The following is a 72089-nucleotide window of genomic DNA, read 5'->3' on the forward strand; positions in this document are numbered from 1 at the left end:
CAGTTAGAATGTTATTTTGTCACTAATGCATTTGGTCTTGTTTTCATGCATATGATTTTGAAAAGTAGCTCTAGGTGGATGTTTTGCTCCATTCCTTTCGACAAAGTGCATGAATAATTGAATAGTACACTGCCATAGGAAAATTTCCTAAGGCTATGTTTTACCTTAAGTCTTTGCATTGATCCAAAATAGCCCAAATGGATCAACATGAATGTAGAGTACTAAGTGATGCGATAAGTGTGCAACCTCTTTTCCATAGCCGTGTCGACCTCAGCATCATTGGGTTGGTTGATGAAGAATTTGAGGTAGAGGTGGCTGTCGGAGGTGTGGAGGAAGATATGAGGAATCTGTAGACAGCATCCAGGGCACTGCTCTATTGTGATGGATGGTTCCATCGTTGGAGCAGCTCCGACGAGCCGTAAGACGTATAGGCTGACGCAGTACAAGACATACATCGTTAATTTCAAGTGGGATTCTAATAGCATCTCCAATAGATGATGTAAAATACATTACCAAAAAGTGATAGATGTAAAATTTACATCACCAAAAAACACCTAACTACAACTGTAGACTAGACTTAACGGTCAAAACTGAAATTTACTCTAGAATCTGAATGTTACTGTCGAAACTAAATGCACTGGTAGCACATAGGCATTTCACATGTAGTTTAGGCCGCTCGAGCACTAGTAGTAGAGAAAAAATGATATAAATCAGCAGGCGATCGATGGGGAATACAGTAGTAGATAGCAGCCGGAGCAGCATCTCCTAGAGGAGCAGCGCGAATTAGAGCCGGAGAAGCAACTCGTGTAGCCGTAGCAGCCCATGTACCAGCATCAGTAGCGCGAGCGAGAGCAAGAGCAGAGCAGCGACACGAGTGAGGAGGAGAGTCTAGAAGCAGCGTGAGCGAGCGAGCGAGTGCCGGAGCAGCAATAGCAGCACGAGCGAGTGAGCGTCAGCTGGAGCAGGAGCAGCAGATCTGGCTGGTATGGACGTCACCACCGAAGGGGCCTTGCACTTGGGGAGAGCCGCCATGGAGATGTCACCAGCGGCACCGGCTTCGAGTTAGCCGCACCATGGGGGTGCGGGATGGAGCACCGTCGGCGCCGGGAGGTTGAGTTAAGGAGAAGGTGCGATGCGATGAGTGTACAACCTATTTGGTGGTGCCGAGTAGGCCTCGGCTTCGCCCGAGGAGTCGGTGAGGATGCTGTGGTTCGGGTGGAACAGGTTAAGACGGTGCTATGGGGATGGAGTAGCCACGATAGATGAGGCGATCATCGGAGCAGCTCCTTGGAGGTGGAGGACGGGGCGGCTGAACCAGCGGGACGATGAGATGGATGACGGATCCTCTTCCGGGGAGGTGGATGAGGGACGTCGAGCTGTTGCGGTGGACGACATCGTCGGGGAAGAGGCTCTGGCTGGGCAGTGGTGAGGTGGCAGATGGAGGAAGGTGGGGTTTTGCGCCTGGAGCAGAGAGGTTATGGCAGCCTGGGATTTTGAATGGCGAAAAGGAGGTGATGGGAGGGGGGAACCATTTGAAATACTGGCCCTTTCGGCTCAGGGTTAGAAGGGGGATTTCGAGTGTCATGATTTGGCAGTTGGAGGGATTTTTCACGCGGATTGTAATTTCGATATAGCAAGGGGAGGGTTGTGAAGGCGCGAGTTTTGGGAGCACGGTATCTGAATTTTCGGGATATAACAAGGCGCATGTTAAATCTTAGGGACAAGCCTAACGTGTAATATTGTACGTACCAAATCAATTCGCACTTCCCTCAATGAAAAATACGAAATAAATAAAACTATTCACTCCACACAAAGAAAGTCGTGTCCCATTTTCCTATACAAATACTATTCAAACGTATGAATCCATGTTATGTCCAATTAAATTTTTTCGCTCGCTGTATAATGCATGTAACCTACGTATACAAACATTTTAGTGCATTCCAAATGTCTATACTACCGCTGCAATTCGAACTAAATTTGAATTTGTTTCTCTATTTAACAATCATTCGTGTACTACCACCACATGATTACCATAGAGATAAATATGCACTATGTGTACTATATGAACTCAAATTCAAATTTTTCCATACACTTGATGTTGATTCCAAATAATAGTACATTTGATGAACTAAGTCGATATTCATAATCTTAACCATGTTCCATACGTACACCTAGTTTATCACACAAAGTATAGTGCCCCGCCCCCACATTATGACAAGTATTTAGCCCTGAGCTGCAAAAGCCACACATTATCCCAAACTATAATCAATGTTTTACATTATCACATCTTCTTCAAACTCCCGATTCAAGTGCCGAACGAACGGCACCTCCGCGTTCAACACACGTATGGCTAGATGACGCCTTCACCTCCTCGATCCAGCGAGTGATGGTAAAGTAGTAGCTCGAGTCCTCTGGCAGCACGACGACATGGTGGCGGAATCTTAGCAGAGCTTCGCTAAGCACTACCGAGAGGAAGAGGGATGCGAGGGAGAGGAGAGGCAGCGCCGTGGTGTGGAGATGTGCTCTTGGGGTGCGATTTCCTTCTCTCTACCTCTCTATATAGGGGAAGGGAGGAGGGGTGGCGCCCCTAGGGTTTCCCCTAGGGGGGGGCGGCCAGGACAGATGGGATCTCCCCTAGGGTGACTTGCCACCCAAGCCGGAGGTGGGAAGCCCTAGGGGGCGGCCCCAACCCTCCTGGTTAGATGAGATGGGATGAGGGGGCGCTCAGCCCCTTAGTGGGCTGGTTTTCCCCATCCCCTTGGCCCATGGGCCCCCCCAACACTTGCCGAGGCCCCCAAAAACCCATTTTGGTGACGCTGGTCATCACTCGATACCCCTGGAACAATTCCGGACTCCAATACCCTTCGTCCAATATATCAATCTTCACCTCTGGACCATTCCTGAGTGCCTCGTCATGTCAAGGATATCATCCGAGACTCCAAACAACCTTTGGCAACAACCATAATGACTCAACTATACTTATATTGTCACCAAACGTTACGTGTGTAGACGCTGCGGGTTAGAGAACAATGCAGACATGACCGAGACACCTCTACAGTCAATAACCAATAGCAGGACCTGGATGCCCATATTGGTTCCTACATCGATCGGTTGAACTCGATGTCAAGGATTCAGCTAATCCCGCATGCAGTTCCCTTTGTCTATCGGTAGGTTACTTGCCCGAGATTCGATCGTCAGTATCTCCATACCGATATGTCTCCGACGTATCTATAATTTATGAAGTATTCATGCCATTATTTTATCATTATTGGATGCTTTACAATCATTTTATAGGAACTTTATATCATTTTTGGGGACTAACCTATTGACCCAGTGCACAGTGTTAGTTGCTGTTTTTTGCTTGTTTTTTACATCGCAGGAAATCAATATCAAACGGAGTCCAAACATCGTGAAATTTTTTGGAGTTTTTTATGGACCAGAACACCCAGGATGGGCTAGAGAAGCACCTAGGGGTACCCCGAGGGGGGGCACAACCCACCAGGGTGCGCTTGGGGCCCAGGCATGCCCAGGTGGGTTATGCCCACCTCGGTGGCCTCCTGCACCCCCTCTTTACCCTATAAATTCACAAATATTCCAAAAGTCCTCGGGGTTAACCTAGATTAGAATTTCTGCCTTCGCAAGGCTCTATAGCCACCAAAACCAATCTAGAACCCGTTCCGGCACCCTACCAGAGGGGGGAATCATGTCCGGTGACCATCTTCATCATCCCGGTGGCCACCATGATGAGGAGGTTGTAGTCCACCCTCGGGGTTGAGGGTTTGTACCAGTAGATATGTGTTTAATCTCTCTCTCTCTCTCTCTCTCTCGTGTTCTAGAGATGTCATGATCTTGATGTATCACGGGCTTTGTTAATATAGTCGGATCACATGGTGTTTTCCCTTCTCTATCCTGTTGGGATGAATTGAGTTCTTCCCTTTGAGATTTCGTTGTTATCGGATTGAATACTTTTATGGATTTGAGAACACTTGATATATGTCTTGCAATTGAATACTCATGGTGACAACGGGGTATCGTATTGATTCACTTGATATATGTTTTGGCATTCAACTCACGGATTCCCAAGGTGACATTGTGGTAATCTATGCATAGGGGTTGATGCACGTTCCTGTCTTTGTTTCTCCGTTGGAAATCTTGGGGTACTCTTTGAGGGTCTTCGTCTTGGATTGAATATTATGAATCTGAATTCGCTTTGGTGTTACTTTAGTATGAACGCTTGGTCAGCTCGATCGGAAAGAAGAGATTCGTGTTTGTTTAGTACGAACTCTAGGACAGATTGATCGGAAAGAATAGCTTTGAGGTTGTTTCATACCCTATAAACAATTCCGTCTTATGTTCTCCGATATATAGGAGCTTTGGAGTGATTCTTCGTTGCACGTTGAGGGACAGTTATATGATCCAATTATATTAGCATTGTTGACACATTGCACTAGCGAAAGTATGGACCCTAGGCCTCATTTTCAAGCATTGCAATACCGTTTTTGTGGCCCTTTACTATTTGCTACCTTGCCATTTTTTAATTATTCAGATTATAAAAATATATTTCTACCATCCATATTACACTTGTATCACCATCTTTTCACCGAACTAGTGCACCTATACAAATTACCATTGTATTTGGTGTGTTGGGAACACAAGAGACTTTTTATTATTTGGTTGCAGGGTTGTTTGAGAGAGACCATCTTCATTCTAGGCCTCCCACGGATTGATAAACCTTAGTTGATCCACTTGAGGGAAAATTGCTACTATTCTACAAAACTCTGCGCTTGGAGGCCGAACACGTGTCTACAACAATAAAGTTGCATAGTAGACATCAAGCTCTTTTCTGGCGTCGTTGCTGGGGTGGTTAGGTAAGCGGCACTCACATGCTGTCAACGAAGCTCTTTTCTAGCGCCGTTGCTGGGGAGGTGACTGCTTGAAGGTAAATCTTTAGATTTTGCAATTGAATCTTTTAGTTTCTTGTTTTATCACTAGTTTGGTTTATAAAAAGAAAACTACATAAAAATGGAATTGAAGTTGCATCATATTATTGATCATCTCTATAATATCTTTCTTCAAAATGATAGATCGAAAAATTGTGCTCAATTCATAGAAGAAGAATTCAATAAAATGTTTGGCCTAAATAATGAGCATGATTGCAATGTTGTTAGTATGAATTCTTTAATTATCCATGATGCTAACAATATGCAAAGTCGTAAGCTTGGGGATGCTATGTTTGATGAAGATGATATTTTTAGTCCCACAAGTTTTGATGAGAAAATTTATTATGATGATTGCATGCCTCCTATTTATGATGATTATATTGATGGAAGTGGATTTGGAGAGGTCATGACTTTATTTAGTGATGAATCCACCATTTTGGATGAGGCTTCAATTGACTATGATAACAAAGTTACTATCTATGATGATTATGGTGATGACATGTATGCTATTTTGAATAATAATAACCATGAAACTTGTCATCATGATTTTAATTTTCAATCCCATGATAGTTATTTTGTTGAGTTTGCTGCCACCACTATTGATGAGAATAAATTTTCTTGTGAGGAGAGTAATAAATTTTATATGCTTGTGGATCATGAAAGGAATGCTTTATGTGATAGCTATATTGTTGAATTCATTCATGATGCCACTGAAAATTACTATGAGAGGGGAACATATGCTTGTAGGTATTGCAATAATATCAAGTTTCCTCTCTATGTGTTGAAAATCTTGAAGTTATGTTTGTTTTGCCTTCGTATGCTAGTTCATTCTTGTTCCCATAAGTTGTTTGTTCACAAAATCCCTATGCATAGGAAGTGGGTTAGACTTAAATGTGCTAGTCATTTTCTTTATGATGCTCCCGTTATGTTTCAATTCTTATCTTTTATGTGAGCATCATTGAAATCATCATGCCTAGCTAAAAGGCATTAAAGAAAAGTTCTTGTGGGGAGAAAACCCAACACTTTTACCTACTATTTTTGTGTGTTAACATGATTAGGCTACTTTATTAATCATGTTTTATTGTTTTTGATTCAATAAAGTGCCACGTAAGACCTTTGGGATGGCTTACGATGATAGTTAATTTGATCTTGCTGAAAAACAGAAACTTTTGTGCTCAGGAAAACAATTCTCATTTTTAACAGATGCGTGATAAAATGATGATCTGTTTTGCAGAAGATTAATAGAAATTTCCCGGGATTTCCTAATTTTTCAGAATTTTTGGAGTAGCAGAAGTATGGTTGGAGTACAGATTACTACAGATTGTTCTGTTTTTTACAGATTCTATTTTCAATGCATAGTTTGCTTGCTTTCTAGTTTCCATGGCTTATATTGCTCAATATAAATTTTGTAAATGACATTCTAAAGTAGGCATTGTGTGATAACAACTATGAATCTTGTCTTTGACAGTACGAAAAGTGAAATGGTTTTCTCTTTATCATACTAACCTATCTCACAAAGTTTCGTTAAGTTTTGTGTGATTGATGTTTTCAAGTTTTGGGTGAGATGTAAACATGAGGAGAATAAGGAGTCACAAGACCCTAAGAATGGGGATTCCCAAGGCACCCTAAGGTAATATTCAAGGAATATCCAAGCAACTAAGCTTGGGGATGCCCTGGAAGGCATCCCCTCTTTTGTCTCCAACATTATCGGTAACCTCACTTGGAGCTATGTTTTCATTCATCACATGATATGAGTTTTGCTTGGAGCATCATTTTATTTTATTTGTATTTTCTTTCTTTTATTTATAATAATGTTTTTCATCTTTATTTTAAATAAAAATGTCAAGGATAGCCTTCGCCATGCTTATTTTACAAGTCTACATGTTGCTGTTTGAAAACAGAAAGTTTACCGTTGTTGCAAAAATTCCCTAGAAAAGTCAGAATTTGATAAAATGTTGAAACTTTTGGAAAAATAAACTCTAATAAATTTTCTGCAATGCGGTACTTTTTTCTTAATTTTTGGAGTTTAATAAGTATTGGTACTCTAGCATTCTTTATAGACTGTACTGGTTTGGCAGATTGCTATTATGTTTGCATATGTTTGCTTGTTGAATGATTCTATTTGAGGATAGGAGTATTAAATAGGCAGAGGCATTTAGTATGCAATGTCGAATAATAATTTTAGTGATTTTCTACTGTAGAGAATGATAAGGTTTTTCCATTGGTTCATAATAACTTATCTCACGAGTTCTTGTTGAGTATTGTGTGGGTGAAGCTTTTGAGACTTAGGAAAACTGTGATGTGAGAAGTATTAAGGAGACACAAAAGCTCAAGCTTGGGGATGCCCAATGCATCCCAAGATATTATTTCAATATGTCTCAAGCATCTAAGCTTGGAGATTCCCCGGTAGGCATCCCACCTTTATTTTTCAACAATTATCGGTTAGTACCGGTTGAGCCTAACTTTTTGCTTCTTCACATAATGTGTGCTAATCCTGGAATGTCATATTTTTGCTTGCTGTTTTAATAAAATGCTTAGATCTAAATGTTATTTAATAAGAGAGAGTCCTCAAATAGCTACCTATTTACTTAACTACTAGCTTCATCTTCACTTATATGCTTTTTGGAGTAGCTCATCATTTACTCTTGTGCTTCACATATATCCTATGAGTAAATTGTTGAATGAATTGAATATCATGAAGTTGAAATTATATCATGCCTAGTGGAAGCTTCACAGTTGGTTTAGAAAGTGAATCTTTTAAGGCTTGACAATCACAATATTGGTCATACAAGCAATTCACGAGTAATTAGTATAAGGAAGAGAACTTTCACATGCAAATACACTATCATGGAAATCTTTTGTGATTGTGAGCCCCCATAAAAATATTGTATGCCAAAATTGTTGACGTTGGACAAGGAAGACAACATAATGGTTTATGTTTGTTCATATTCATGTAGAAGTTATATTGTCATAGATCCTTCAACATGTGGTGCTTGCCCCCTATCTTTGCTAGCCAAAAATTCCGCACCAAGTAGAGATACTACTTGTGTATCCAAAAACCCTTAAACCCAAATCTTATCTTCAAGAGTCCACCATACCTACCTAAGGATTGAGCAGGATCCTTCAAGTAAGTTTTCATCAGTGCAATAAGGCAATAAAAATTGCTTCTAAAAGTGTTAGGTCATGTAGTGTAAGAGAAATTGAGCGTTGTACGAACTTGTGATGGCTAAGAATAAAAGCGACAGACTGCATAACAAAGGTTGCTATCATAAGGGGCAATATACCGTGATGTTCTTTTGCACTAAGGGGTTGAGCATACAAACAAATAAGCGCATGGAAACATCTGCTTCCCTCTGCGAAGGGCCTATCTTTTACTTTTCGATATCTACTTTTATTCAAAGAGTCAAAGTATTTCTCTCTATTCCTTTTTATTTTTCTCTTTTGGCAAGCATCATGTGGTGAGGAAATATCTAAGAACATATATCCAGTTGGATATTGGTAGCATGAGTTATTATTTTTGACATCACCCTTGAGGAGAATTCGGTGGGAGGCAAAAACAATAAGCCCCTATCTTTCTATGTGTGTGGTTGAAATATTTTGCTCATGTGTATGCGGTGATTGTTAGCAATCATAGAAGACTATATGATGGTTGAGTATGTGAAGCTATTAATTAAACTCTATTGAATAAGTTGAATTGCAATTGCTTGGTGACTGAGAACATAGGTTGTTTAGTTTTGTCAGATTTCGGGTTCCGGCAGACCCTTGAGGTTCAAACACTAGGGTGCGCGCGGAGATTTCGCCTTCTACCAACCTGCACCCCTCCGCCTCGCTGAGATCTAAGCTATGGGAAGAACAGCATAAGAGACACAGGGTTTATACTGGTTCGGGCCACCGTTGTGGTGTAACACCCTACTCCAGTCTGTGGTGTGGTGGATTGCCTCTTGGGCTGATGATGATGAGCAATACAAGGAAGAACAGCCTCGCGAGGGTCTGTTCTTGGTTGGGAGGATGAACTGCTAGGGGGAGTTCAGTCACTCTTCTCTCTCTCTCTTCTCGATTCTCTCTCTGATTTCCGATCCTCTCTCTGATTTTCCCCCTCTTTCACCCTGTGGGTGGTTAGTCCTATTTATAGGCAAAGGCCCTGGGCCTCTTCCCAAATATTGAGCGGGAAGGGCGCCAACAATTGGCCATTTTGAAGGGGAACATCGGGTACTCTTATCTTGACTAAAGTTGGTCCTCGCCTGCCAAAGGCTCTGGTGGTGACACTGGCTTGGGATCCACAATGACGTCCTTCCTGCCGTTGGACTGGTCTTGGTCTTGTTGCACCGAAATGGGTGCCTTTGCTTGATGCTCTCACCTGCGCTTGCTCCCTTTGCACCAAAGAGGAAAGGAGGACACTGCGCAGGCTGGCGCCCACCTGGTGCCCTTGGTCGTCATGGCTTGCGTCATGGGCACCTCGTGAGGTACCCCACCTTGATCTCTCCGCCTCCTCACGAGCCAACCTGATGTGGCCATGCCTGAGGAAGCTCCGTGTCGTCCGCCCCGCGAGGCTTGGCCCCTCGCGAGGGTCTTGGGTTTGCATCGATGAAGACGGGCCGTGCTGGGCCCCCTTTGAGCCACGCCGCAGGCCGCAGGCAGGCAAGTCTGGGGACCCCCGTTCCCAGAACACCGACAGTAGCCCCCGGGCCCAAGGCGCGCCCGGACTTGGCCGTGCAGGGAGGCGAAAGGACAAGGGCGAAGCGCCGCGGGCCCTAACAGCCTGCGGCCTTGGGCGCCGCGTGGTGGTTGATTGGGCGTGGGTGGCACTGTTCCCCCATGCCCCCCTTATTTTGCGCCTTGCTAGGCGGACTCGTAGTCATACACAACCACTCCCCTTTCTGTTGCTCGAGCGCCCTCTGTCCTTCCTCCACTCGAACTCCAGCTTCCGTCTTCAACCCAATCTCGAACCTTCCCGCCCCCCCTTCCTATCGCCATGGCTCCGACGAAGAAGGGAAGAGGGAAGAAACCCATGCCTCCACCTTGCTCTCCGCCGCTGGCGGCCCCCGCCAAGGGCTTCGGCAAGGTCAGCTTGGCTCTGGCTACTATCTTCAACGAATGCGGGAGGACGACGGCCTGGCCCGCATCCCACTTCTCCACCGACAGGATAGCCACTTAGGTCCCGTATTTTGCCGACGCCCTGTGGGCAGGTCTGGTTCCCCCCTTTTCCGATTTCTTCAATGCCGTGCTTTCCCACTATCAGATCCACATGATGCATCTGGGTCCTGAATCCATCACCCTCCTTTCGGTCTTCGCCTTTGTTTGCGAGGCAATGATGGGAATCCTTCCTTCGGTTGCGTTGCTGCGCCACTTCTTCTCTCTGCGCCTTGTCGACCCTACCCAATGCTGGGCGTGCATGAGCTTCGTTGCCGCGTCTGAGACAGCGGCCTCAGGGATTGACTTCAGGCTCCCTCTGCCCACGGCTGGGTTCCGCGAGCGGTGGCTGAATGTGGATGCAGGGGTACCCAGCCCCCTGCTATCGGAGCCAACTTCGCCTGCTATCCCCAATTCGGGCTGGGGCCAGGAGACGCTTGAGAGCCCCCGGCTCGTCTTCGTCAGGCACCGCTTTGCGTTCTTGAGGTCGCTTGGCGTGACAGCGCCCAAGGTGGTGAAGGAGTTCCAACTTCGCCGCATTGCTCCTCTCCAATGCCACTCCCGCCGGATGTGGGCCTTCAGCGGGCGTGATGATCGTATGAGGCTCCAGGGAGAGGACCTAACACCTGAAGTGCTGAGGACAGTGCTCTAGATCCTGACTGGAGACCCCAACCCCGGCAACATCCAGCAGGGAGGGGCCTTGCTGTACCTCTGCCAGAACAGGAGCGATTTTGTGAACCAGATGCCTATCTTTGATGAGTGGGGGCCACGCCCCGCCGGCCTCCAGGGGCCTCGCGAGAACCCAGTGATGAAGACTGCCATTCCAGTCGGCCAAGGCGGCTCTTCCTCAAGTGGCGGAGCAGGGAGGCATGAGGCGCCAGAGGCCGAGGGGGCTCCCGGCGGGCTGACAGCGCCGGGCGATGCTCATGTGGGAGCAGCTCTTGGGGCCCATGCCGCTGAGGCTGAGGGTGGCAAGCAGCTGCCCTCAGCGCCTGCGACTGAGGCCCCTGAGGCTCCAGCCACTTCTCTTGGCGAGGCGATCGGCTGCGCGCATCACGCAGGCGCCCCTGACATGGATCGCCTTGACGCTCCGTCTTCATCGCAGGTTGATCCCTGCACTCAACTCTTGGGTCGCTTCCGCGTGGACTTTGAGGCCCTCCGGAAGAGAAGGGATGCCCTGGGCGACGATTACCCTTGTCGCCTGCTGAAGCATAGGAAGTACTTCACCACTGATGAGTAAGCCTTCTCCTTTCCTAGCTCCCGATCCTTCTGTTGCTTTTACTGATCCTTGCTCCGCAGGCCCCTTCCAACTGAGCGTGCGGGGACGGCTGAGGTGCCGTCCCCCTTGGCTCCGCCCCCTACACCGTCCTCAAGCGCTCTGAGCAGCAGAGCCCTTGTGGTGAGGGCGATCAGAGAGGCGAACCGTCCCGAGGTGCATCGTGGCCCTGCGCACCTCGCGATCCTCCTTCGCGGGCCTTCTGGTGGCTTTGCCATCCTGCCATGGGCTTCTCGCCTGATCGTGGACTGCGATTGGCTGAGGCGCTCCATGCGCTCTTCATCTGGGGACGGGCTGGCTCCAGGCCGGGCTTCTAGCGTGACATGCCCGGCCGTTGCAAGGGTGCCAGCCCCCAGCCCCCTGACTGGAGGGGGAGTGCTGATTCGTGGCCCCCGATGCTTGCTCGGGGCAGATGATGGTGTGGAAGACGTGCTCGAGCGCGCCCGGGAGCATCGCGCTCTTCGCCAAGGATTCCTTCGAAGGGCGGCTGACGCGGTGAACCTGCTTGGTTAGGAGCTTGCTGATGAAGACACGCGCCTTGAGGCCGACGGCCTGCGCCTGGCTGCAGAGAGGCGCGAGCTGGAGGGCGCCATCGCCCTTGCGCGCCGTCAGCACGATCTTGACGATGCAGAGGCCAAGGCGCCGCTGGTGGCCTCTTGGCAGGCCCGATCTCGGGCCGTTGAGGAGGCCCGGGAAGCCGACCGGTGGTGAGAGGCGGCGGAGGAGCGGGCTCGGGAGCTCCTGGCCTGGTGCCACTCACTGGAGGAGCAAGTGGAGCTGCGCGAGGCAGTCCTCGCGTCGATGAAGGTGGCCCCTGGCGACCCAGCAGAGCTCCAGAAGTGCGACGAGGCGCTGACGCTAGAAGCCGCCGAACGTACCCGCGAGTACGAGCGCCTGGAGATGAAGGAGCACTTGGTGACGCAGGCAGAGGATGATGTCGCTATACGGGAAGCCTGCGTCCTAGAGGAGGTCGGACGTCGGGTGGCGATGACACGCTTGAGCCTCGAGCATGAGTTCGAGGAGAGGCTGGAGTTGATGCGGGCCGAGGCTGAAGGTAGGACTGCTCCCTTGAGGGCCAAGCTGGAGGAAGCGACGCGGCGGGCCGATGCTTTTCGGGCCGCCCTTGAGGTAGCGCAAGGGGAGTCAACCACCTCCCAGGCCAAGGTGCTCCTTCTTCGCCAGCGGGTGGAGGAGGCCGAGGTCGTCGCGCGCCAGAATGCGGACGAGATACGTCAGCGGCGGATCCTGGAGCATGAGCACGGCCCCATGCTCACCACGCTCCAGGAGAGAGCCAATACAGCATTATGCAACCTCTGCGAGGCGGCTGTTGGCGAGCCGCACGCAGTCAACTACGCCGACAACCTTCAGTTCTTCACCGATGTGGTGACGCAGCTGGAGGCGTGATCAGTCAGGGCCAATAGGTTGGTGGGGGAGAGGAGCCGCGCCCTGCTCGGGCGCGCCTTTCTCGCGTCTTCAGCCATCTCCGGAACATGGATCCCCACTTCGACTTCGACGCCGCCATCGCCCCAGTCCCCCAGGCCGTCCGAGATGACCTGGCGCACTGGGTGGAAGACAATGTGGATGCTCTTGTCAGGGCCTTCACTTCAGACAACGACGGCGTGATCGTGGCTGCTGACGAGGGCGGTGTGGTGAACGGCCCTGACGCCGTTGGTGGCGACGCAGACAGTGATGGCGAGTTCAGCGACGCCAACAACGGTTTGGGTGGTGCTCCTGAGGACACATTGGGGGATTTATCCGACTGATCATGCATCGTTCCTGTTTCCTTACCCTGCATGAATAGAACTCAGGTTTTGGCCTGATGGCTGTGAGAGCATTTTGGAGGGGGATCCCCTCATGTAAAACTTGTGTTCATCGTATTAGTAGACCTTACATTGCCCATGCGCCCGTGCCAAGTGGTTGGCTTAAGTGACGCGCTGGTCGGCAAGTTTACCTTTGTCCCGTGCAGGCCCTGAGGTAGCCTGTGGGAGGCTGAGGTGTCCCGAGTGTTCCCTGATTGAATCCGTAGGATCTGCAGTAAAAAACCCTCCTGAGAGGACGCGGCGGCGGCAGTCTGGGCTGCGCGCAAGCTAGGCCAGACCCGGCTCGCGAGGGGCTCATGAGGGGAGGCAGCTGAGGCGAAGTGGTAACCAAAACGCGAGAAATTGCTCGAACGAGACTAAGCACCACTTCCCCGAACACACGCAAATCTCAAATTCGAATCCAACTTAAATCCAGCGGGGGAAAGCGACAACCAAAGGGAAAAGCAACGAAAGCAGACAAAAGGCCGCGTCCAGCACCTAATCTAGTCTTGGACGTCTTCTCACCAGCGCGGAGCTAAGTGCTGCCACTGGGCGTGGGAGGGAGCCCCAGGGCCTAAGGCCGGCACCCCTGAGACTCCGGGGCGTGTACAGCCCCACTCATTATTACGTGAGAGTGTCACGGGGCGGCGAGCTTCACAGGCACTGGGCCTTCTTCACAGGAACCGGCCTTGCTTCATATCGCCAGACGAGGGCCCCGCCTTGCGCCACACTCTAGTGCCATCAACGACGACCGGAAACCAGGACGCCGCTGATGGGGTAGAGCGGTCGCCAGCGGTTCCCCCGACGACCACGGGTCCTCCGCCAGAGGCAGGCCCTGAGGCACCTCCCCAGCAGAGGGCCGACCTCCTGAGAACACCTTGCTCCGAACGCCGCGGTGTTGATGTCGGATCTCCACCCCTCTCCTACAGCCCCCTGCGCCCTCCTCCCGAGGGGTAGGAGACTATGGGAGCGGGGCTGCTGCTCGCTGTGGAGACCTGCACCTCCTGCGATCCATGATTAGCGTATGCTTGCTCTTGAGGAATTAGTGGTACCCGATAATCGTTGCCTCCAGCGTGGCCAGTTGGACCGTCCCGGGGCTCCAGGAAGGGCTCAGCTTCTGGCGCCTCATCCCCCTAGCTTGGGCTAAGGAGCAAGCCTTGTTCGCCTTGGTGAGGGTGTCCTTGGTCCATCATGAGGGGCACATATTATTCCGGCGCCATCATCCCGAAGGCCATGCCGTAGTGCTCCGCGTGCCACGCAGCTCTGCTTGACGCGCCCACCGTGGGGTGGTAGCACGGCTGTCCACTGGGGCCGCGGGTCGCGTCGAGTCCTTCTTCTTCACAGACCGAGAGCGGGGGTAGCGCCGCCGCCGGTCCGGTGCCGACAGCTTCGCTGGCGTTGGAGTAGCCTTGGAGCCCGCGGGCGCGCGCGGAGCCCCCTCGCGGGCCGCCCTGGGCTTGAGATGGGAGCTGGGTGCAGAAGGGGTGAGCCCCCGAGGCGACGAAGCCCAGGAGCTCTGCCACCCGCTCTAGTAGCACGTCGCGGCTGCCCTCCAGCAGCCTGCACTACAATAGCTCTCGGGCCACCGTGAGCGCGGCCCTCGAGTTCGCCTGCTCCCGGCGGGTGTACAGTGTGGCGTGATTGGAGGCCCTTGCTGCCGACCGCGCTTGCCACGGTGTGAGAGCTGTCGAAGCTTGTCCGCGTTGCCCGTAGCCCGCAGCGCCCTGCGGACCGCGAGCTGCCTGGGGCACGGGGTCGCCCGAGGCGAGCGGCTCTGCGCGGGCGGGCCACGCCGCCCATGGATCTGGGTTGCCCGCCTGGTCGTCGGACATGGTGATGATGACGCGTCGGGGCACAAAGTGGTAGAAGGTGGATTCCGGCGCACCCCTACCTGGCGTGCCAAATGTCGGATTTCGGGTTCCGGCAGACCCTTGAGGTTCAAACACTAGGGTGCGCGCGGAGATTTCGCCTTCTACCTACCTGCACCCCTCCGCCTCGCTGAGATCTAAGCTATGGGAAGAACAGCATAAGAGACACAGGGTTTATACTGGTTCGGGCCACCGTTGTGGTGTAAGACCCTACTCCAGTATGTGTTGTGGTGGATTGCCTCTTAGGCTGATGATGATGAGCAATACAAGGAAGAACAGCCTCGCGAGGGTCTGTTCTTGGTTGGGAGGATGAACTGCTAGGGGGAGTTCAGTCACTCTTCTCTCTCTCTTCTCGATTCTCTCTTTGATTTCTGATCCTCTCTCTGATTTCCCCCTCTTTCACCCTGTGGGCGGCTAGTCCTATTTATAGGTAAAGGCCCTAGGCCTCTTCCCAAATATTAAGCAGGAAGGGCACCAACAATTGGCCATTTTGAAGGGGAACATTGGGTACTCTTATCCTGACTAAAGTTGGTCCTCGCCTACCAAAGGCTCTGGTGGTGACGCTGGCTTGGGCTCCACAATGACGTCCTTCCTGCCATTGGACTGGTCTTGGTCTCGTTGCACCGAAACGGGTGCCTTTGCTTGATGCTCTCGCCTGCGCTTGCTCCCTTTGCACCAAAGAGGAAAGGAGGACACTACGCGGCCTGGCGCCCGCCTGACGCCCTTGGTCGTCATGGCTTGCATCACGGGCACCTCGTGAGGTACCCCGCCTTGATCTCTCCGCCTCCTCGCGAGCCAGCCTGATGTGGCCGTGCCTGAGGAAGCTCCGTGTCATCCGCCCCGCGAGGCTTGGCCCCTCGCGAGGTTCTTGGGTTTGCATCGATGAAGATGGGTCGTGCTGGGGCCCCTTTGAGCCACATCGCAGGCCGCAGGCAGGCAAGTCTGGGGACCCCCGTTCCCAGAACGCCGACAAGTTTCAAGAGAATTCATTGTTTGAACCTTAACATGTGAATTGGTTGCTACTTTAACATGAGAAATTTTAGTATAAAGAATTGTTGTTGTAATGCTAGGGAAAGTCATTGAAATTGTCATTCATAAAATTTGTGCACTTTCCTAGCAATCACACTTCATAAATTCTTTCTTTTATCATTTACATACTCGAGGACGAGTAGGACTTAAGCTTGGGGATGCTGATACATCTCCAACGTATCTTTAATTTATGAACTATTCATGCCGTTATTTTATTAGTCTTGGATGTTTTACAATCATTTTATAGCAAATTTATATCAATTTTTGGGACTAACCTATTGACCTAGTGCCTAGTGACAGTTGATGTTTTTTGCTTGTATTTTACATCGCAAGAAATCAATATCAAATGAAGTCCAAACACCGCAAAACATTTTTTAGATTTTTATGGACCAAAACACCCAGGATGGGCCAGAGAAGCACCTGGGGGTGCCCCGAGGGGGGCACAACCCACCAGGGCGCGCCTGGGGGCCCAGGCGCGCCCAGGTGGATTGTGCCCACCTCGGTGGCCTCCCGCACCCCCTCTTTAACCTATAAATTCGGAAATATTCCAAAAACCCTCAGGCTTAACTTAGATAAGAAGTTCCGCCGCCGCAAGGCTCTATAGCCACTAAAAACCAATCTAGACCCCGTTCTGGCACCCTTCCGAAGGGGGGAGTCATCTGCGTTGGCCATCTTCATCATCCCGGCGGCCACCACGATGAGGAAGGAGTAGTCCACCCTCGGGACTGAGGGTTTGTACCCGTAGCTATGTGTTTAATCTCTCTCTCTCTCTCCAATGTTATTGAGATGTCATAATCTTGATGTATCACGGGCTTTGTTAATATAGTCAAATCATATGGTGTTTTCCCTTCTCTATCTTGTGGTGATGAATTGAGTTTTTTCCTTTGAGATTTCGTTGTTATCGAATTGAATACTTTTCTGGATTTGAGAACACTTCATATATGTCTCGCAATTGAATACTCGTGGTGACAATGGGGTATCATATTTATTCACTTGATATATGTTTTGGCACTCAACTCGCGGATTCCTGAGGTGACATTGGGGTAATCTATGCATAGGGGTTGATGCACATTCTTGTCTTTGTTTCTCTGGTAGAAATCTTGGGGCACTCTTTGAGGTTCTTTGTGTTGGATTGAATATTGTGAATCTGAATTTGCTTTGGTGTTATTTTAGTATGAACTCTTGGTTAGATCGATCGGAAAGAATAGCTTCGTGTTATTTTAGTATGAACTCTAGGATAGATTGATCAGAAAGAATAGCTTTGAGGTGGTTTCGTACCATAGAAACAATTATATCTTATGTTCTCCGCTAGACAGGAACTTTGGAGTGATTCTTCGTTGCACGTTGAGGGACGGTTGTATGATCCAATTATATTAGCATTGTTGAGAGATTGCACTAGCGAAAGTACGAACCCTAGGCCTCATTTTCAAGCATTGCAATACCATTTTTGTGCCCGTTTAATATTCTCTACCTTGCTGTTTTTAATTGTCAGATTATAAAAATATATTTCTACCATCCATATTACACTTGTATCACCATCTCTTCGCCGAACTAGTCCACCTATACTGATTACCATTGTACTTGGTGTGTTGGCGACACAAGAGACTTTTTATTATTTGGTTGCAGGGTTGTTTGAGAGAGACCGTCTTCATCCTAAGCCTCCCACGGATTGATAAACCTTAGGTCATCCACTTGAGGGAAAATTGCTACTGTACTAGAAAACTCTGCGGTTGGAGGCCCAACACGTGTCTACAAGAATAAAGTTGCATAGTAGACATCACACAGCTAGTTCAATCTTGTTACCGACAAGTCCCTTTACTCGTTCCGTAATAGAAGATCCTGTGACTAACTCATTGGTCACATTGCTTGCAAGCTTACTGTGATGTCGTTTTATCGAGTGGGGCCCTGAGATACCTCTCTGTCATACGGAGTGACAAATCCCAGTCTTGATCCATGCCAACTCAAAAGACACCCTCGGAGATATCTGTAGAGAACCTTTATAGTCACCCAGTTACGTTGCGATGTTTGATACACACAAGGCGCTCCTCCGGTGTTAGTTGCATGATCTCATGGTCATATGAACAAATACTTGACATGCATAAAAATGATAGCAATAAACTTGATACGATCATATGCTACATTCATAGTTTGGGTCTTGTCCATCATATCATTCTCCTAATGATGTGATCCTGTTATCAAATGACAACTCATGTCCATGGCTAGGAAACCATAACCATCTTTGATCAACGAGCTAGTCCAGTAGAGGCTTACTAGGGACATGTTGTTGTCTATGTGTCCACACATGTATTTGAGTTTCTGGTCAATACAATTATAGCATGGATAATAAACGATTATCATGAACAAGGAAATATAATAATAACCACTTTATTGTTGCCTCTAGGGCATATTTTAAACAGTCTCCCACTTGCACTAGAGTCAATAATCTAGCATTACATGGTAATGAATCTAACACCCATAGAGTTTTGGTGTTGATCGTGCTTTGCCCGTGGAAGAGGTTTAGTCAACGGCTCTGCAACATTCAGGTCCGTATGCACTTTGCAAATGTTTATGTCTTCCTCCTTGATGTAATCGTGGATGGAGTTGAAGCGTCACTTTATGTGTCTGGTCATCTTGTGAAACCTTGGTTCCTTGGCTAGAGCAATGGCACAAGTGTTGTCATAGAACAAAGTCATCGTGTCCAATGCACTGGGCACTACTCCAAGATCTGTCATGAACTACTTCATCCAGACACCTTCCTTTGCTGCCTCCGAGGCAGCTATGTACATCGCTTCGCATGTAGAACCAGCTACCACTCTTTGCTTGGAACTGCACCAGCTTACCGCTCCCCCATTTAGAATATATATGTATCTGGATTGAGACTTAGAGTCATCCAGATCAGTGTCAAAGCTTGCATCGACGTAACCCTTTACGACGAGCTCTTGATCACCTCCATAAACAAGAAACATTTCCTTAGCCCTTTTCAAGTACTTAAGGATATTTTCACCAATGTCCAGTGATCGACTCCTGGATTAGTTTGAAACCTTCCGGTCATACATATGGCAAGGCTGACATCCAGTCTTGTGCACAACATCGCATACATGATAGAGCCTATGTCAGAGGCATAGGGGATGACACTCGACTTTTCTCTATCCTCTGTAGTTGCTGGGCATTGAGTCTGACTTAACTTCACACCTTGTAAAATAGGAAAGAACCACTTCCTAGACTGATCCATTTTGAACTTCTTCAAAATCTTATCAAGGTATGTGCTTTGTGAAAGTCCTCTCAAGCGTCTTGATCTATCTCTATAGATCTTGATGCCTAATATGAAAGAAGCTTCTCCTAGCACTACTAGGAAAAGGGCTATAGATGGAATTGACACTAATGGCGCACCAGACATGTGGTGCGCCATTACTATATACTAATGGCGCACCATGTGTTGGTGCGCCATTAGTGTCCAAATACTAATGGCGCACCACATCCACGTGGGCCAAGGGTGCGCCACCTGCCTCGTGGCCCCTGTCGGAGTAATGGGCCATGGGTAGTCTTACCCGGGTCCCTGAACCTTTCAAGACAATGGGCCGGCCCCGCCCCACAAACGACCGGAATGAAGCGCCGCCTTCTGATGGCCGGCTGCCAGAAGACGGCCAAGCTCCAGAAGGCGGCACCGAGATGGGACGACTCCTAGCAGGCAGCCTCCAGAGAGGCCGGCTCCTGGCAGGCGGCCCACGGCGTACTAAAAGTCTGTGCCCCCGTTAAAGAAGACAAGACAGGATGTGGCTACAGCGTAGCCCATCTCCCTCATACCCAGGGCAAGGTGCGGCCACAGTGCCCCGTATAAGCGGAGATCTCCACACGATGTGGTACTTTTGCCACTCCACCCTTGACGTCACTCCTGACAGGCGGAGCCCTCTACCCACGACGGCTTGTCGGTACGGCCTACAGGCGGCGGGCTCTACCACGCAGCGAGAGCCCGGAAGACGGCAGAAGCCAGGCCAGTTAGACCCAAGGGAGGATGGCCTCTAGCAGGCGGCCCCCTCCTCCCTCGAGGTCCGTGCGCCATTAAACAGATGAGACATGGCGTGGTTACAATGATCTCCCACCAGGTGGCGGGACTGTAGCCACGCTCCCCTGACCAAGTACACGTCATTAGCGTAACAACTATAGTAACCAGCAGCCGGCAAGACCCGTGAGCGGTGGCAGCGGCCTGTCGGCTCCGTATCAGACCAGCTGGCGGGGCCCACCAGGCGGCGGGCCGCGGCAGCCGACAGAGAAGCCAGCGACCATGGACACTGACAGCCGGGTCCTACACCCAGCTGGATTACCATTGTACCCCTAGGGGGTAGGCCTATAAAAAAACCAAAGGGAACCCATGCAAAGCGTTCCGAACCTGTTAGACCTAGACTCATACCAGAGGAAGAAGAGAGCAAGCCTTCCTTCTTCTACCTCTGGCATACAGCTCAAGGAGCACGATAGTACACACTAGTACCTTAGTGAACATGCGGAGACCCTGCAGAGCAGGACTAGGGGTGTTATCTCCTAGGAGAGCCCTGAACCTGGGTAAAGTACGCCGTCGTTCGTGTGTACGCCTCATCCCACATCCGGGCACCAGCAATATTCTACTCGCTCCCACCATGATAAGCCATCATGTGTCATATGTCGCACCCAACCCCCGACATTTGGCGCCCACCATGGGGCGAGGTGCACCGTCGTCTGGAGACCTGCTCTGGACGGGAACCATGTTCCTTCCTGGCAAATGCAGCCAGCCCAGCATGCTAGACGGCATCTGTGCCAGCGCGCTGCATGACGCAGAGGTCTTCTGTGAGGCGAGCTGCCTCGCCGATCTTGTTGGCGAGATTCGCCTCTCTGACGAGCCCATATTTGACGCGGGCATAGAGGGCCCCGAGAGCCGCCTCGTCAGCCTCCTCGACAAGCTCCACATCGCCAGCGAGCCGGCTACGGACATGGAGTCGGTTGGCTCCACCGACCCGATGCTTGTCGACTCCGACACGGCGTCACTCGACGCGTTCCCAACGTGGTGGTCTATGACGAACCGCTTCCTCGCGCGGACAATGGCGGCATCACTGTCACGGAAGTGCTCGTCATCAGCCACGGCAAGCACCCTGGTGGAGGGGTTCAGGATCCGCTGCAGGCGACACTGCTAAACCTGGCCGCTCCTATACCCGAAGACCCCGACGCCGAGATGCTGGAGGAGCGCCGCATCCAGCTTGTCGAGAGCACCAACTGGCTGGCCAGCATGAGATGCCTTTCGGAGGCCTAACAACGTGAGATGGATCATGCCGTTGGCGGCATGCCGGCTCCTGGTGGGCCTAGCCGCATTGGCACGATCATGCAGTGCGGGGCAACCATTGCCAGCATGTTCGGGGCGGATCGCCCCGTCTGTGCCACGCCCGCAGAGCACATACGAGCAGTCCATGCGGCTGTAGACGAGATAGACACGCTCGAGGGTGACGAGCGTCGCCACATGATGGAGCACGTCCAGCAGCTCCTTGATGTGGCTGCCGAGCAGCGAGAGGCCGGCTGCCGCACTGAAGCACCCAACCAGCGAAACAACGACCCGCCTCCTCGCCGAGATCAAGGCGCGACATCTTGGACGCCAACTCGTGGCGTTCACGATTGAAGAGACAATGAGCCGGCTGCCAGCCACAGCCGGACTCACATCACCATCGAGCGCAACCAAGACGGCCGCCCAAGAGCAGTGGAATGACTGGACGACTATACGCCTCCCCCACCACGAAGGGAGAGGCGCGTTTCCCCGCCGCCTGTTGACCAGCCGATACTCGGCGACCGCGTTGGCCGCCGGGAAGGAGTCGGAGAAAATGATGCCCGCCACCGGATCGACCGCCTCAACTGATACCTGGTGCTAGAAGAAGAAGACGTGTTGGGTCCGCCTTGCTTTAGCCCCCGCATCTGAGATGAGCCCTTCCCCAAAGGGTTGACACTCCCCAGAGATACGCCAAAATACACAGGCTCCGTGAATCCAGAGGACTGGCTGGTCGACTACTCCACGGCCATCAGCATAGCAAACGGCAACTTCACCAACTCATACAAGCGGCCGCCCAAGCCCCGCCAGCTCTCCTTGTGCGTCCAAGGCCCCAACGAATCAACTCGCGACTACCTCATGCGTCGGGCCGAGCTGCGCAACTCTTGTGAGGGCGTGCATGAGGTGCAGGCTATCGAGTACTTCACCACCAGGTGTCGAGAAGGCACCCTGCTCAAGCACCGGCTTCTCTGCGACGAGCTGGCAACCCTCGATGAGCTACTGATCATAGCAGACAAATATGCCACGGTCGACTCCTCCATGAAGGCGGAGATCCATGTTGACGCCTCTGGAAAGGTGGCTCCCCAAGCTCCTCGGACCCTGGCTGGTGACACCAATCGGCATCAGCAACAGAATGACCATAAGCACAATGCTGCGCAACCGGTTTCCACAAGCCGGCAAGTGGCGATAGTTGAAGACCAGTAGCCGGAAGGGCAGCCTCCTCCCAAACGCCAGAAAGGTGGCAAGCCCAACATGTTGCCCGCCTTCTCATACGAGCAGACGCTAGATGCACCCTCCAAGTTCCACAGCGGCGCGAAGCCGTCCAACCACACCACTCGGAAATGCCATTGGCTCACCAGGATCGCCAAGGGCGATGGACTCCAGCCTCCTTCGTCTGCTGGCCCGCCACCTCCTCCTCCCCAGCAGCCGGCGGTCCGGCCAGTCGGCGCAATACAAGACAACTATCCTGAAGAGCATGGAGCTTACGTCGTGTTCACCATCATGGCTGACGATAAGCACAGCAGATGGCTGCGGCAACAAGAAGTAAACACAGTAGCATCAGAGACCCCCGAGTTCATGCATTGGTCCGAAAAGCCCATCAGGTGGAGCAGAGCTGATCACCTAGGGGTGATACCCTCCCCTAGTTTTATGCGCTGGTCTTGGATGCCACCTTCGCAACAGAGGGGCAGGCTGCTCGCTTCTCCCTAGTTCTGATAGATGGCGGCAGCAGCATCAACATCCTGTACCGAGATACTATGGAAAAATTGGGAATCAAACAAAGACAACTTCAGCCCAGTCGGATTGTATTCCATGGCATAGTTGCTGGCCTTTCCTGCTCACCAATCGGCAATATTCAGATGGATGTTCTCTTCAGAGACAAAGATCACTTTCTTCGGGAGCTAGTGTGGTTCGAGGTGGTGGACCTTGAGAGCCCTGCTTGGCTGGCCTGCTCTGGCCAATTCATGGCGGTCCCCCACTACACTTACCTCAAGGTGAAGATGTCGAGCTCTAAGGGAATCCTGACCATAGCCGAGGACTATAAGAAGTCGTCCGCTTGTGCTGCAGACAGCATCCGGCTAGCCGAGTCCCTCGTGATCGCGGCTGAGAAGCGACTCCTTGACTGGGTTGCGGCGATGGTAGGCAAGAAGCCGGAAATGTCGCCCAACCCCAAGGAGTTGGAAGCTGAGGGCTCGTTCAAGCCGGCCAAAGAAACAAAGAAGATACCCTTGGACCCGGAGCACCCGGAGAGGCATGCTATCATAGGTGCAAACCTTGAAAGCAAATAGGAAAGTGAGGTCATCGATTTCCTCCATGTGAGTCGGGACATCTTCACATGGTCTCCCAAGGACATGCCGGGTGTTCCGGTGGATTTCGCCGAGCACAAGCTACATGTATGTCCCGATGTCAAACCACTCAGGCAGCGCTTGCGCCGTCTGTCAGAAGAGAAGAGAAGAGTCGTTCGAGAAGAGATAGCGTGACTTCTAGCCGCCGGCTTCATCATGGAAGTGTTCTTCCTAGAATGGTTAGCCAACCCAGTTCTTGTGCTGAAGAAAAATAAGTAGTGGCACATGTGTATTGATTATACCAGCCTCAACAAAGCTTGCCCAAAATATCCATTTACCTTGCCAAGAATCGACCAAGTGATAGACTCCACAGCCGGATGCGAGCTGTTGAGCTTTTTGGATGCGTACTCAGGGTATCATCAGATCAAGCTGAACCTGGCCGACAGGCTGAAGACCGCCTTCATCACGCCATTCGGAGCCTTCTGCTAGCTAACCATGACATTCGTCTTGAGGAATGTCGGTGCCATGTTTCAGCATTGCATGCAGAAGTGTCTCCTCAAGCAACTCGCAGAAGCGCCCACGTCTATGTGGACGATGTTATGGTAAAGATGGAGAAGCGTGGCATGCTACTAGAAGATCTCAAGGAGACCTTTGAGAATTTGTGCCGCATTCAGATCAAACACAACCCAGAAAAATGTGTCTTTGGAGTACCAGTCGGCCAACTCCTTGGCTTCCTGGTCTCAGAGTGCAACATAGAGTGCAACCCTATGAAAATCAAGGCCATTGAGAGGATGGAGGTACCCACCCGACTGCTGGATGTGCAAAAATTCACCGGCTGCTTGGCATCCATCAGCTGTTTCATCAGTCGATTGGGCGAGAGGGCTATTCCCTTGTACCAGCTTATGAAGAAGACCACTTTTTCGAGTGGAACAACAAGGTGGATGAAGCTTTTCTCCAGCTCAAGAAGATGTTGACCACTCCGCCTGTCCTGGCGGCCCCGGCTGCTAAAGAGCCCATGCTCCTCTACATCGCCACCACCCACCGGGTGGTCAGCACAGTCATAGTTGTGGGGCGCAAGGAAGATGGCAAAGCACTACCAGTCCAGAGGCCGGTGTATTACCTGAGTGAAGTATTGTCCGCCTCCAAGCAAAACTACCCCCACTACCAGAAGATGTGCTACGGCATGCATTTCACCGCCAAGAAATTGAAGCCATATTTTCAAGAGCACCCAATCACTGTTGTCTGCACTGCTCCACTCGCCGAGATCATTGGAAGACGAGATGCTTCGGCCCGAGTGGTCAAATGGGCCATATATTGGGCCCCCCCTACACCATCTACTACAAGCCTCGCACCGCAATAACGTCCCAAGCACTGGCCAACTTCCTCGTCGACTGGGCCGAGACCCAGTACCTGCCACTAGCGCTGGACTCCACCAATTGGCGGATGCACATTGATGGTACCAAGACACGCACCAGTCTGGGAGCTGGCATCGTCCTCACCTCTCCCAAAGGTGACAAGCTCAAATATGTGTTGCAAATCCATTTTGCCGCCTCGAACAGCTGAATACGAAGCACTCATACACGGACTCCGGCTTGCCAAAGAACTCGGCATTCGCCGGATCCTGTGTTATGGTGATTCTGACTTGGTGGTCCAGCAGTCGTTAGGTGATTGGAACACCAAGGATGATAATATGGCAAGCTACCGATTTCTCGTTCAGCAACTCAGTGGATACTTTGAAGGGTGCGAGTTCCTTCATGTGCCACAAAATGACAACGAGCAACCCGATGCTTTAGCACGGATTGGCTCTACCCGACAAGCAATACCAGCTGGCGTCGCCCAGCAACACCTCGTCAAACTGTCTGTCAAGCCGTCACCAGAGTCAGATTCCATTTTCATGCCGGCTCCTCCTCAAGTAGTCGAATCCTACTTGAGGACCCCAGCAGCCGGCGCGGGGAATTCGGTAGGTGGCTCAGGGACTGCAACAGTTGCACCAGACCCGGGGACTTCAGAACCCCGGCCCGGGGACTGCAGCAGTCGGCCCGGGGACTTCAGAACTCGGCCCGGGGACTACGGCAGTCGGCCCGGAGACTTCATCGACCCAGCAAGTGGCAGCCGACTCCAACCCGCTGCCTCCGCCCAACCACCCTCGTGCAAGGAGCAGTCCTAACAGCTGAAGAAATAGCAACACCTTCCTGGGCTCAGCCCATCCTCAACTTTCTGGTGAATAAAGAGCTGCCGACTGATGAGATCTCGGCCCGGCAAGTGCAACGCCGGGCAATAGCATACACCATCGTCACAGAGAACTTGTGAGGCGCAGTGTCACTGGCGTGTACCAGCGCTACGTGGAGCCGGAGCAAGGCCAACTAATCCTCAAAGACATCCACCAAGGCAAGTGCGGTCACCATGCGGCCTCAATATCACTCGTTGCCAAAGCTTTCCGCCACGGTTTTTTCTGGCCGACTGCTCTAGAAGATGCCAAAGACTTGGTCCAGAAGTGTAAAGGGTGCCAAAAGTTCCGCTCCAAGCCACATCTGTCGGCTTCTACACTCAAGACTATCCCCATTGCCTGGCCCTTTGCCGTTTGGGGGCTGGACATGGTGGGACCATTCAAGACAGCATGTAGCAGCATGACTCATCTGCTCGTGGCAGTGGACAAGTTAACCAAGTGGATAGAGGCAAAACCAATTAAGAAGTTGAATCGTCTGACTGCTGTGACTTTCATCTCCGACATCACCATCCAGTATGGTGTACCACACAGCATCATCACGGACAACGACACAAACTTTGCCAAAGGCGCCTTGGCTCGTTTCTACGGGACGCAGGGAATCCGACTAGACATAGCGTCCATTGCCCATCCACAGTCAAACGGCCAAGTCGAGCGAGCAAACGGCCTCATCTTGTCCGGTATCAAGCCCCAACTGGTCAAGCCTCTAGAGCGCTCGGCCGGCTATTAGCTCGACGAGCTGCCGACTGTCCTGTGGAGTCTGCACACAACTCTAAACAAGTCAATCGGCTTCACACCTTTCTTCCTCGTCTACGGTGCTGAAGCCGTCATCCCGACGGACATAGAATTCGACTCCCCCCGAGTCACCATGTATACCAAGGAGGAAGCAAAAGAAGCACAAGAAGACGGTGTCGATTTGGTGGAAGAGGGTCGGCTGTTGGCACTTAGTCGGTCCACCATCTACCAGCAGAGCCTACGCTGATACTACAATCGGAGGGTCAAGCCAAGATCCTTCCAAGAGGGAGACCTTGTGCTTCGGCTGATCCAGTGAACCGCCGGCCAGCACAAGCTCTCGGCACCTTGGGAAGGCCCCTTCATCATCAGCAAGGTGTTGGGCAACGACTCCTACTACCATATCCATGCTTAGAAGCCTCGACCATGCAAAAGGGACGACTCCGACAAGGAGACAGAGCGGCCATGGAATGCAAACCTCCTTCGAAGGTTTTACATTTGATGCAGTTTGTACCACGCCAACTTTTGTATTAAGTACAGAGACTCCGGGTCCCCCGAGAAGAGCTCGGGGGCTATCCTCTTTTATCTATATGATAAGTATTATGCCTATCAATGTGTTATTTCATTATTCCGCCTGGCACTGGGTTCGACTAGTCGGCCCGGGGGCTCGCCGCCTTGTACTATTCAGTGCTTCCTGCAGCTGGACAAGTAGTGTGTTAGCACCTAAGCCTCCTCCTGTCAGAAGCCGCAGCTCGTAGAGCGACTGTCCGGTGGGCAGGAGTTAAAGGCAGAAAGGGTGTCCGCATGAAAAATGGTTAAGGAACCAAAGCATGCACATAGTCCAAGTCGGCTTCCCGCCCCACCGACTGGCTACTGAGCAGCCGGTGTCGCGACCGGATTTTCAGGATATATTTCCCAAAAATGGTCCTTGTGGCCACCAGCCCCAGGATTACTGTTAGCTGATGAGGCACCAATTTGATACAAAAATTCCAAGCGAAATACAAAATATGCAGTAAAAGACCATTCTAGCCTATGAGTACAACACAAGGTTTCTAGTGGCTGATGGCGGAAGCGGTTTGTGGTTCATCAGCGTCTATGGGACTCCATTTCCCATAGGAACAGCTGACCTGAAAAACTCCTATCTTCGCGAGGCTTCTATCACCATTGCGTTGGTTCCGGGGCTGTCATCGCAACACACCTCTCCATGCAAGAAATCTGGCCAAAACAATAGCCAGGGACAAGCCAGTGAGTACTTTGAATTTACTCGCAAACATTATGAACTCAGGTATAATATAACAAATGATAATCATGCTCTGGAATTTTCCATGATCACAACGTCAGTCATGAAATAAAAATCCATGATGCACGCAAGTAGGTTATTCATGTCAAACACGAATATGCAATCAAAGAGTAGAAAATAGAATGCACCGATCGGGTGTCTGAAGCGATGCCTCGAAAGGATAATAATATAAAGCATGCCTCAGTCGGGTGTCTGAGCGACACCACATAGATGGCTTACAAATAAAATAAATAACAAGCATGCCACAGTCGAGCGTCTGTGCGACACCACATAAAGGGCTTATAAGTAATTTAAATAACAAGCAAGCCATAGTCGGGCGTCTGACCGACACCACATAAAGGGCTTATAAGTAATTTAAATAACAAGCATGCCATAGTCGGGTGTCTGAGCGACACCACATAAAGGGCTTATAAGTAATTTAAATAACAAGCATGCCACAGTCGGGCGTCTGAGCGACACCACATAAGGGGCTTATAAGTAATTTAAATAACAAGAATGCCACAGTCGGGCGTCTGAGCGACACCACGTAAAGGGCTTATAAGTAATTTAAATAACAAGCATACCACAGTCGGGCGTCTGAGTTGACAACTTACTGAACCATACCCTACCTATGGCAGGGACAAGTGGTAGTACGAAACAAGTATGGGGGTTACTGGAACAAGACTCGATCTACGGTCGACTCAGGAGATTAAGGCATTCCCTGCAAGATTAGTATAACAAATATATTTCACACCAACAAACAGAATCACTACTCATCATACCTCACCATGCCTTACCGGACACAATCGTCTCAACGAATTATTAGAGACAAGTTCGTGTCTACCCAAGACAGAGACTTTCCCGGATTCCTCCCGATAGGCATGAAAGGCATATGAGGGTGATTACTATCAGAAGCATATCAAATTCCAACAAGAAGGAGTCATCATTATGCACTCATGAATATGATCATAACACCACATAAAATACCGAACACTTCATGTCAAGGTGGTGTCGTATTTGCATCGAACGACACTCAACAAATATTATGACAGGGTTTAGAATGCTTGCCTTCAAGAGTATGCAAGTGGGGGTGCACTTTTTGAAAGTTGCTTCCTTCTTCAAAATCCTATTTTAAGAAAATTTAAATTAACACATATTTTCAAAACAGTACAAAAAAGTTGTTTGGAAAATTTTCAAATAAATATGGAAATAAACTAGATGAAATTTGGGAAACAACAAAAAAAGAAACTAGTCAAACGGAGTTATATTTAAAAAGTTATAGCTAGTCAAACTTTCAGTCAAAATCCGTTTTTAAATTAAACAGAAAAAGAAAAACGGTTCGAATAAGAATACGCTTTCAAGACAGAGAAGATGTACTCCTGTGTTTTATGTTTCCACTTAAAACATGTCGACAGAGCTGGGGTCACTGGCAGGTGGGGCCGTCGGGTCCACTGGTCAGGTTTGACCAGTCGCCCGTGTCCTCCTTCCTTCTCTGGCCGAGCGGTGGCGGGGCTCCGGCGATTGCCACCGACGAACGGCGGCTCCCCGCGGGATTCTGAGGGCGGGGATGGATCCGCTGGTCCAGGGCGGTCCGCCCAATGGTCGATAGGCTGGCGGGGGTGGAGGGGGTCGCCGGCAGCGAGCTCCGCGGTGGACGGTGGTTTCAGGTGAATCGGGGTCTCAAGCTATGGTGTCTCCCGATCGGGCTAGAGAGGTGGGGCGGCTCCGCACGGTTGAGGGGAGTCGGACGGTGGCACTGGAAGAACTGGCGAGGCCCTGCTCGCGATGTATGGCACCAGAGCATGGCGGCGGCCGAACTGGCCGGAGACGAGGCAGACGGCCTCCCTCCGTCGATTGCTGGCTATGGGAGCACTAGGGAGATGGCCTGAGGTCGCCCGAGGGTCTGGATGAGCTCGAGGGTTCCTTTTATAGGTGGTGGAGGTCGGTTCCCGCGGCTGCGGATAAGAACGCTGGCGACCCGCCGTTCTGTTGCTGGCAAGGCGACATGGCGGCGACGGGCTCGCGGATGAGCTCGAGCTGTTCCAGAGGGCAGCTTGCGGGCGGCTGTGGCTTGGGCGGCGGTGCCATGGTAGGGGCGTGTTGCGGACGCCGGCGTGCCGCCAAGAGGGCTCTAACGGCGGCGCTGTAGGGCACCAGGGGCGGCTTGGAGGTTTCTGGCGAGTGGACGAGAACGGGGCACAGCCCTGCGGACGAGCAAAGGCCAGGGGCAAGACACGGCGGGTTGGTTGCGTGCGTGTGCAAAACATGCGCTCTAGGCGCGCCCAGAGCATGCACGCTACATGCTTGAGAGAAAGCCAGGGTGGCTTAGAGGGCTTGGGTGAGGCTAGCAATTAACAGGTCCAGGTTAGAGGTGGCTAGGAGATTAGTGGACATGCTGGTTTGTCGAGAGGGGCAAGATCACAGTGCAAACATAAAACTATGCCAAAGCTGTCCAGGAACACAAGGTGCTCGACAGAATGCCATGGGCATCTATGCATCTCTTCTCGTGTCCCAAATCTCCAGGTTGGGATTTCTTTAGGTGCAAGTGATGATGGCAAGGCTATTTGGGCAAAACCAGAAACTTGTTAGTGCAAGTTTTGCAAATCTTCAGTTCTGGACAGAAAGTGAAGGGCATTATTGCATGGACCAAAAATACTCCAATGGGTCCAATCTCCTGGACTTAAGGGTTTGGTAGGCTGGTCTATAAGCAAGAGAAAAATCAAGGGTAATATGGCAAGATAAAACATGGTTGCAGTACAAAACACCAAACTCGACCTGAATGAAGATGAGGATGATTTGCTCAAATTTTTCAAAGAACACCAATGGGTTTTTGCATAAAGTTGAATTATACACTACTACTAACATCCCCCAATTTTGGTGGAATTTTTAAAGAAATATTTAAATAGGTTGTAGTGCAAATGGAACTCTAAAAGTTATGAAAAATCATTTTTTAAAGAAATAAAGCTCAGGAAAAATAATTTTAGAAATAATTCCACTAATAAAAAGAAATGGTCTTGGGAAGATATACATGTCCAACAATATTTTTGAAAGGTTTCCACCTAGAAGGAAAAAAACTAAAAAATTCAGAGGGACAAAGTGATCTGAAATTAAGAGATAAAACCAGAAAATAAAAATTTAATTTCCTGGCAAAATTTTAATTAGTAAACCAAGGTCAAAATTTTGGGGTGTTCTGTTGGTCTTGTAAGTCGTGTCAAATGTTACGCAATCGCCCAAGTCTTGATAGGCTCCTCGGCAGCTTGCATTAGACCAGAAAATGTTTTTAATCGACTTGTCCTTGTCCACTTGGATGTCATAGAAAAACTCATCATTTATTGCCTTCATGTCTTTGAAGAATGAAACAAGTTTCAATACATCATCCAAATCATCTTTCCTTGCATTCATGGCTTTCCTGCAAATCACATGCAAACATGCATTTGTTTATTTTTTGCTAGCAAAGAGTTGTGAGCTAGGATGCTATTTTACATTGCAGTATGTGGGTGTTTGAATACTTACTGGTTTAGCAGGTCTCGTCCGGTCATGCTTAGGAAGTAGCTTCCATCTTCATTTTCAGATAGGATGGAAATGATTGTTGTGTGCTTGACATCATGGTACTGGAGGAGCTTTACGTACTCCAAAATAGTGGGGTCATAATTCTTGTGTGAGTGCAAACATACCAGCATGTCATCAGTTTGCATGAGCTGGTGATTATGATTGTACTCAATGTCCACTGCCACGCATGTTCCATCCTCCTGCACCTTCACCCTCATTCTTCCATTGCAGCCCGTCCTCTACAATGTTTTGTTTCGCTTCCTGTTGGCCTCTGAAACAGAAGATGTGTGTATCCCTTGGAAGGCGCAAACAAAATACTTGTGGTTGTCATTTCCACCCGTCTTCCTGATTCCAAAACCAGCGTGTCTGGCGTATCTGTTATAAAATTCCCTTGCTTTCTCTACATCTTTGAATCGCATCTTTAGTCTTGGTATTAGATAATCCGGTAGATCCGGCGCTGTAGAAAAAGAAAAAATAATAATCCAAGCAATACCTTAAAATGCAGTTTATGAACTTGTTATCCTGGAGGGAGCAGAAAATATGCAGATAATACAAGATGCATATATAAATATTTTTTGTTTCACTTACGTGCGTATATGGTCGCAACTCCGCCGATGTCGGCTGCTATCCCTCTGGGTTGGGGCATGGCGGAGTAATCATAGCAGGATGCAGCAGTGGATCACGAGGAGGAAGGAGGGTTGAAGATGGCTTCTCTCTTGGTTGCGTCCTTTTTGCTTGAGGTGGTTGTGGAGGTATTGCAATCTTGGTCTTGGTTTGCTCTTTTGTTTTGTGAAACAATCCATCTACCTTATGCCCCGTACAATTCTGACTTGTAGCAGTAGCAGGATCCAACGGTGGTAGTGTGCAGAGCACTCTCCTCCGTGTGTGTGTTGCTGTTGGATTTGTCCTGGGATCCGGTTTAGTTGCTTCGCTTTGGCATTGATGAGGCACACCAGGATAACCTCCAGAGTTACACGCAGGACTTGAGCTAACCCCCTCCTACATCGGCGTGCTTGGGAGTCTACTGGTGGATACAAAGAATCCACAGGGGATTTCCGGCGTCACCCAATTAGGTGGAGGCGCAAACTTGTGCGGATAGGGCTGTGACCCAGCATCTTGGAAGTATCCGTGTGTGTCGGGTGTCATGCATTTTTGGTCTGGAGCAGGTTGGTAATGTTGTTGGTGCGTTTGAGGTGTGACCCATTGAGGGGGTGGTGCAACGCGTACAGGCTTTGGATTGTGTACTTGCTGCTGGGAACTTCTAAGCTTCTTCATGCGTCTCTCGTCTTGCTGACATAAAAGAAAAAAAGTCTATTAGCACACAGGTTATATCTGCATTTACCTTTTGTACCTGAACTGAGCACCCTTCATAGAATGAACTTCACATCCTATTTTTTAAGTCTACAATATTTGATTACTTATATGTACCTGAACTGAGCACTCTCCACAACCTGAACTTCTTTTTTTGCAAAGGGGAAATACTGTCTACAGTTAAAAAACCTGAACCTTCATGAGTTTTTGAAGGGTTGGACTCCTAGTGCATACCAACCCGACCTTCATGTCATATCACATGCATGTTCTATTTTCCTTTTATTTTCTTTGCACAGAACCAGACACATACCAACCTGAACTCTAGCACACTTACTAGTTGAACTTCACATGGCTTTTGCACATGTGAATGTGAATGCAGGCAGATTTTATAGTGTTTGTAGCCTGGACTAAGGCTCACATACTACCTGAACTTCACATGCCTGTAAGCAGGCAGGCAAATTTCACAATGTTGTTTTGTAGCCTGGATTGAGGCTCATACACTACCAGAACTTCACATGGTTGTAAGCAGGCAGGCAGATTTTAAAAAAGCTTTTGTAGCCTGGACTGATGCTCAGACACCACCTGAACTTCACATAGCTGTAAACAAATAACAAACCGAAGGAAGAAGTTCAACCATACCCTGGCTAGAAGGTCGGCCAACCTTTTTCCAGCAGCTGATAGGCCACCTTGAGAACAATTCGTCGTGGAGGTATGAGAGGAATTCGATGGCAATCCATGTCTTGTAGAGGGCTCGAAGTTCATCTACACGAAGCAAGAAGGTCAGAGAAGGCAAGATTGAAGAAGAAGGCAAAATTGGGAGGAAGTTCATGTACTGTTGCCGCTGAATTTGAGGTCGCAGCAGATGCCGCCTCCGCGGAGGAGTTGCTCCGTTGGTCGCGCCGCTAGCCGTAGCTTGCATCGGGCCGGTCATCTGGCCTGCCAAGGCTTCGAAGGGTGGCGATGGGATGAGGATGCGGCTTCCTGAAGTCCATGGCAGCTTCGCCGCGTCCAGGCGACGCGGGCTCCCTCGCGCCGGTGGCCGCCGTCGCTCGCTCGCCCGCGTCGGTGGCCGGCCAGGAGCTGGAGACGGAGGAGAGGCGGCGGACCAAGCCGGCCAGGAGCTGGAGAAGGAGGGGAGGCAGCGGATCCGGCCGGCCAGGAGCTGGGGAGGCGGCGGCGGCGCCGGTAGAAGGTGGAGGGAGGTGGGGGTTTGGATCGAGGGAAGAGGGAGGTGGGTGTCGTGTGGGAGCTGGGGGTGGGCTTTGTTGCGGTTTGGTTAGTGGCAGTGGGGTGGTTCGGTTCGCGGGGCGGTGCGGAGAGAGGTGTTATCAGAATAAGCAGTTTTTGTTATTAGAATAAGAGTCTTAAGGGTGTTATCATAATAGACCCACCCTATATATATATATAGGTTGCTCTCCATTGAGGCGAATGCACGATCATGTCGGGTGCCCCATATGCATCCAGTTGTGCCGCATGCGTTGCCACAGGATGTAGTTATGTGCGGCATGATGAAGTTACGCGCTGCAAATTAGAACTGCCATCAGGGCCTGCTGATATTCCTGGCCGTCCGGCTTCCCCTTTAATTCCTGCGGCCTTTATAACCTTAGTGTCTTCAACCTTCCGATCGCGCCCCACAACAGAACAAGCACACCCACGACGACACATAGAGTGGGGATGTCCAGCGCTCCGATGGAGTTTGGCGAGCATAGAGTGGAGACCCACGCGAGGGAGACGGATCTCTCGGTGGTGTACACCATCGACCCGGCCGTGGTGGACGACTACATCAACAATGTTGTGGAGTTGCTTGCTCGAGACAAGTACAAGGTGGTCGGGATCGTACTCCAATACACCACCGGTCGTCCCGACATATATTAGAAGGTTGTCGTCGCCCCGTTGTGTGTGGGCCATCATGTCCTCATCTACAACTACTGCATGGCCACAGAGCCTTGCGACTGTTTCAACAGGTTTATCAACAGCATCGACTACACGTTCGCCATGGTGGAAACCACCGACGATGTAAACACACTCAGTGTTACGGGCTTGGCCTGCAGGAACCTTGTCGAAATCCGTGACCACTACAGGGTCTGGGGCAGCACGAAGGACTCCCTGGTCGAACTCGCCTCGGCCATCATCGACCCCTACTACGAAAAGATGAACCAGAATGCCCAGAGAACAAGTCCCCTATCCTGGCACAGGGCCTAGATGCGGCAACTAGATTATCCACACCTCTAGTTCGCGGCCAAGACCGTGTACACATGCTACAGGATGCACAGGCGGATCATTGACATGAGGAAGTGCCTCGTTACCCAAATCGATGAGCCCGGATCGAGCCACAAGCAGATCAAGGGTCACAAGAAGTAGATGATGATCAGATGATCATTTATGCTAGTTAATCATGCATGTAATATATAGTTTACTTCATTGGTGTGTGGAAATGTCATGTGTGTAGTAGCTACCTATGTAATTATGCATGTAATAGTTTACTTTGGTGTGTGCAAATGCCATGGCTGTAGTAGCCACATATGTAAGTGGATGTTTATTTTGGTTATGCAAGCATGTCCTTATAAGTGTGTGTGTTTGTGTCTATATATATATATATATATATATATGTGTGTGTGTGTGTGTGTGTGTGTGTGTGTGTTGTGTGTTGTTGTTGTTCTGTATGCAATCCCATCGCACAACACACACATCTTATTAGCAGAAATCGTCTGTGCTATTATCGGTCTTCGCACACATTTCTGATTACAGACCTGTTTGCCGCGTATCACACACATCTTGTTAAATTGAACTGTTTCTGTTCTCATGTCTCAACGCAAACAGTTCATCCGAGTGAACTGCATGCCGTATATCGCACACACCTTCATCTGGCTGACCATTTCTTTTGTGTTGCCTAATCACAAACAGTTCATCCGAGTGAACCATATGATGTATATCGCACACACCTACATCTGGCTGCCCGTTTCTTTTGTTCCTCCTCCTCGCAAATCGTTAATTGAACTAAACCGTATGCCCTACATCGCACACACAACTAAAATCTAAACCGTGTTTGCTGGCTCTACCATCGCAAATGTTTTGCACCTTCTTGACGGTTTTTTACACCATCGTTTGCGATTACGGCATCGCACATAGTTTTGTCGAAGGGTCTCTGATCATAGTGTCGCCTTAACAGCATCCTGCAGTAGTGTAAACTTGGCATAAGCCGACCATCCAAACAGAGAAAGATAGGGGATCTTGATTTTAACCACTTCAAAATTCAATATCTCAGCCATGTAATCATGTTCATTGCCAAAAGCCACTTCCAAGGCTATCATACCCACTGAATAAGCTGTCGCGGGAAACCACGACGACCTATGGGACCAGAAGGCCCCTTGCTGGCACGGCAGGGGGACGTCGCGTTGCACAAAGAGCAGACTAGTGTGGGGCAGCATGGCGGAGATCACATAGGCAATATTACCCAGGTTCGGGCTACCGTGAGGCATAAAACCCTACTCCTGCTTTGGTGGATTGACTGTGGAAAGGTGGTGGTGGAGCGTTGTACACTTGCCCGGCAGGGGTTGCCTCAGGGCGGCAGTGGCTACACACGTATGAGCGTGTGAGTTATCCAACCTTCTCACCCCTACTACGGTTGCCACGAGCCTCCTTTTATAGATCAAGGGGTTACCACAATGGCAAAGTTGTAACTATGCACTAATAAGATAGCAAACAGTGCTATCATACCTAACTTTGCGGGCTGATAGGGCGCATTAAATGCACCGCTCAACGTCACATCATTGGTTGCCCAATAAGGCTTGTCATGCCATCTCACTAGCTACACGGCTGTTCATTTGACACGTCGCAAGACGGGTGTCATCTGTGTGTTTTTCCTGTAGAGAGAGGGTGCCATGTGGCGAATGGCTGGCACTTAGTCACTTTGCGGCTTGACACCGCATTGATCGACGACGTAGGTCGTGGTGGAGTTTTTGGTGACATGGTCTCGTCTCCGTGAGTACTGGCAGGCCCTACTGGGATGCCTCGATTGTCTCCTTCTGGGTGTGGCCTCGCCCTTTGCTGGACTCGCCTGCCCGGGAAAGGAGGCCTTTCTCTTGGTGGTACCTTGCTTCTCTGGCTCGATCCTGGTCCATCTTATTTGTACGTTGGTTCTTTGGAGATCTTGGGTTCTTGTATTCTGGCTTGGCCTTGACTTGTTCATGGAACCCCACGCCGAACCCCACGCTTGGCCTTGGCCTTGACTTGGTTCCATCCGACGAAGGTGATGGGGGCGGTCCCCCCTTTACCCCAGTCAAAGGGGGAGGTGAGACGACGCAGTGCGAGCCCCTCCCAGAGGGACACACTTCGAGGTTCATGCCCAGCAAACTTCCCCAGATACTTTACTTATTTCTTATTTTCTTCATTGCTCTGATTGCTTCTCCCGATTTCTCCATTCGCTTAAGACTTCCGCTTCCTCGTTATTCACTGGTCTTTTCATGTGCATCCCCCAAGCGAGGAACCAGAGCTGCCAGAGGTGGTGGCTGATATAGGAAGTCTACTGCGCGTGAGGCCGTCGAGATTTCCTCCACAGAGGGGCATGACCTTGCTGTCGGGGACGCAAAGGGCTCTCTCGCGGTGGTGGAGCGCTCTTCGAAAGATGTACCGGCAGAGGGAGTGGTCATTGAGGTGAAAATTCCCCTGAAGACTATGGATCGACTCCCCTCCCTTGGGTCCGTCGCCGAGACTCCGCCACCCTCCTCAAGTGCACTGGCCATGGTGTTGTCACCACCCGGAACTGGAGCCCCTGGCATGTCCCTGACGACAGGCGTGGAGCTCGACGAAGAGCTTCAGCACCTCCTGGCTCCGCTTTATTAGGAAGCTGGAGAGGCCGATGACTCAGCCGCCGTCGCGATGGATCTGTCCTTCATGGAATCCATGGCGGTGGGAGTGAAGGAGTTGCATGCCCAACACAACCAAAAGTGGCAGGCGCTCAAGGAGCGGCGTGAGTCCGCCAACAAGGTGGACTAGAAACTGATAGACAAGTGCCTGAAGTTGCGCGAGTGGAACGACATGCAGTTTACAGTGCTCATGAGGTAGCAAGAGGCACTCCTGATGATGAGGGAGGACGTCATAGCTCGGGAGGTGCGCCTGGTGGACCGGAAGGCATCTTTGGATGCAATAGAGCAAGAGATTTCCCTCCGGGAGAAGAAACTCGAAGCCACCCTCCGCACCAAGGATGAAGGTCTGGAGGCTCTGGTGCAACAACACGCCATGGAATTGGAGGAGAAGCATGGAGCTACTCTGAACACCCTCATTGTTGACTCTGCTGCTCAACTGAAGAAGCTTACTGAAGATCTGGTTGCCGCGTCTGCCGCCAAGACTGACCAAGACTGACAGGTGGCTAAGCTGAATGAAGATCTCGTCGAAAGCACCAAGGAGGTGGAGGCACTCAAGGAAGAGGAATGACAGAAGGGAGTCCTCTTGACTAATGCCCAATCACAGCCTTCCTCCAAGAACCAGAGCCTTGACATTGCCAATGGCACCATTAGGGACCTGAGGTCCAGGATCGACACCTTGGAGAGCGCGGCAAAGTCCAACGAGTCCCGCCAACAGCTGCTGACCAAGTATCCAGACACCGCCAAGCGTCTCCGGTGGGATGCGAAGGACAATATGAAGAACTAGTCCGAGCAGGTCGACCTCTATATTAAGAGCATGATCGACATCGCCTTGCACCTCGGCGCCCAAGTTGCGGTGATGGGCATGGACGAACCAGTCTTCTCGGCCAGCAAGCAGGAGGTCCCAAGCGTCAAGCTGGGACTCTTCTTCAATGAGGTGATCGGGAAGCTGAAGGTGCATGAAGAGGGGAGGGCCGAGCACTTTGCTACTGAATCCCGGAGGCTTGCCCGTGATGCCCTCTTCATGGTCTTGAGCAATATCGCCTGCCGCCATCTGGACCTCGATCTTGGCGATGCTTCAGGAAGCTACCAGCGGGCGCTGACATAGCAGCCGCTAAGGAGAAAGGCGCTCCGCAGGTCGACGGGGTCCTTCATGTCTGAACAGCTCCACCTGTCCATCAGACAAAGTATCGGGCCGCAGTTTCTCCAGCGTTGCCCTGTAATGAAACATGACGTGTTCTTTTGTGTTTAGTCTCTCTGTCTCTAATGTTCGCATGGAACTAATATCTTCTATTAAATCTGAAATGCGTGTTTACCCGTTTGAGCATTATATGATTGTGTTTATATGATCCAACCCTACATCTGCTCTGGATGCCTGCCAGTATCATATTGCCGCGATTGTCGTAATGGTCTGGCCCCTAACAGTTGTTTTGACGTGGATGCGTCCCAGCAGGTTTTTCCGAGGGAGGTGTAGACGCATCCTCTCAACCTGCGAGTGTGGCTCGAGACAAGACGATGGAGCGATCAAAGAAACTAACCAAGGTTCCATCGCATAAGGGTTTTCATGGCATGAACACTCACTAAACTCAAGGGATAAACAACCGCAAAAATCCAAAGTTGCATCAGCGAGAAGTGATAACGTAGACTTAGCTTTCGTTTTAGGCTTCTTTGTCTCCTGCCGGGCCGCGTGTGCTTGGTGTGCTCGCGATGCCCGGAAGGGCGGAAGCCAATCAAATAGTTTCTTCATTCCCGGCAGGGACCGACACGTGTCTCGTAAGGCCGGCAAGCCTCAGCGTACAGTGCCAGGCTCCTCTAGTCCCCCTCCCTTTTTCTCCTTCCCTTTAGAGTCAGTTCGGCGGCTGTTGTTGCATGGGTCGTGACGATGCACGGAGCCTTGCCGAAGTACACTTTCCGGGGCATCAGTCGAAGGATTCATACTGGTGCTTCATTCAGGATTGCCAAAAACAAGAGAAATACTGGACCGAGCTTCGCGCGGTAATGGTCGACATCGACGACGCCGGGCCTGAAGCAGTTCGACTGCTGACGAAGGGAAGGGACGGGAAGGAGGGAGCTCGCACCCGCGCGTCTTGTCCCCTTTCCCCAGACAGTGCTCGAATGACAGGTACGCCATACGGGCTGCCGAGGTGGGCACTTATCTCCAGCAGCGATCTTCGTCCCAACCGTGGTTGTGGCGAGGCTCGGAGGCGAGCAATGTGGCGCGGGAATGACCCCGCTTGATTTCTGTGTCTTCGTGGGCGCTGCAAATGCCAGGAGCTCCAAGCGGGCGACCACAGATAGGGCACGCTATGCACGCCTTCAGGTTCGCGCAAGCGAGCCCCCTACTTGGCGCGCAAAAGATGTTGCGGGAAACCACGACCACCTATGGGACCAGAAGGCCCCTTGCTGGTTCGGTAAGGGGACGTCGCGTTTCACAAAGAGAAGACAAGCATGGGGTAACAACGCAGAGATCACGCAAGCAATTTTACCTAGGTTGGGCCCACATGAGGCATAAAACCCTACTATTGCTTTGGTGGATTGATGGTGCAAAGGTGGTGGTGGAGTGTAGTACACTTGCCCAGCAGGGGTTGCCTGAGGGCGGCAGTGGCTACGCGCGTATGAGCGTCTGAGTTATCCAACCTTCTCACCCCTTGTACGGTTCCCATGGGCCTCCTTTTATAGATCAAGGGGTTACCACAATGGCAAAGTAGTCAATATGCACTGGTAAGATAGCAAATAGTGCTATCATATGTAACTCCGCGGGTTGACAGGGCGCTTTAAATGCACCTCTCAACTTCACATCGTTGGTTCCCCGACAAGGCTTGTCGGGCCATGTCGCTAGCTCCACGCCTGCTCATTTGACAAGTCGCAGGACGAGTGTCATCTGTGGGTTTTTCCTCTAGAGAGAGGCTGCCATTTGGCGAATGGCAGCCACTTAGTCATTTTGCGGCTTGACATCGCATTGATCGATCACTTGGGTCGCGGTGGAGTGGTTGGTGAGGTGGTCTCTTCTTCATGAGTCCCGGCAGGCCTTGCCGGGATGCCTTGATTGTCTCCTTCTGGGCGTGGCCTCGCCCTTTGCTGGGCATGCCTGCCCGGCAAAGGAGGCCTTTTCTCTTGGTGGTACCTTGCTTCTTTGGCTCGATCCTGGTCCCTCAGATTTGGACGTTGGTTCTTTGGAGATCTTGGTTTCTTGTATGCTGGCTTGGCCTCGAATTGTTCGTGCACGAGTCAGGGTAAAATACATACCCCTGTATATTTTCCCCGGCATAAGCCGACTTACTAGGCACCACCCCATGAAAGAATGTAGAGGACAGCTCAAGATCTTTGTCAGTCAGATTCATCAGGCGAAAAGTATCATAATAAAGGATATTAATACTGCTGCCTCCGTCCATAAGCACTTTAGTGAACTTGTAACCTCCAACCAGAGGAGCTACCACCAAAGCCAGCTGACGCAGGTTGTCAATCCGAGGCGAGTTATCCTCACGACTCCATACAATTGGCTGCTTTGACCATCGCAAGTATCGAGGCATCGCCGGCCCAACCGCGCTCACCGCTCGTTTATGAACCTTCTAATCTCACTTACACAGACTTGTGGTGAAAACATGATATTGGCCACTATTTAGCTGCTTTGGATTACTTTGATACCCCGACTATTGTTGCTGATTGCCCTGGTTGGTCTGCTGGTTAAAACCACCTTGATTGCCCTGACCTTGAAATCTACAACTTGAGCCGCCGCCTCCAAAACCAGGCATGTGCGAGCCGGAACCTAACCCATCTTGCAGACCATTATTGTTATGGTGATCCTCATGAGAACGGGAATTCTTATACTCCTTCATGATGAAGCAATCTTTCCACAAATGAGTCGATGGCGTGTCTCCATAAGTATGCTTTGGGCAAGGCTGGTTCAGCATCGCTTCTAGGTTGAACTTCGGCCTACCGGCTCAAAAATTTTATCTTCCTTTTTGGCGTTGACCGTTATTCAGTGCATTTGTATTGGCCAAAAAATAAACCCGCCGTTGGGTTGCTTGTGCTAAATGTTACCACCCTGGTTATGCCTTGTCATGTTTGGCTACTTTCCCTTTCCATTGCCATTCTTCTTCCCCTTGCTGGACTTCTGTTCATCGGACCACGGATCCTTTGTATATTCAAAGTCGGCATGTTTGATGAGAGCCTCCATGAGCTACCCCATATCATTGCAATGACGTTTGATCTGCCCAAGCTTTTATTTGAGGGGAACGAACCGGCAATTCTTCTCCAAAATTAGGACAGCTGATCTAGCGTTGATGCTTTCCGATGAGTGGATAATGGCGGAGAACCAGCGAACCCAATAGGTGGTTGAGTCATCCTCACCCTGGATACAAGTGTCTAGGTCGATAATTGACAGAGGCTTCTTACACGTGTCTTTGAAATTCTGAATGAAACGCGTCTTCAATTCAGTCCATGAGCTGATGGAATTAGGGGGCAATCCCTTTATCCAGGTGCGAGCCGGCCCATCCAACATCATGGTGAAATATTTGGCGCACACAACGTCCTTGACATCTAGCATCTCCATAGCCAACTTGTAACTCTCAATCCAAGCCTCGGGAGGCTGATCGTCACTATAATTGGGGACCTTTCGAGGACACTTGAAATCTTTAGGCAGCCGCTCATTGCGAAGAGCTGGTGCTAGGCAGGGCACCCCTACCATCCTAGAAGTCATTCGGCTTCTATAGACGCTGAGGGATTACGCTAGAGCTGTTGATGAGCCGCCAAATGAGACGCCAGCTCTGCCTCTTGAGATGCCCAATCCTGATCCATCAACGTTTGACCATTGTTATCATCCCACGGCGGGTCAAGTCCACACGGTTGGTTCTGATGCCGCTCACTACTAGAAACCGCCGGTGACTCAATGCGCCTGCTATAACTTCGACTTTCGGAAGGAGTTGAATGAATTCGATCATGACTGTATGAGTAAGCCACCTGCTGGGCTACCGCTGTCTGAAGAAGCTCCACGGCCTTCTGGGCATCAACCGCGACAGGAGACTCGCCTTCTATGGGAAGAGGCGTCAGTCGTGAAGCCGCAGAAATCGTATTATCTAGGGGGGTGGAAAAATGACCCGGCGGAGTTAACTCCTGTTAAGGCGGGGTTAAATTCAAACGAGGCAGGTCTGTTACACGCAGTTGAGCAGTCACCCTGGCCACGAGTGCCTCGGCGACCCGGGTTACACGTTCCCACTTCAGGCGTATTGAAAAGCTTCCTTGATTCAAATTCTAGGGGTAGACAGGTATGGTGCCTTCTTCGCATAATGGTGTTTGAAGCATTCTGGTCCAGATTAATCCGGAAAGATTCTGCTTGGATCCGTTGCGACTCAGCTTCTAACGCAGGTCGTTCCATTACCATCCTAGCATTCTCAGCGTTAAGTGCCTCCTTAGCCTAAGCTATCTCATCTCATAGCTTCGCAACCTCCACCTTATGTTGAGCTTGATTCACCGGGGTTACCTCAGCAGCTAAGAGAGTGGCCAGAGCATCCAGGAGTTCAGACAGAACCTGAGCCGGCGGGTGCACAGGGTCACTCGCCCCAGCCGGCGGAGGAGCCGTTGAACCCGAGGTCATAGCGGCAGTAGTCGATGAATTCACCATCTATTGCGTACCAGCCATGAAAATAGCTTCCCTGCTTTGCAGCTCATAGGAGTCCCGAATACTGTCGCCATCGGAACAGTCCCCAAGCCCGCCGTCTTGCAATTGATAGGTCGACTTAGTTTCGCTAGCTCAGGACTCATCACCTGAGTAGATGGATGTATTTCCACCTGACATAGAACCTTCTTCAAGATCCACCCCATGAACAAAGTCGACGAAAGCAGGCTTCCTGGTGGGTTGGATCTTGGAAGGTCATGCACGCTGAGCCATCTCGATCGTGTCGGTGCAGATGTACGGCTTAGGCTCCGACTCTCCGATCTTGCCGATGAAGACGTGAATTCCGTCGAAGGGGACCCGATACCCATATTCGATTGAATCAACCTCGGCACCCCAGCCAGCATCGTCAATGTAGAGCTTGCGGAGGCGACTCTTGGTCATCCGGCCCATGGCGTATCCCTTGATCCCTGCGAAGTTGCCCTTCAAGATCTTGAAACCACTATGCTCTGGCCCACGGTGGGCGCCAACTGTCGTGGATTTAACACGGCAGATGCCCTAGTGAAAGGACTTGGGTGTGGAGCCATTGCAAATAGGTTAGCTTAAAGGGGTTGAACGGGACAAAGGACACAAGCAGTTTACCCAGGTTCGGCCCCTCTCAACGAGGTAAAAGCCTACTTCTTGTTCTAGTTGTATTGCTTGAGTTTCAAGTACAAGGGAGCGAATACGCTTGACCTAGTTCTCGATTGGTTGTTTCTTGACTTAACCCGCCTTTGGGTCACTGCTTTATATACAGGTCGATGCCCGGCAGCTTACAGAGTCCCGGTTGGCTCACACAAACATGACCGGCTCGGTTTCTAACTAAACCTACCTTACAAAGCAAGTAAACATATGGTGGTTCATTCCTTTGGGCCTTGAGTCAGCTCTAGGTCTTGGGCCTTTAGACTTCTTGGGCCTTCTCACCTTAATGCGCCAATGGTATGACCCGGCCCCTCCTGGTAGGGTCATACCTCAGGGTTATATCTCAGGTGCTAATTGGAGATAGTTCTCATTGGGCCCATTGAAAAATCATGTTTCTCTCTCTATCCTGCTAGCCAAGTGGTGCTAATTGGAGCTAGTTCTCATGGGGCCCACTGAAAAATCACTGTTCTCTCTCCATCAAGTGCATTCATTATAAATCTAACCATGTCATCCCAACACCTCTTTGGCTAGATTTAGTTCAAGGTTAGTCATGAATTAGTATAACCTCTTGCTAAGTTAGATTATCCAAACAGGAGCAGTATAGGACATGCAAGTTGCTCAAAGCATACCATTAAATTCGTACGTGAAAGGATCTATATTTTTTTGAAACGGAACGTGAAAGGATCTTCGAATGATATAATTTTCAAATTATATAAAATCTTATCAATAGTCAAAGGCAACCTCGAAGAATACATTAGGCTCTATATAAAATCTTATGAATAGTCAAAACCAAGTGTTACTACTACACCAAACAAGTTCAAAAGGAGAAAATGGACCCACTCACGGCAAGGCACGCCTGTCTCGTTTGGTCCGTCGGTCAAAGTGCTTCCTCTTCTTGGCATAACAATAGACTATAGTATTTTTTAGAATGCTCTTGACATGTCCCTATCATGTGATGAGTTAACCGGCCTTAATAGATGGCAAAATCTCCAACCTGCCACACTTTGAGAGAGACAAGGAGCGAGAAGCGATACATGTTGGTGGATTACTAGAGCTAGGTGTCGCACGGAGGCCAAGAAATATGGTGATAGGATGGGTTGGCCATGTATGATGTAATTACACCTGGCTGCCGTGTTATGGACTCTTCTGGTCTACTGTGGAGTAGATTGGGTAGATTTTATATCACCAAATAAAAATATTAAAGAGTCCACACGCTCCACCGTGAGGTTTCTTGTTCCTTATTGGTCATCATAAAACGTTCTTCTAAGTTTTGCCGACATGTGGGACATACAGCATCTAGGTCCATGTGTTGTGCAAGAAAATGGAGTTAAGTATAGTAGGAGAGACTCACCAACGGTCATGAACGTAGGTGGGGTACATGCACGAATCACCCAAAGAAAAGGAATACAAGAACAAAGCGAAGAGGTGCATGCACCGATGCAAGTACGCTTTGCCTCTTTCCCTAATACTCACGCGCGGGTACACGGTGAGCGCACTTTTGTATGAAGAGGCAGCTCACCAGATAATTTGGCGAGTGTAGTAGTTGTTCATGGGAACCACACATGGACGAATCAATGTTCGATCATGATGCAGTGGCGCGTTTTTTATAAATTAAGTTAATCTATTCGATGGCACATACGTAACATTGTTTTCTCAATAGAACGTGAACCGTGCATGCACTGAATGGCAGAGCACGGGATGGTAGTCATCGACATTGTCAATCCTTTTTGGAGACTAATGCACTACTTTTGATGTGTCTCGTGGTCATCACACGTGAGCCAATCAATTCGCACCCTTCCACGCTCCCTTTTGTCTTGCATTCCTTCCACCGTACAACACGCTGACAAGTGGGTGCCATGCTCATGTATGCCAACATGGTAGTCAATTATTTTACCAGATTCAGCTATCACACCCTTTCAATGCCACATCAATGTACACACTAAAAACAAGTTAGACTTGTTTGGTTCAACCGCCTCCCTAGGTGCTTGGAGAGGATTTTCATCGTCACTAGGTGGTTCTATAGGAGGCAGGCGGCAAAAAATAGGGGAAAACGCGCGAACCAGCTATACAACAGATTTGGTTGATATTATATCGCTGAATAATATAAAATATTATGAGTGAAAATGCTCCACTATGAGGTTCCTTGATACTTTTCGAGAATCTATGTTCTTCCACTTTTTTTTACATGAGCTTTGTTCATCCTCTTGCCAACACGCGGGACATGCATCTACCATCAAGGTGCTCCTGTCATGCAAGAAATTGGAGATAAGCAGTGCGTAAGTGAGTCGTGCAATTCTATGGCACCTGGTACTACGCAATATTTTTTCTCCTCGATGACATGTGAATAGTGCTTGTACTCAATGACAGAGCATGGGATGGTAGCCATGGACATGGTCGACCCTTTTTGGAGAGAGTACTAAATAACTTTGATGTGTCCCGTCAACTTGCAGAATGATGAGAAGCTTGCTTACTACTCCTTCTCCCTCGCCAACGTGTTTGTGGTGGCTCGCAACACGAGAAGAAACTTTTGCTTACAAGCGGTGGACATGCAGGAGTTCATTTGGTGTCAGATTGCCAGATGTAGTACTACTATAGTACCATCAGTATTGTTTGACTTCCGGAAGAGGCGAAGAGCCAAGTGCAATGTCACCTACTAACCTAGTAAAGTATACAATAGCCAAAGTTGGTCCACCTTTTTAGAGCATGGTTAATTAATATAGGCGGCTCTTGCAGCAGCACATGATTTAGAGCATGTACTCTCTTCGTAGGAACTTAAAAACACATGAGTAGGAATATTATAAGGGGGGTGTCTCCAATAGTGTTCCTGGGCTCGCACCTAGCATCGCGGTGGTCGAACTTGGAGTCATTTATCTGGTACCCGTGGCATCTTGGATCTGGACAAAAGGTGACGTGCATCGTCAAGGTCTATGGTCAAGGGGGTCAGGGCAGATGCGACCTCTCACTGCATCCGCCATTTGAAGCGGCGCGCCGGCCTGGGGCCCTGCATGCTGCACTCCCAGTTATACCCGCCTCCTCGCCGCATTCAAAAACCAACATTTACTAGTCCATGGCATGTGCCATGCACGTGTGGATTTAGGGATTATTAGTGGAGAAATGGAAAAACCTGGATCGTATTTATAAGTTGAATTCATAGGAGAAGGTAATAAGCCATTTAATTACTACACATATTAAGCTTTCAATTTTTTTGTGTTTGTAATCGGATAACCATGCGAACCAATCAATTGAAAAAAAGAAGCTAGTGAATAGTAGTATTAAGCTTCTTCTTATTTGTACTAAATAAAATCCCTTCAGTTAACATTTTGCCCTTGCCATGGCTTCACCGCTGCATGCACTTCTCCCTCTCTCTCTCCCATCGCTTGTAGCAATACTTCTTTTGCATGGTGGAATGGCTTGCTAGTAGTAGTACTGTAGGGTATCACTCTCATGAGAGCCTACCAGAGATTTCTAGGATGCTCTGTCCGGCGTAAGAATCACGATCCTGCACGTACTCTTTATTGAAGTGGCAATCTGCCAGCGAAGATGTGCATGCAAATCCCTCCACCGTGGGTCGTCCGATTACTCCATCTAATGGTCTATATGTGGCCACATAGTCCTCTATCTAAACCAATTGAGTGTGAGCCGTCGAATTACAAAGATCCAACGGTCTATATCCCTTCATATTGATACACTATATAGGAGTATAAAAACTCGCGTGGAATGCGAGAAACCCACTCCGGCCACACAGGTCCGTTCAGGAGTAGGACGCCGGCCAACACTACTAGGGAAAACCTTATACACAGAACTTTAGAAGTAGCGCTTGTTAAAATAGCGCGCTACTGCAACACAGCAGTAGCGCGTGCAGAATAACCGCGCTGCAGATACATATATAGCAGTAGCGCGTCCCATGGTAAAAGTGCTACTACTAAAATTCCCAACACTAAGCTGATAGGCTACACATAGTAGTAGCGGTCTTTTAGAAGCAGTGCTATCGCTAATATTGTTGTAGCAGCGCGTTTAGGTGTAAGGCGCTACTGTTAAAGAAAATAAAATAAAATGAAAAACAAGTAGAAAAGTAAATGGAAGTGAAAGAAATAGAAAAAGGACAAAGGAAGAAAATAAAATGTAAAGATAAATAAATGAAAAAGGGAAAAAACGAGAAAGGCATAGCAGTAGTGCTTTTCCGGAAACGCGCTGTAGCTAATGAGCGGTTTCGCTTAACGAGCGGTTTCCCTCCTCCCAGCCACCACTTCTCCCCCAAATCCCTCGCCCCACTTCGCCATCTTCTCCCCAATTCGCCGTCGCCCCACTTCGCCGCCATCTCCTGCCGGCATGGATGCCCGCAACCTCACCATCTCCCCCCGAGGCCGCCCTCATCCTCACCACCACCGCCCTCCGCCTCACCGCCGCTGCCGGAGCCCGAGCCCCCCCCCCCCCGCCACTGCCTCCATCCCCAAGCACCTCCCCGATACCGTCTCTCCCCTCTCTATAAGCCCCCACCACTCCTCTCTATGCATTTTAGTGCAAAAATTAGTACACCAAAAGTTAGTTTATAGCAAAAAAATTTAGTTTCGAGCAAAAGATGTTAAGTAGTAGATGTTAGAGCAAAAATTAGTTTAGAGCAAAAATTTGGTTTACAGCAAAAGTTAGTTAGGGCAGTAGGGTTCAATTAGGGTTTTTGTTTTCATGGATGTTTTTTAAAAGAAAAAATGAAGAAAATGTTGTAGCAGTGCTGCTTGTAGTATATAGTGAGACTAGTAGATGTTAATTAGGTTAGGAAAGTAGTGGTACTAGTAGATGTTAATTAGATGTTTTTTAGTTAGGGAAGTAGGGTTTTGCTAGGTTAATTAGGTTAGTACTGCTGCTAGTAGTAGTGGTATAGTAGGTTAATTAGGTGAAGTTAATAGAATAACCTAAATCAATGAGATTAGTAGTTAACTGGATTTTTTTCCCTTTCATCATTATAGAGCACTAAAGTTTACTGAATTTTGTTCTATTAGTAGTTAAATGAATTTTCTTCTACACTTAGTTTTTTAATTAGCTTGTGAAATTTTGACATGTATAGTTGGACATGTAGTTGCTCGTGTATATTTGGGCATGTGTCGCGGTGTTGAAGATGGATATTTGAACACTGTTTCCAGGGAATGAAGCTGAGTGGCCTACGTTTTTCTGGAATGTTGATTCATTTACATTTTGGCAAATTTCAGGTGCTTGATTTGTCCACTTTTTAGCAAAAGTCATGCCGAACTTTTCCGTGAATTTCGGAATGACTTGTGCTACAATCTAGGACATATCGAGTGCTTGGGATTTGCCGCACCGGGAAGGAGTCAACGTTCCTGCAAAGCATAGGCCTTTATTTATGTCATTATTCATTTTATTAGGTCTAGAATTAATTGACTAGATTTAATCGTAGGAAACATGGCTAGCAACGATGAAGGACAGGGTTCTGGTGACTGCGACAACGTGTACCTGGCGGCAGCGGAATTTTTGAGGGAAGCCGACGATCAACAGTTGATGTTGCTGGGTCCACCTGTCACATCAGATACTGAGACCGACATCGAGACCATCACTGAGACTGAGACCGGCACCGAGACTGAGACCGGCATCGAGACCGGCGCTGAGACTGAGACCGGCGCCGAGACTAGCGGAGCCGGTATAGAACCGAAAGCAAAGAGGTAACGGCTTCCTAACAAGATCAGGACTACTAGACAGGTGGTCACGGAGGTGGATGACGGCAATTTTGAGCCAAACGTGCCCGAGGAAGCGCGCGCGTGCTACGACAATCAAATAGGCTGCGTCATACAGACAACTGCCACCATCAACGATGAGAAACTAAACAATATTGATAATGTGAGGCCCTCCCTCCTAAAGAAGCTGCACCAGATATTCTTGTTCTGGGCCGGAATGAAAAGGATTATAAAGATCCAGATAAGGACCCGGCAATGAAGAAGATAAACAAACACGCCATGTCCAAGTTTAGCGACGCGGTGGCCGCCTGGAAATCAAGGGTGAAATATCGGATCATCAACGAAAAGGAACCCTACTCCGAGATTGTAAAGGATAATCCGACAATCAAGGAAGAGCACTTTGAAATATTCAAGGTGGCTTGCAAGGTCGAAGCTGCCAAAAAAAAGTTGAAGTACATGAAGGGGCTTCAACAGAGGAACATTGGGTTCCACCACCTCGGAAGTCGTGGTTATGGCAGGAAGAGGTCCAAATGGGCCAAGGAGGACATGGAAACCGCGAGTCTGGGCATCCCAGACCCCTTGGCGGAGTTCACTGTCCTGCAGGAGCATGACGTCCACAGGGTCCGGCACCATTGGGACCCAGCGAAGAAGGTTTTCAAGACGAGCGCGGTCACAACGGAGTTCAAGAGACTGCTGGTAATTTTAGTTTCTGATCAATTCAACTGCATATTAGTCATATTTGTAAACGACCCTTGTGCCTTTTCCAGAGAGAGCAACACAGTATTGCGGCTGAAAGCGACTCGCCGTCTGAGGCATTGGCGAGGCCCAAGTGGGAAACTCCATTCACCGGGCATTGAAAGGACTCCCGGTAGAGACTCGACCGTCGTATGTACGCATGCATGGTGTCGGAGACGGCACCACATGGAAGAAGTACTACCGTGAGACCACGGAGGAGAGAAAGGAAAGACGAAGGTTAACTGAACAAAACATCAACAAGAAGGTTGAGATTGCGGTTGAGAAGAAATCATCTGAGACAATCGCAATAGCGGTAGCTTCCGCAAAACAGGTGCTTGTAGATATGTCTACTACCTTGGTTCCGGCCGTTTTCAATTGGAGCAGGCAAAATCCAGAAAAAAATGCAGCGGACTTTCCCCTTGCTGACTTCTTCGGGAGCAGCTCGACTAGTGTTGCACTAGCACCTGCAGCTGCACCTGCTCCCGCACCGGCTCCTGCTCCTGCTCCCGCTCCGGCTCCGGCACCAGACGAGCTCGGCGGTGCTTCATCTTTGGCTGAGCTCGATGCCCTCACGGTATTTGTCACACCGGCCCCTTCAATAAATGTATAATCTCCCGTTTTCGTTGCCTTTCGGATGTCTGGCGTCGCATACTTTTCTTTGCAGGGCGACAAAACCCCATGCACCATATTGTACACCATCGATGACCAGAAGGTGGACGTGGGGAAAGCGACAATAATGGAGCCGAAGGAACCATTGTTCCACAGCCGACCGATCCCACCGGACATCTTCAAGGTTTCTGTGGCCAGTGTCAAACCGGGCCACGAGAATTTGGCTCCTCCGATACTAGTGGGTAATGACAACGAGATGCCGCGGCGGCTTGGTGATTGTTGCAATGGGTGGGTCCTGTTGTGGCCAAGGAGTCTGCTTTGTCTGGAGGCGGCCGGAAGCACACCCCCGAGAACGCAGTTAGGTATGAACATCAACACCTCACCTACTCCATTAGCCGCTCGTGACGTTGCCATAGATGAGGATGAGGATGACACTCAACAATATGTCAATACTGGCGCCAACTTAGTGTTTGAGCGTCATGGGTTGGTGCCTGAATTGCCACCTCCGAAGTCTGAACACATTATGGACAACCTTCCGGTAGTAAAGAAGTCTAGGATGAGGCTGAGGAAAGGCAAAAAAGTTGCTTCTATGATCCAGCCGCCTCAGCAGCCTCGGGTTCAAGACCGTATAGATATCCCCGGTGCAGCAAAATGGCATATCCCCGATCAACCAATCCTACTTGAAGCAGCGCTAGGGGCCAGATTCAGCGATTCAAGGAGATTTCATGACGATGTGCTGTGGATAGAGAAAGGCCTCATCGCCTCAAAAATCTAGGATACCCACTCTACGTGGTTAACGTGCCGCGGGGATTGTCGTACGTCGACACATTCCCCACTGAGATGTTCTTCCTTCGATTCGATTAAATTTTGGACGTTTTTCACCTGAAGAAGCTGGATTTTGAGTTTGTACGCCTTTATGTGTCAGACTTCGGGTTCCGGCAGACCCTTGAGGTTCGAACACTAGGGTGCGTGCGGAGATTTCGCCTTCTACCTACCTGCACCCCTCCGCCTCGCTAAGATCTAAGCTATGGAAAGAACATCACAAGGGACACATGGTTTATACTGGTTCGGGCCACCGTTGTGGTGTAATACCCTACTCTAGTGTGTGGTGTGGTGGATTGCCTCTTGGGCTGATGATGATGAGCAATACAAGGAAGAACAGCCTCGCGAGGGTCTGTTCTTGGCTGGGGGGATGAACTGCTAGGAGGAGTTTAGTCACCCTTCTCTCTCTCTCTCTCTCTCTCTCTCTCTCTCTCTCTCTCTCTCTCTCTCTCTCTCTTCTCGATTCTCTCTCTGATTTCGATCCGATCTCCGATCTCCATCCTCCTACCCTGGGGATGGCTAGTCCTATTTATAGGCAAAGGCCCTGGGCCTCTTCCCAAATATTAAGCGGGAAGGGCGCCAACAATTGGCCATTTTGAAGGGGAACATATGGTACACTTATCCTGACTAAAGTTGGTCCTTGCCTGCCAAAGGCTCTGGTGGTGACGCTGGCCTGGGCTCCACAATGACTTCCTCCCTGCCGTTGGACTGGTCTTGGTCTCGTTGCACCGAAATGGGAGCCTTTGCTTGATGCTCTCGCCTGCACTTGCTCCCTTTGCACCAAAGAGGAAAGGAGGACACTGCGCGGCTGGCGCCCGCCTGGCGCCTTTGGTCGTCATGGCTTGCGTCACGGGCACCTCGTGAGGTACCCCGCCTTGATCTCTCCACCTCCTCGCGAGCCAGCCTGATGAGGCCTTGCCTGAGGAAGCTTCGTGTCGTCCTCCCTGCGAGGCTTGGCCCCTCGCGAGGGTCTTGGGTTTGTGTTGATGAAGACGGGCCGCGCTGGGCCCCCTTTTGAGCCACGCCGCAGGCAGGCAAGTCTGGGGACCCCCGTTCCCAGAACGCCGACAGTAGCCCCCGGGCCCAAGGCGCGCCCGGACTTGGCTGTGCAGGGAGGTGAAAGGGCAAGAGCGAAGCGCCGCGGGCCCTAACAGCCTGCGGCCTTGGGCGCCGTGTGGCAGCTGACTGGACGTGGGCGCCTCAGCAACCGCGCGAGTTGATAAGGGAGTGGCATCTGCCTAGGCTTTGCTTTTTTGCTTTCTCCGGTTGGTGCTAAGATCCCCTTTCTTGCGCCTCTCCTTCCTTCCTCCAAAATTTCTAGATCTACTCCGACCGCGTGACCTAGGATGCCATGGCGCCTCGTCAGTCCCCGGCCGGAGCTTGGTACTCGTCTGCCCTGGACTCGCCGAACGTGTCGGAGGCAAGCCTCGCCCGGTTGCGCCGGATGGCGGCGGTGCAGGGCATCGACAGGGGGAAGGTGTTCAAGGCCGGCTCCGCCACCCCTGAGGGCCAAGGGAGCACCTTCTATCCATTCTTTGTAAGCGCCATTGCTGCTGGCCTGGTGCCTCCCTTCTCCGAGTTCCTCTTCTCTGTCCTCCGCCATTATAAGCTACAGGCTCTGCATCTCCACCCCAACTCCGTCCTTCTCCTGGCAATCTTCGCCTATTACTGCGAGGCTCACGTAGGAGTGCAGCCCTCAGTGGCATTGCTGCGCCACTACTTCTACCTCCGGACCTCTCGCGGTCCTGATTCCGCGTGCGCGAGCTTCATCCGTACGGTGGCGCCATTGCCATTTCGAACCCCAGGAAAAGGATTGAGGGCTTCAGGAGCAAGTGGGTCTTGGCAGATGCTGGGCGCATCCACCCTCGGCTGATCTTGCCCATGGAGCAACCCACGAGCTCCAGCAATTGGGGTCGAGCGGAGCTCGCGGACCCCCGCGCGAAGCTGGTGTTGGAGAAGATGGACGCGGATCTGGTGTTGCTGAGGGAATTCCTGGAGCACCAGCTGGCTCCGCTTCGGCAGTACTCACTTCCGATGTGGAGGCCCCATCCGAGCCCCGCGGCCTTGGCCAACGAAGATCTGGCTGCAGTCCTCCAATGTCTGGTCAGGGGCGATGTGGCGAGGTTGGAGGGCGCTCCTACGCCCTTGTTCCTCCGCGACGACTGGGAGCAGGTAGTGGAGTCCATGCCCGTCTTCAACGGGGACGGGCCCGTGCCCATGGAAACTCCCGGGGAATCGGTGGACATGTCCTTCGACAACTCCAGCGAAGAGGAGGAAGGAGGGGAGCGGGAAAAAGGGCTTGACTCTGAGGCGACTGACGGAGAGTCGAGGGCTCCCCTCCCACGGCGCAGGTCCCGCACTCACCGCCTCTCTCTGAGTGATGACGACGAGGATGATGACGAGCAGGGCGGCGGGAGCTTGCCCCCGATCCCGAAGAAGGACAGGACCGGGGTGATCTCCCGCGGGTCTGCCCCGGCCCCGAGGCAGACCGCAGACGCGCCTTCCGCTCCCGAGCTTCCCAAGGTTGACCCTTCCAGCCGGCTTTCAGGCTTCAAATTTGGCTGGAGGCTGCCTGAGCTCACTGGCGGCGACCCGTAAGCGCTTGATTCTTGTCTTTATTTCTCGTTATGCTGCTGAGGCTTGAAGTCCACATCTCTTGGACAGGCTGGCGCCCGCAGCAAAGAAGCCGAAGGGAGCTCCTGAGGTTCCATCCGTGGCAGTGCCTCTGCCCGCGAAGGAAGGTGACCGCGATGCACGGGCTTCTCCTTCCTGGTCGTCCTCGCGAGGCCTCGCTCAGCCGGCTGGGACGAGCTTAGCCCCCACGGCCCAAGTGACTCCCGAGGTGCCTTTGCCTGCTGCCGCCACTACAGCCGTTGGGGCGCAGCAGGGTCCGCCTCAGGATGCTGTGGTCGGGCTGCCACCTTCTCCTCCTACTCCACCGACTGCTGTCTCTCCGACTCCTCCTGCCGTTCTGGATCGTGCTGCTGCTGAGCTGGACCGGCTGCGGCAGGATCTTCTTGGCGCCGACCCTCGCTTGGTGGCCCGGTGCTTGGAGCTGGCTTCAGGATGGATTCGCTCTGACGCTTCGATTCGGGTGGCACTGGTCCAGGCCTCGACGGCTTGTGATGAGGAGAGGCAGGCCGTCCTTGAGGCGAAGGCTGCTCGTGACGCATCCCTGGGGGAGGTGGTCGACGTCCGTGGTCGCTGCAAGGCGCTGGAGGACGAGCTGCACGGCCTGCGGGGCCAGCTCGCGAAAGAGGCCCGCCTTCGCCAAGAGCAGGAAGAAGGCGTGAAGGCTCGCGAGGCGGCCGTCAAGGAGAGGGAGGTCAAGCTCAGGAGGCGCCGTGACCACCTAGGTGCGCTGGAACCGGAGTTGGGGGCGAGGAAGGTCGAGCTGGACGACAAGGCCCAGGTTCTTGCCGAGGACCGCGTGGCCCTCACGGAGATGGAGGCGAAGGCTCGCTCCTCGCTGAGGACGCTTTACGACAGCAGCCTGGAGAGCCCGCTGGCTGGCGCCGAGGACGGCCCCACCAAGCTGCTTCCCTTCCTGGTTCGCGCTCTTGAAGATGTCGCCCTTGGCCTTGGCCCCACGGCCGAGGCCGAGGCGTGTGTCCTGTCTTCTGCAGCGCTGACGCGGGTCCTCACCCACATCTACCTTCGCGATCCCGGCATCGACCTCGACAGCCTGCTGGAGCCAGTAAGCGGCGAGCATGCCGCTGCCGCTGCCGAGGCCGTGAAGGGTCGCGTGGAGGCTCTGCTAGGGAAGTTCCGGGCCTTCAGCACCAAGCCGAAGCAAGGCGCTGCCGACCCCGCTGCTCCATGAGGCGAACCCACTCCGCACTGCTCCACCGCTGACAAGTGACTCCGTTGTGGCTCCTGTCCTGCCTTTAATTCCTGCACATGTATCATGCCTCGGGGAGGCATTAAAACTTGCGTTTGGCATTGAGATAACAGTGTGACTGTAATATTTGCTTTTGAAATCCTTGAAATTTACGCTTTTTCCTTCCTACTTGCTTATGTTCTACGCCGGCAGAGCCCGGCCGCGCGCATACCTCAGCCGCCGTTAGCCCCGACCAGAAACTAGGACGGGACCAAGGAGTGAGGGGCTACGTGAAAAGTTAGGCTCCTCAGTCGCGATGCTCAGGAGTCCCCCTTGGCGCACGAACAACAAGTAGGGAGGTGTGATGTGGGTGGATCTACCGTTCTACGTCTGCAGAGCCCGGCCGCGCGCATACCTCAACCGCCGTTAGCCTTTCGGAACTAAGGAGTGAGGGGCTACGTGACGAGTTAGGCTCCTGAGTCGTGATGCTCAGGAGTCCCCCTTGATGCTTAAACGGCCTTCGTACCTTGGCTCTGCTCAGGGAGAGACGCACGACGAACCAGGCCCGGGGGGCCTGGCTGGGTGGCGTGCGTCTGGGTGTGACCCAGGCGCAGCCCCCATGCCCAGCCCCCTCGCACGGCACTCCTGAGGGGAGGCGTTACGATGAGGCTAGACACTGAGCTCTGGGCTCCCTGAGGTTGATGCGGCCTGGGGGCCGCCCTCAGTTGTTTATCACCAGCGCGGAGTATAGCGCTTCCGTATGTGTACGGGCATAGCCGCTCCTCGGCAGTGTCGTCATCCAATGCGGAGCATGGTGCTTCCACTGGTACGTGGGAGGGGGCTCCCCTCCGGGAGGAGCCCCCGGGGCATGTACAGCCCCGCCCTGACACGTGGCTGGCACGGTAGGGCCTGGCGAGGTGTATCTGGGCACCCGTGAGCCAGCGCGGGACTCACGGGGCCCTACCTCTAGGCGGGTTGCGCCTGGCACTGGGCCTTATCTTGTGATGTGTCCCTGCAAATTTGGTTAGATGCCGGCACTCTACGTCCTCGGGTGCCGGCCCTCGAGCTGGTCTTAGCCGTCGCTGGTATGCCAGGTCGCGATGCCGTGGACAAGGCCAGAGGGTGAGGGCTGGAGAGCCAGTAAGATCCCTGAGTCGCGATGCTCAGGTACCCCCACTTTAACGTGCAAGTGGTCGGCATGGAGAAGAAGAGGTGCCGTTAACAGGCATCAAATAATCAAGCATGGTGGGTTGAACGCATAGCCGGAAATAAACGCAAAATGGGATACATACCGCTGGGTCTGGCCCGAGCGACTTGGGGGATGATGCAGCCCGAGGGGCGCCCCCAACAAGGTAAGCTAACAACATAAAATAAAAGGGATACATGCCGCAGGGACGGACCCAAGCGGCCTGGGAATAATGCAGCCCTGGGGAGCGCTCCCAGCTGGAAATGAAACTTGAAAGATGTCACCTGATGATGTTCAGGATGATGGAGTGTTGGCGTAGCAGACTCGGTGGGCTGCGGAAGCCGATCCTCATGAGCCCCCAGGCCCAGGGGCCTCGGGAGGCTCCGGAGGCGCTGGTGGCTCCTCGCGAACCATCTCTATCTCCGCCAGGGCTGCGGAACGACTGGCCTCTTGAGCCTCCATGATGCCCCTCATGAGGCGCTGGTACGTGGCAGCCGCGTTCAACAAGCCGTAAGGCATGCGAACGTAGCTGTGGGGTGGACCTTCGCAGCGCCCCACTCACGAGGGCCAGAGGCGCTCCAGAGAGGCGACTCGATTGAGCCCTGGTATGTCGATGCAGACGCACAGCCCACCTTCCTCGCCTGATGGGGAGCCACAGCTGGTAGGCGGCGGCCGCCACTCATGACTCTTGACTCCTGTAGCTCCTAAATGGCCTTGCTGACGAACTCCTGAGGGTCTGGCCCTCCTTGCCTTACTCCTTCTTGAGGGAAACGTGCTTCGAAACACGCCTCCATGTGGTGCCCAAGCGCCTCCCTCGTGACCTTAGCCAGGTCGATGGCCCTCCAGGGGAGAGCCCCCGAGCCCTTCCTGAGGAGGGCGCCGGGCGCGCTTTCCTATGCGATGGAAGGAGGTTCCCCCTGGGCAGGTGCGGGCCCTGAGGGGCCTGCCTCCTGAGGGGCCGGGCCGGATGATGTCTTCTTCTTCTTGGGGGCGGTCTCGGGAAGCCTCCTGCTTCCGCGATCCGGGTCTTCCAGCTATGCGGCCTGAAAGGCTCGTTCCAGGGAACACACCGCGTCCTTCTCTTCACTGGGCACCGTGATGACTCCGCCACTTCCTGGCATCTTGAGGACGTTGTAGCCGTGGTGTGTTACGGCCATGAACTTGGCCAGCGCTGGGTATCCAAGGATGGCGTTGTACGGCAGGCGAATGTGAGCGACGTCGAAGTAGATGAGCTCGGTGGGTAGTTGTCGCGTGCCCTGAAGGTGACAGGGAGGCGGACCTGCCCAATCGGGACCGTGGAGCCGTCGGTGACTCCGGAGAAAGTCTTGGTTGGTTGAAGCTGGTTGTAGGGCACTTGGAGATTGTTGAATGTTTCCACGAACAGGACGTTGAGCCCTTCCCCACCATCGATGAGGGTCCTGGTGACCACCATGTTGCTGATGATTGGGGAACAAAGCATCGGGAGGACTCCGGCTGTGGCCGCACACTTGAGCTGATCTGCTGAGCTGAACATGATGGCGCATGCCGACCACCTGAGAGGGCGCGGGGCTTCGAGCTTGGGAAGTACTGCATTCACTTCGCGGGCGAACTGCTTGAAGATGCGTTGAGAGGCTGGGGCTTGAGCCCCGCCCAGGATGCAGGCGATCGTGCGCGGCTCCTAGAAGCCCCGAGCCCCCTCGTCCTGATGGCGGTCCTCGTTTCCCCTTGGCTGCGCCGGTAGCGGAGGGAGGCCTGCGTTGCCTGGCGGGCGATCCTCGCGAGGCTGATCCCTCTAGTCTCCCTCGCGAGGCGGGTCTTGCCATCGATCCTCGCGAGGTCGATCGCGCCACCCTTGGCGCGGGCAGCGGTCTTCCTAGCGTCCTGCGTTCCTTCCTCCTCCTCGACCGTATCCCCGGTCACCGCGGTTGGGGCGACGGCCGATCCTTCCTTCTCGCATGGCTCGGAGCTCTTGACATTCGTTGGTGCTGTGGGTGTGGAGGTCGTGGTACACACAATACCGACTGCCCTTGGATGATTCGGGCTGATCTCTGCCCCGCTTGGTGTCTGGTTCTGCCGCGAGCATGGCAGCCCCCTTGCGCTTCACATCCTTGGCCTTGGGCTTCTTCTCTTCTGTGTCCGTGGCAAGCAGCTCGAGGAGGGAGAGACGCCCTTCTTCAGCCCTGGCGCACTTGGTTGCCAAGTTGAACAACTCCAAGGAAGTGCACAAGTCTTCATGCATCACCAACTCCTCCTTCATCTTGACGTCGCGCACGCCGTCGGAGAAGGCTGAGATGATGGCCTCCTCGGTCACCTTGGGAATCTTGAGGCGTGCGTTATTGAAGCACTGGATGTACTTCTGCAGGGTCTCTCCGGGTTGTTGCTTGATGTGGCGCATGTCGCTCATGGCGGGTGGCCGATCGTGAGTACCTTGGGAGTTGGCGATGAAGCGGGTGCACATCTCGTCCCAGGAGGAGATCGTGCCTGGAGCCAGGTTCAGGAGCCAGGTGCGGGCCCCGTCCTTGAGCGCCATGGGAAACCAGTTCGCAATGACCTTCTCGTCTCCGTTGGCAGCTTCAATGCCCAGCTCATAGAGCTGGAGGAACTCCGCAGGGTCGACCGTGCCGTCGTAACGAGGAGGCAGGTCTGGCTTGAACTTGCCGGGCCACGCGACACTGCGTAGCTCGGTGGTGAAGTCACGGTAGCCTGCTGTGGCCACGGGAGGCCTTGGGTGACGGAGAGCTTGGTCTTGCATGTCCCCACGCGCTGCAGCTGGGAGAAGCGCGGGGTCTTGACGTGCGGGAGCAGGAGCATGGTCGCGACGTGCTGGAGCAGGGAGCGCCCGGGCAGCTTCTTGCGGGCGAGGGACTTCTTGGCAGCTCTGCTCTTGCCGCACCCGCACCTGACAGAGTGGGTTCCACCTAGGGGCCATGCGCCTTGGAGCCATGGCGCCTTCTTGACGAGGAGGCGGCTGGGGCGCCCCCGGAGCATCATCGCCCACGCGGGGCAGGCTGCGGTGCAGCAGAACGGACGGCGCAGGAGAGCCCCCTGCGGTGCGGACGAGCTCGGCGACGCGGTCGAGCCATTCTTCGTAGACGTCGTCGACGGGACGGTAGAGCAGGAGCTCGTTTGCCGCGATGAGCGCAGCTTGAGCCTCCATGGGTGCGCGGAGCGCGCGGGACGAAGAACCAGCTGGGGTGAGCGAGGGAGTAGCGGTGCGGCCGTCTTGTCGCACGGACGGATGCTGAGACGACGCTTGCTGCTCGTCCCCCGCCGGGCCGGTGGTGGTGTTGACGGCAGGTGACGGGGAACGGCGAGGACGCCCGCCGACAGGAGCCATCTAGGCGATGCGGGAAGCGAGAGCGGCCCGGTGCTCGACGCGGGGCGGACGAGCGTCAGACATGGACGCGATGGTCGGAGGAGAACGGGGTGGTGGAAGACGAATTCCGGCGCACCCCTACCTGGCGCGCCAAATGTCAGATTTCGGGTTCAGGCAGACCCTTGAGGTTCGAACACTGGGGTGCGCACGGAGATTTCGCCTTCTACCTACCTGCACCCCTCCGCCTCGCTAAGATCTAAGCTATGGAAAGAACAGCACAAGAGACACAGGGTTTATACTAGTTCGGGCCACCGTTGTGGTGTAATACCCTACTCTAGTGTGTGGTGTGGTGGATTGCCTCTTGGGCTGATGATGATGAACAATACAAGGAAGAACAGCCTCGCGAGGGTCTATTCTTGGCTGGGGGGATGAACTGCTAGGAGGAGTTCAGTCACCCTTCTCTCTCTCTCTCTCTCTCTCTCTCTCTCTCTCTCTCTCTCTCTCTTCTCGATTCTCTCTCCAATTTCGATCCAATCTCTGATCTCCATCCTCCTACCCTGGGGGTGGCTAATCCTATTTATAGGCAAAGGCCCTTGGCCTCTTCCCAAATATTGAGCGGGAAGGGCGCCAACACTTGGCCATTTTGAAGGGGAATATCTGGTACACTTATCCTAAATAAAGTTGGTCCTTGCCTGCCAAAGGCTCTGGTGGTGACGCTAGCCTGGGCTCCACAATGACTTCCTCCCTACCGTTGGACTAGTCTTGGTCTCGTTGCACTGAAACGGGTGCCTTTGCTTGATTCTCTCACCTGCGCTTGCTCCCTTTGCACCAAAGAGGAAAGGAGGACACTGCGCGGCTGGCGCCCGCCTGGCGCCTTTGATCGTCATGGCTTGCGTCACGGGAACCTTGTGAGGTACCCCGCCTTGATCTCTCCGCCTCCTCGCGAGCCATCCTGATGAGGCCGTGCCTGAGGAATCTCCGTGTCGTCCGCCTCGCGAGGCTTGGCCCCTCGCGAGGGTCTTGGGTCTGTGTTGATGAAGACAGGCCGAGCTGGGCCCCCTTTTGAGCCACGCCGCAGGCCGCAGGCAGGCAAGTCTGGGGACCCCCATTCCCAGAACGCCGACATTATGCCTTGCACATGAACTACCTCATTGGGGTTGAGCATATACCGCATATCTGTGTTGCTGACCCATACTTCATGCACGAGGGCTTCTTGGGAGTCTGCACAAAGCACCATGAATACGCGAGGGAATACATCGCCAATTTCATTCTCGTGCCTTATCATCCCCTGTAAGTCATCCGCATGGATATCCTTCCTTTGATTTGAATCATTCATTTGCACGGTGGTGGCTAATTAATTTGAGGTGTACTTATTTTGCGCAGCGGCGGGCGCACCATCCTCATCATCCTCTACCCCCGATACTCCCACGCTCTTTACATGGACTCATTAAAGAACAATAACAAAAAGGATTACACCCACATCAACTCTGTTCTCGACAGTGCTATGTTTTACTACGGCGCACGGGGTGGAGAGGTCAAGGACAAGAAGAAAAGGGACGGTAGGCCCGCCTTCGGCCATAAGACCAACTTCTGTTACATCCAGCAACCGAGTGATTCTCTTAATGACGGATTCTATGTCCTACACCACATGCTGGAGTACAGACGGGATCAGCAGAACCTTCGCATGTCACCTAGATCCGGCGATGCCCATATTCTGCAATGGGCAAAGAACTTAGGAGATATCGAGGATCATCGACGTCGAGCTGAGTTCTATCACATCCAGCGCGAACTTGCCCAAATCATCATGAAGGAGGTCATGGGAAAAACAGGGATGTTCTATGAAGAAGGACAAATGTCGCGGGAAGACATCCAAACACGCGCAGCCACTCAGCGTCTCGACCTGAAGCCTTTCACTAAGCTTGGGGACTATCTCCCTGACTTGGATGGATGGCACAACATGGAGCGATTGTCGATATATGACAATGTGTCCGTTTAGTCCATACTATCTGTATGACGAAACTTTGAATTATGAACGACGAAACTTTATTTGTGATGTAATTAAACCGTCCTCCTCGACTAGCGAAGATCACTCTAGTTAGGGCATTTTGGGTATGATGAACGTTGTTTTTTATGCTTATGATATGTTGTTTCTATTTTTGCCAAGTCGGTCTCTTTTTGTTGCTCAACTATATATGTTGCATATCATCGACTCATGTGACGATGCAGGTGTCGATGGTGAAGTAGTGCTATGCCAGGAGTATACGACGAGTGGACGGAATGTCAGGCCCAGGTGTACCAGTTTCCGAGCGACAGCCAGTAGTTAGTTTAGGTTCACGCTAATACGAGAGAGGGATACAAACTCCTGTACTGCATAGTTCCACTCTCACTCAAAGTGATAGCTCTTCTCGCGTATATCATTGTTTAAGATGGATGACGATGTAGTTGCAAGTAATCGAGAGTTGTATCGCTATTTTCAAGATGATGACGAGAGACCACTTTGTGTTGGATGATGATTATGATGATGACATGATTTGATGAGACTATTTGTATGTATATGCTATGATTACATTTGTATGTGTATGATATGCTAAAGATTATTGTATAAAGCCTATTCAAATACAAAACAAATATGTGGAAAAAAAATAAACTAATAAAACTAGAAGTAGCGAGGGGGACAAAGTTAGTAGTAGTGCTCCATTACCAGTAGCGCTTCCTGCTAAAAAGCATTGCAGATATTAGCAGCAGCGCTCTGCACTAAAGCGCGCTACTTCTATCCTTGTATAGCAGTAGCGTGGGACGACAGGTGCTACTGCTACACGTTAGTTTTAGCGCCTTATCAGTAGCGCGTCATCCCGCGCTACTGATAGGGAAAATACCCGCGCTACTTCTAGCATTTTCCCTAGTAGTGCAAGCTCCTCCTTCCACCATTTTCTCCACTCTTTCGGCGGCGTCTGACGAGCAGGAAGAGCAGTTCTCTGGCATAAAAGCCGTCTGAGTGGCTCACCGAGCCTGGTAGTTATGAGCGAAGTAGCTCAGTGCCGCACTAAGCAAGCGCGTGGTTCCGCAGCTGGCCGCTCCAATACAGCTCGAGGAAGAGTGCCAACTTGCTCCATGCCACCTTATTGGGGAGCACGGTGGCACAGGCATCATCGCTGCCCTCGACGCCGCCGTGTCATACAGTGCCTCCGGTGTCTGCGACTGAGCCATCCGCCGTCGATGCGCGCGTAGCTGCACCATGTAGGCTGAGAAAGAAGCCGCCACAGATGTTGATGAGGTGACACGGCTACGCGGATGTCGACGAGGTGACGGCCAGCACATCCCTGTCCGCCGCCATGATCGAGGAGAAGTAGAACACAGGAGGCCGCCGATTGTATCCCATGAAGGCCACCGCCGAGGCGATGCCAGCGAATACAGCTGGTGTCTTGCACGATTCTTCTTCAGCCAGATGCTGGAGGAGGACAAAGAGATCGAGCGGCGACCATTTAGATTAGGTATATTAATTCTACCAGGCTGGTCGTAATGGGAGTGTCACAAGTAGTATCATGCATGCCAACTGGTAGGCAAATTTGACGAGGTGGCGTAGAATTAAATGAAGAAAGAGGGGGTTGAGTACCATATTATGATACCGTATGGAATTATGTTACTCCCACTGTGGTTAGTCTTAGGCCTTGTTTGGTTCAACCTCCTCCCAAGGATTTGGAGAGAAATGGAGGGGAATTTGGATTGTACATGATTTAATCCCCCACAATCCCTGTTAGTCCCTGTTCAAACCCGTTGAACCGCACATGCCCTTGTTATCACATAGTCATAATGCAAATCTTATGCATGTTAATGTAAGGCCCCATTAATTTAGTGCTAGTGTTCATTTGATGTGATGGCACTTCTTAGATAATGGCACTTTTTCATATTGTCACTGTAATGCCATTGATAACATATGAGATGTTGCTGTTAATCTTATGCCGCTGCAAAAAAATTACACTGCTTAAGTAACCCTGCTACATATTTGTGCAAATAGGGTTGTCTATCTCCATATGGTGTCTATTTGTGCAAATGGAAGCACAAACATCAATTTTAGTGGAACTTGCTGTGAGGTGACCTCACGGCGCCCTAGGTATTCCTACATTCTTAACTACCCAATTTGTAGGTAGACTAACCAATACAAGATGAAATAAGCTTATTGGTACGTTGACCGATGAGGAGCCATAATTAAGTTGGAGGCATCTCTTATTTTCTTTTGAATGGGTAATAAGCTGGAGAGCTGGAGAGTGTCCCTAATGAGCTGCCTCTAGTGTTAAGGCCCTCTAGTAGGAAACACGGGTAGCCAACTGGGCGGATACAAAGTCCTATCCATCTTAAAGCCCATATTTCTTGAAGAGGGGGCGATCACAGAAAAACCCGCCTTCCTCCTCCCTGCCACTTATACTGCAGCTCGCTGGACTCTCCCGCTTCCGTCGCCCCCCAATCCCCCCTGCTACCCCTCTTCCTCACTCGTACAAAAAAAACCCACTCACCTTCTTCCTCACTCGTATAGAAAAAGCCCACTCCTCTTCTCCCACTCCTACAGAAAACCCCAACCCTCCTGTCGGAGTAAACGACCACGGGTAGCCTCACCTGCTCCCCATGGCGATTGAAGACATCGGGGCGGCTGCACCCCTAAAACCTCAAGGACAAAATACCGCCTTCCCTGGGCTGGCTGGTGGCATCGGCCAGCTGACCAGACGGCGGCGCCCTTCAGAAGAAAGCCATGAGATGGGCCGACTCCTGCCAGGTGGCTTCCAGAGAGGCCGACTCCTAGCAGGCGGCCCCTCATGCCCTCAGAGTTTCCACCACATTAAGGCGACGAGACAGGTGTGGCTACAGTGCCATCTACCACCCCCGAATCCAGGGCGGTGCATGGCCATAGTGCACCGTACCGGACGGACACCCCCGTCCGGCGCGTCACTGTTACCACGCGGCCTGTGACATCATGCCTAGCAGAGAAGACCATGTCCCCACTACGGGCTGTCGGTACGGCTCGCAGGCGGCGGCCCTACATGACTGTGAGGAGCCGAAAGGCGGTGAGCATCGACCAGCCTATGCGAGGGGAGGCCGACTCCCAGTAGGTGGCCCTCCCCCTCCCTCAGAGTTTATGCGCCATTAATCAGAAGAGATGGGAAGTGGCTACAACAAACGCCCGCCAGGCGGCTGCACTGTAGCCACGCCTTCTCTGAGAGAGCACACATCATCAGTGGCATCGCTACAGTATTATGCAGCCGGTAGGACCCGCAAGCGGCGGGCGCGGCCTATCGGCGAAGTACGAGACAGCCGGCGGGACCCACCAGGCGGCGGGCCCCAGCTGCCGGCGGAGAAGATGACAACCATAGACACGGACAACCGGGACCTACACCCTGCCAGATTACCATTGTACCCCTGGGGGGTAGGCCTATATAAACCCCCAGGGCACCCACACAAAGGGCACAGACCTTAGACACACACACACACCTATAGAGAGAGGAAGCTACGCCTAGTGTTGTTCTTCTCCCCCCTCTAGAGGAACAGCTCAATGAGCAAGCTTGTAGCCACCATTGTTGCTTGAGTGATCATGCGGAGACCCCGCAGAGCAGGACTAGGGGTGTTATCTCCTAGGAGAGCCTCGAACCTAGGTAAAGTTCACCGGCGTATGTGTCTCCGCTTTATCCCGTTTCCTGGCACCGGCGACGTCTTACTATCCCCCACCATGATAAGCCATCCTTTGGCATATGTCGCATGACACCCCCGACATTTGGCTCCCACTACGGGGCCTAGTACACCATCGCCCGGAGATCTGTTCTGGATGGGAACCTTGTTCCTCCCTAGCGAGTGTAGCCAGCCCGGCACGCCCGATGGCATTTGCGCCGATGCGCTGCATGGCGCAGAAGTCGCATGTGCGGCAGTCAGCCCATCACGCCCGATGGCATTTGCGCCGACGTGCTGCATGGCGCAGAAGTTGCCTGCGCGGAAGTCTGCCTCGCCGATCTTGTTGGCAAGATCTGCCTCTCCGACGAGCCCGCGCCCGTCGCAGACGCACTCGGCTTCGAGAGCTGCTTCGTCGACCTCCTTTACAAGCTCCACATCTCCAACGAGCCCGCTACCGACCTGGAGTTGGTTGGCTCCACCAACCCGATGCTTGTCGACATAGATATGACCTCCTTCGACTCCATCCCCACCAATGTGGTGGTCCTCAACGACCCGCTCCCTCACGCGGAGAGCGGCGGCTGCACCGTCATAGATGTGCTTGTCATCAGCCATGATGGGGCTTTCGGAGGAGCTGGCCAGGACCCATTGTAGGCGGCAATGCGGGATCTGTCCACACCCATTGCGGCAGATGTAGATGCCGATACGCTCAAAGCTTACCGCGTCTCGCTTGTGGAGAACGCCAAGAAGTGGGCTACAATGAGACGCCTCTCCAAGGCCTTCCAGCGCAAGGTTGACCGCACTGTTGGCGGCACGCCGACTGCTGGTGGGCCCAGCCGCATGGTCATGGTCCGGCAGCGAGGCGGCGCCGCCGCCAGCATGTTTGGAGTAGACCGCCTTGTCTACGCCACGCCCATGGAGAACATACGTGCTGCCTAGGTGGCAACAGACAAGCTGGACCACCTGGAGGGGGAGAAACGTCGCTACATGATGGAGCATGTTCAATAGCTTATCAATGCTGCGTCTGCCCTACAAGAAGCCGACTGCCGTGCGAAAGAGCCCGACCAGTGGGTGGATAACGCGCCCCTTCATCAGGAGCATCGTGCGACTTCTCTGACACCAACAGGCGGCGTCTGCGATAGACGAGACAAGGAGCCGGCTGCTAGCTGCAGCCGGACTCGCATCACCATCGAGCGTGACTAAGATGGCCGCCCAGGAGTAGTAGAACAACGTGGCGACTATCCACCACCTCCGCCTCCTCGAAGGGAGAGGCGCGTTTCCCCACCGCGTGTTGACCACCGAACACTCGGCGACCGGCTGGGCCGCCGAAAGGGAGTTGGAGAGAACGAAGCCCACCACCGGATCTACCGCCTGGCACGATCCCTGGCACTGGAAGAAGAAGACATGATGGTCCCGCTTTGCTTTGGCCCCCGCATTCGCGACGATCCCTTCCCCAAAGGATTCTCGCTCCCAAGAGACGCACTCAAGTACAATGGCTCCGTGAAGCCAGGGGAATGGCTGGTGGACTACTTCACAGCCGTCAGCATAGCAAATGGCAACAAGCGCATTGCCGTGAAGTACGTCCCGCTCATGCTCCAGGGCACGACCCGGACGTGGCTGAACAGCCTCAAGCCCTACAACGTCAACAGCTGGGTGGATTTCACCGAAGTGTTCATCTGCAACTTCACCAGCACCTACAAACGGCCGCCCAAGCCCCGCCAGCTCTCCCTGTGCGTTCAAGGCTCGGACGAGTCCAGTCGCGACTACCTGACGCGGTGGGCTGAACTGCGCAACTCCTGCGAAGGGTTGCAGGAGGTCCAGGCGATCGAGTACTTCACAGCCGGGTGCCAAGAGGGAACCTTGCTCAAGCACCAACTCCTCTGCGACGAGCCTGCTACACTCGATGAACTGCTAATCATAGCAGACAAGTACGCCACTGCCGCCTCCTCCATGAAGTCGGAGCTCCAAGTGGACAATTCCAAAAAAGTGCTCCCTCCGCCCCCCACAACGCTAGCTGCAGACAACAGTCGGCGGCAGCAGCTGAACGACAACAAGCACAAAGCCCCGCAGCCGGCCTCCACTAGCCGGCAGGTGGCGACAGTCGAAGATCAGCAGCCTCAAGGGCAACTCGGCCCCAAACGCCAGAAGGGCGGCAAGCCTGCTTGGCTACCCGCCTTTTCCTACGAGCAGACACTTGATGCTCCCTGCAAGTTTCACAGCGGCGTGAAGCCGTCCAACCACGCCACCCGAAAGTGCCACTGGCTCACTAGAATCTCCAAGGGCGTATGACTGCTGCCCCCTCCACCTGGTGGCCCGCTGCCTCCTCCTCCACAGCAGCCGGCAGCCCGACCAGCAGTCGGCGCCTTTCAAGATGACTACCCCGAAGAGGATGGGGTCTACATTTTCTTCACCAGCGTGGCAGATGATCGGCGCAGTCGGCGTCAGCAGCACCGCGAGGTGAACGCCATTGCTTCAAGTGCTCCAGAATTCATGCATTGAACTGAGAAGCCCATCAGCTGGAGTCGGGCTGACCACCTGGAGGTGATGCCCTCTCTGGGTTCTTATGCTCTGGTGCTGGATGCCACCCTGGTAACGGAGAGGCGAGCTGCTCATTTCTCCCGAATTTTAATAGATGGCGGCAGCAGCATCAACATCCTATACCGCGATACCATGGAAAAGTTATGCATTAAAGAGAGGCAGCTCCAGCCCAGCCGGATAGTTTTCCATGCTATTGTGCCCGGCCTGTCCTGCTCACCAATCGGCAAGGTCAAGATAGATGTCATCTTCAAAGACAAGGATCACTTCCGTTGCGAGGCGATTTGGTTTGAGGTGGTGGACCTCAAGAGCCCTTATCATGTACTCTTGGCCGGCCGGGTCTAGCCAAGTTCATGGCGGTGCCACACTATGCCTACCTCAAGATGAAGATTCCAGGAACCAAGGGCATTATCATGATATCTGGAGACTATGAGAAGTCAGCCGATTGTGATGCGGCCAGCAGCCGGCTGGCCGAGTCCCTTGTCATTGCTACTGAGAAGAAGCTCCTGGACTGGGTGGTGGCCATGACCAGCAAGCAGCCGGACATGTCCCTAGAGCCCAAATAGTCAGAGACCCAGGGCTCCTTCCAGCCGGCCAAAGAGATGAAGAAGATTCCCTTGGACCTAGAGCACAAGGAAAGGGACGCTGTCATAGGGGCCAACCTTGACAGAAAATAGGAAAGCGAGCTCGTCGATTTCCTCCGTGGGAATCGGGACATCATCGTATGGTCTCCCAAGGACAGGCCGAGTGTTCCGACGAATTTCGTCAAGCACAAGCTACATGTCAGATCAAACGACAAGCCGGTCAAGCAACCCCTCTGCCGACTGTTGGAGGAGAAAAGAAGAATTGTTGGTGAAGAAATAGCCCGGCTTCTGGAAGCCAGCTTCATCATGGAAGTATTTTTCTAGAGTGTCTCACCAACACAGTCCTTGTACTGAAGAAGAACAACAAGTGGCACATGTGCATCGATTGCACCAGCCTCAATAAAGCTTGTCCCGTGGATCTGTTTGCTTTGCCTCGGATCGACCAAGTGATAGACTCCACAGCCGGATGCGAGATGTTGAGTTTTTTGGATGCTTATTCAGGATATCACCAGATCAAGTTGAACCCGGTAGACCGTCTCAAGACCGCTTTCATCACACCATTCGGAGACTTCTGCTACCTGACCATGACATTTGGCTTGAGAAATGCTGGTGCCACCTTTCAGTGTTGCATGCAGAAGTGCCTCCTCAAGCAACTCGGCAGAAATGCCCATGTCTATGTACACGATATTGTGGTGAAGACGGAGAAGACCGGCACCCTCTTGGAAGATCTCAAGGAAACTTTTGAAAATTTGTGCCGGTTTCAGATCAAGCTCAACCCTCAGAAATGCGTCTTTGGGGTACCAGCCGGCCAACTCCTTGGCCTCCCGGTCTCAAAACGTGGCATTGAGTGCAACCCCGTGAAGATCAAAGCCATTGAGAGAATGGAGAAGCCCACCCGACTGCGAGACGTTCAGAAGTTCACCGGTTGCTTGGCATCCATCAGCCGCTTCATCACTTGGCTAGGTGAGAAGGCTCTTCCCCTGTACCAACTCATGAAGAAAACCACTCGCTTCTAGTGGAATGATAAGGCATACGAGGGCTTTCTCCAATTGAAGAAGATGCTGACTTCCCCGCCTATCCTGGAGGCTCCGGCTGCCAAAGAGCCCATGCACCTCTACATCGCCGCCACCAGCCGGGTGGTCAACACTGTCATAGTAGTGGAGCGCCCAGAGGCCGGCAGGGCACAGCCGGTCTAGAGGCTTGTGTATTACTTGAGTGAGGTGTTGTCCACCTCAAAGGAGAACTACCCCCACTACCAGAAGATGTGCTATGGCGTGCACTTTGCCACTAAGAAGCTGATGCCCTATTTTCAAGAGCACCCCATCACAGTTGTCTACACTGCTCCACTTGCCGAGATCATAGGCAGCAGAGATGCGTCTAGCCATGTGGCTAAATGGGCCATCGAGTTGGCTCCCTACGCCATCTTCTACCAGCCGCGCACCGCCATCAAGTCCCAACCACTGGCCGACTTCCTCGTCGACTGGGCCGAGATCCAGTACCTGCCGCCTCCTCTAGACTCCACCCATTGGTGGATGCACTTTGATGGCTCAAAAATGTGCACCGGCTTGGAAGCCGACGTTGTCCTCACCTCTCCCAAAGGCTACAAGATCAGATACACTCTACAAATTTAGTTCGCCGCCTCCAACAACGTGGCCGATAATGAGGCACTAGTACAGGGCCTCCGGCTGGCCAAAGAGATCGGCATCCACCAGATCCTGTGCTACGGCGACTCCGACTTGGTGGTCCAACAGTTATCTGGGGACTGGGACGCCAAGGATGCAAATATGGCAAGTTACCGCTTCCGCGTTGAGAAACTCAGCTGATATTTTGAGGGGTGCGAGTTCCTTCACATGCAACGGAACAAAAACGAGCTAGCTCATGCCCTAGCACGGATCGGCTCCACCCGTCAAGCAATACCAGCCGACGTCTCCCTCCAGTGCCTCCCCAAGCCGTCAATCAAGCCTTCTCCAGAATCCGAGTCTATCTTCATGCCGACTATTCCCGAAGCAGCCAGATCCGACTCAAGAGCTTCGGCAGGCGGCCCGAGGATTTCGGCAGGCGGCCCGGGGACTGCGGCAGTCGCACTCGGCCCGGGGAATTCACTGCCCGGCCCGGGGGCTGCAGCAACCAGCTCGGGGACATCACCAGACGGCTCAGAAACTGCAGCAGCCGCACCTGGCCCGAGGACTTCATAGGTCGGCCCCGGGGCTGCGGCAGTCGGCCCAAAGACTTCAACAACTCACCAAGTGGCGGTCGGCCCCAACCCGCCACCTCCCAGCCCAACCGCCCTAGTACAAGTGGCCGTAGTGGCAGTAGAAGAAATTCAAGAACCATCATGGGCACAACCCATCCTCAAGTTTCTGATGACTAGACAACTACCGGCTGACGAGATCTCGGCCTAGCAAGTGCAGCACCGGACAGGAGCCTACATGATATTAAACAGAGAGCTTGTCAAGCGCAGAGTGACTGGAGTCTTCCAACGCTGTGTAGAACCAGAGAAGGGTCAAGCAATCCTCAAACATATCCACCAAGGCGAGTGCGGCCACCACACGGCCTCCAGATCCGTTGTCGCCAAGGCTTCCGCCATGGTTTCTTCTGGCCGACTGCCTTGGAAGATGCCAAGGAGTTGGTCAAGCATTGCAAAGGGTGCCAGAGGCTTAGCTCCAAGCAACATCTATCGGCTTCTGCACTCAAGACCATACCCCTTACCTGGCCTTTTGCCATGTGGGGGCTGGACATGGTGGGACCATTCAAGATAGCACGCGGAGGCATGACCTACCTGCTTGTCGACGTGGACAAATTCACCAAGTGGATCGAAGCAAAACCAATCAAGAAACTGAATGGTCTGACTGTTGTGACCTTCATTGCCGACATCACTGTCTGATACGGTGTACCGCACAGCATCATCACCCACAATGGCACAAACTTTGGCAAAGGAGCCTTGGCCCGTTTCTACGCGATGCAGGGCATCCGACTGGACTTAGTGTCCGTTGCCCATCCACAGTCAAACGGCCAGGTCGAGCGAGCAAATGGCCTTATCCTCTCCGGCATCAAACTTCGATTGTTCAAGCCTTTGGAGCGATCAGCCGGCTGCTGGATCAATGAGCTGCCGGCCGTCCTCTGGAGCCTCCACACCACTCCGAACAAATCAACCGGCTTCACTCCATTCTTCCTCGTCTACAGGGCCGAGGCCTTCATCCCAACCGACATCGAGTTCGACTCACCTCGCATCACCATGTACACGGAGGCAGAGTCAAAAGAAGCAAGAGAAGATGGCGTTGATCTGCTGGAAGAGGGCCAGCTGTTAGCACTC

Source organism: Triticum aestivum, chromosome 6A (assembly GCF_018294505.1).
Source record: "Triticum aestivum cultivar Chinese Spring chromosome 6A, IWGSC CS RefSeq v2.1, whole genome shotgun sequence".
NCBI classification, from domain to species: domain Eukaryota; kingdom Viridiplantae; phylum Streptophyta; class Magnoliopsida; order Poales; family Poaceae; genus Triticum; species Triticum aestivum.